Source organism: Pelophylax lessonae, assembly GCF_965119305.1.
Source record: "Pelophylax lessonae genome assembly, chromosome: 7".
In the NCBI taxonomy this organism is placed as follows: Eukaryota; Metazoa; Chordata; class Amphibia; order Anura; family Ranidae; genus Pelophylax; species Pelophylax lessonae.
Window position 1 is genome coordinate 35,131,803 of NC_138774.1, and position 72,089 is coordinate 35,203,891.

Below are 72,089 nucleotides of genomic sequence, written 5' to 3' on the forward strand. Positions count from 1 at the left end.
CGTCTTGTCCAGCGCTGCCATCTCAGATGTGGGCAGCTTGAAGCCAGCGCGTCCTCTTCGGCGTCTTCTTCCGCCTTCTTTGGTCCCACGATGCTCTGCGCCGGCCCCGACGTCACTTCCGGGTCGCGCGCGTCATCCCTCCACAGCTTCTGGGCATGCCCAGAAGCTGTTTAGAAGGGGATGACGCGCGCGACCCGGAACTGACGTCGGGGCTGGTGCAGGCGCAATGATTCCTGGGAGCTATGACGTCCAGCTCCCAGGAATCATTGCAGAGCCAGGAAGTGACGACGGGCCGCGGCCGAGGAAGGAGGAAGAAGGAAGTAAGGTAAGTATTTTTTCTTCGCTACGAGGTAAGTAAAAAAAAAAAAAATATGCGATTATCCATTTCTTTTTCAGGTGACCCGGAGCGAGAAGATGGAGGTAAGTATAAAAATAGGGTGGAACTCCACTTTAATGTCACTGGTCCCCAAAAAGTGCCACTTAGTGTCAGATTTGTCCACTGCAATGTCGCAGTCCCACTAAAAATCGCTGATCACCGCCCTTACTAATAAAAACAAAACAAAAAAACATAAAAAGTTCAAAAATCTATTCCATAGTTTGTAAATGCTATAACTTTTGCACCTTCTGTGATTTTTATTTACCAAAAATATGTAGCAGAATACAAATTGGCCTAAACTGATAAAAAATATTTGATTTTTTTACATTTTTTTTTATTGGAAAGGTTTTATAGCAGAAAGTAAAAAATATTGTGTTTTTTTTTTTTTTCAAAATTGTCGCTCTTTTTTTGTTTATAGTGCAAAATCTAAAAACCGCAGAGGTGATCAAATACCACCAAAAGAAAGCTCTATTTGTGGGAAAAAAGGACGTCAGTTGTATTTGGGTACAGTGTTATTATTATACAGGATTTATATAGCGCCAACAGTTTGCACAGCACTTTACAATGTGAGGGAAAACAATACAGTTACAATACAATTCAAGACAGGAGGAATTAGAGGGCCCTGCTCATTAGAGCTTACAATCTAGAAGTATTGCACGATCGCGCAATTGTTAAAGTAATGCAATGGCGAATCGCAAAAAATGGCCTGGTCATTAAGGGGGGTAAAACCTTCAGGAGCTGAAGTGGTTAAAGCTGTTTGAGCAGCTCACACAAGGGCTAGACAAGTGCGTTTCGTTTTGTAACAAATCAATTTGTGGACGCAAAATTAATTTTCGGAGATTCGGATGTATACGAATCTCAGAACGGACATAGTAACGAATGTCAATGAATCCGGAAAAAAAACGTATAACGAAATTAATAAATGCATTGGTTTCATTTGGATGACATCACATGATGCAATAGTATTTGGGCCCACGGAGAAAACAATTTAACTTTCAAATTAGTTCGATAATTCAGATTCATGTAAATTTGTGATTTAAATTGAATTTGTAAATTGTCACAGTCATTCAGTTCCACGGTCTAATACAATTCTTAGGTTTGGAAAAATGTTGGGGTGCCGAATTTCGCGTTATATTTATTCTGTTGCTTCCGAAACCATTGACTAATTTCAATATATGAATAACGAATCTGCCCAAAATATCGAAAACCAAAAACTGATAATAGCAATGGTCCTCAAAAAAGTTTTTCGAATCCACCCGGACCAACGAATATACAAAACAAATGCAGAAGATACAAAACAAATTCCAAAAAACAAATCTGTTCAACATAACGAATATGGGGGAAACAAAATTCTTTCATGAACGAATGTACCTAAAAAGCTTCACTCAAAAGGGGTACCCAGAATATCACAGCATAAAAGAACAGCGCCAAGTCAAAATGGTAAACATCCAAATCACTTTAACCTCTTCAGCCCCAGAAGGTTTACCCCTCTTCATGACCAGGCCATTTTTTGTGATACGGCACTGCGTTACTTTTACTGACAATTCAGCAGTCGTGCGACACTGTACCCAAATAAAATTGATGTCCCTTTTTCCTCCTCAAATAGTTTTCTTTTGGTGGCATTTGATCACCTCTGGGGCATTTATTTTTTGCGCTATAAACAAAAAGATGGCTGACCATTTTGAAAACAAAAACCAATATTTTTTACTTTATGCTATAAAACATATTAACCGGTTGCCGACCGCCGCAATTACATATACTGCGGCGGTCAGCCCCGGCCAGGCAAAGTGACGTACCGGTACGTCACTCGCCTGCGAGCCAATAGGGGGCGAGCGCGCTTCCCTGGAGGCGCGCTCCCGCCCCTGCTCGCTCACTCTGATCCTCGCGCGTGTGAACGGCGGACTCGATGTCCGCCGGTCACTCGCGATCGTCAGTTACAGAGGGAGAAAGGCAGGCGGCTAGTGTAAACCAAGCCGCCTGTCAGTCTCCCCTGTGTAACAGCAGAGATCATACGGTCCTGCTATGTAGGACCGTAGATCTCTGCTGTTACACACACAGCCACATCCAATCACAGTTAGAAGCACGCCCCTAGGGACACACTTAACCCCTCCTTCTCCAATAAAGTTAACCCTTCCCTGCCAGTGTCATTTTTACAGTAACAGTGCATATGTGTATAGCACTGAATACTGTAGTAATGTCACTGGTACCCCCAAAAGTGTCAAAAATGTCAGTCAAGGGTCCGATCTGTCCACCGCAATGTCGCAGTCCCGCAAAAAAAAAAAAAAAACGCAGATCGCCGCCATTACTTGTTTTAAAAAAAACACCAAAATTGACAAAAATCTTTCCCTTAGTTAGTAAACGCAATAACTTTTGCGCAAACCAAAATACGCTTTTTGCGATTTTTTTTTTACCAAACATAGGTAGCAGAAAACAAATTGGCCTAAAATGTTAAAAAATTCTGATTTCTACTTTTTTTTTGGGAATTTCATATAAAAAAATGTGAAAAATATTGTTATTCTTGTAAAATTGTCTCTCTTTTTTTGTTGATAGCGCATGATCAAAAAATCGCACAGGTGATCAAATACCACCAAAAGAAAGCTCTGTTTGTGGGGAAAAAAAGGACGTCAATTTCATTTGGGTACAGCGTCGCACGACCGCGCAATTGGCCGTTAAAGTCACGCAGTGCCGAATCGCAAAATACCCCCTGGTCAGGAAGGGGGTAAAATCTTCCGGGGCTTAAGTGGTTAAAAAAAAAAAGGAAAAAATCTAATTTCTTCATCAGTTTAGGCCAATATGTATTCTGCTACATGTTTTTGGTAAAAAAAAAAAAAAAATCTCAATAAGTAAATAAAGTTTTAAATAAAGTTATAGCATCTACAAACTATGGGATAGATTTATGGAATTTTTTTTTTCTACTAGTAATGACGGCGATCAGCGAATTTTTAGCAGGACTGTGACATTGTGGCGAACAGATCTGACACTAAGGGGTTTATTTACTAAAGCTAGAGAGGGCAAAATTAGTCACAATTCTGCAGGGAAACCAATCAGCTTCTAACCTCAGCTTGTTTAATTAGGCTTTAGCAACAAAACCTGGAAGCTGATTGGTTTCTCTGCAGAATTGTGATCAATTTTGCCTTCTCTAGCTTTAGTATATAAACCCCTAAGTGACACTTTTTGGGGACCAGTGACACTAATACAGTGATCAGTGCAAATAAAAAGGACTGTCACTGTACTACTGACAGAGAAGGGGTTAACATCAGGGGCGAACAAAGGGTTAAATGTGTTCCCTGGGAGTCCTTTTTTAACTATTTGGGGAGAGGGGGGTGCTTTGACTTTTGGAAGACAGAGATCTGTGTTCCTGCTTAGCAGAAAAACAAGATCTCCACCTCCCCCTCCCACAGAAGGGTGCTCTGACTTGAAATATGCAGATCGCAATTCTGCCTCTCTCGGGAACGATCGTGGGGTGACGGTGAACATCGGACCTGCTAATTGGCTCCTGCTGTGTCCAATCACAGCGGGAGCGGTTCATCGGTGGCGTACGTGTCCCGGACCCAGAAGTAAAAATCACATACAGGTACGTGATTTCGCCCAGGAGGGACACCCTGCCTCAGTATAAATATGTGTGGCAGTCAGGAAGAGGTTAAAGCAGAACTCTGGGAATCTTTTTTGTCCTGCGGCTCACAGAAAGGCTATACTTACCCGATCCTTCGATCCTCCAGAAAACAGCGTTCCCCCATGTCCAGTGGTGGACTGTTCCTGCGGTCCTCATGTCCACAGCTGGTCTATGGGTGTGATGACGTCTAGAACAGTCCATGCACAAGACCGCTAGCCTGCGGGCGGAGGGTTGGCAGGAGCAGCAGGGACAGGTCCTGTGCTCAGAGGATCAGTGGAATGGTAAGCATATCTCTGCCCCTCTAATCCCAAGATCATTTTCAGCGCAATCCCCCCCCTGTCAGGAGACCGGCTGATCGGCTCTCCTCCACCCGCGCACTGTCAGTGCGAAAGGAGGAAAGCCGATAAAACGGCACTTCCAGTTTACAATGTGATCAGCTGTAATTGGACACAGCTGATCACGTGGTAAAGAGCCTACGTCATAGGCTCTTTACCTAGATCGGAGATGCGGTGTGTCAGACCGACACACCGCACCACGATCGCAGCGCTGCGCGCCCCGCACGAGCGGCTTATCCTGCTGCACGTCACATGACACCCAGTCAGGATAATGGAACCTCTGCCCAGCCATCATTTTGCTATAAGCCGGGCGGAAAGTGGTTAAATGTAGATTGAATAACCCTGCATCTTACCACAACTGTTCAACTGTAAACTCAATGGCGGAGTCCGCCCCATGTGAAATACTGCACATAGATTCACTGTAAGAAGAGGAAATGGTCAATGGCTGTCCTGTAGGTCGATAATGTTGCCTGTCCCCCAGGGATCTTTGAATGTTTCCCATCTGGGCACATGCCCAGTGGTGTATTCAGGTTTTGTGCTGCCCTAGGCCTGACTAAACTTGTGCATCCCCTAATTTAAATATGACGCACCCCTTCCTGTAAAGGCCACACCTCTTCCTGTTTATGACCCGCCCTGTCATCTGTAAACCACAGACCACAACCACAGTCTATCAGTGCCCATCAGTGTAGCCTCATCAGTTCCCAGAAGGTCAGCCTCAGCAGTGCCCATCATCATACCATACCCTATCATACCAGGAGATAGCAGTGTGACCGCTTTATGGGGGTGCCAGACTGATTTGCCTCCTGGACCCTGCCCTCCAGCCCAATTCGCCCTATAAGACTGGCACTATACTAAAAGTGTGTAGCGCAATCCGTCAGGGACTCTTTTTAGTGGGGGAGGCGGGAGGAGACTGTTTTTTTCTTGTGCGTGGTGCAGCTTTTTTTCTGCCCCCCTGCAAAGTGCTGCCCTAGGCCTGGGCCTTGTTGGCCTAGGCCAAGATACAGCACTGCACATGCCCATACAGCAGGAAGATATGTATGACTGCTACCAGTATTATTATTATGATACAGGATTTATACAGCACCTACTGTTTGTGCAGCGCTTTACAATATAAAGTACAATTACAACACAGTTGAATAAAACACAGAAAGGAATAAAAGTGCTCTGCTTTTGCAGCTTACAATGTAAGTTAACACACCTAGATCTGCTCAATCATACCATGCAAAGCTCAGCAAAGATTAACCGGCCCTCAACTGGCATAAGCAGATCTGCCTAGTGCACTTCATTGTGAGCTCCGTTCTGCAGAGAATGGCCTGGCAAAGCAAACGAGAGCCTACAGGGAATGCTGGACTGATTGCAAGGGGGTATATTTTACCTGAAACGCGGGTTTAAGGTTCTGAGAATGGAAGGTGATCGCTATTTTGTTGGTTGTAAGTGCCTCAAGGTTTTTCACCTTAATGCATTCAATACATTAACCACTTCAATACCGGGCACTTTCACCCCCTTCCTGCCCAGGCCAATTTTCAGCTTTTAGCGCTGTTGCATTTTGAATGACAATTGCGCGGTCATGCAACACTGTACCTAAACCAAATTGACGTCATTCTTTCCCCACAAATAGAGCTTTCTTTTGGTGGTATTTGATCACTGCAAGGTTTTTTCTTTTTTTGCCTCAAATAAAAAAAAAGATCGAAAAGTTTGAAAAAAAAAAAAACGTTTTTTTGTTTAGGTTATAAAATTTTGTAAATAGATAAATTTTTTCCTACACTGATGAGGCCGCACTGACAGGCACTGATGAAGAGGCACTGATATGCAGCATTGGTGGGCACTGATAGGCGGCACAGATGGGCACTGATAGGTGGCACTGGTGGGCAATAATGGGCACTGGATGATAGATTGCAATTGTGGGCACAGTTGGGCGGCACTGATAGATGGCAATCATGGGCAGCTCTGATGGGGAGGTCACTGAAAGGGCACTGATAGGTGGCACTGATGGGCACTGGTGGGCAATAATGGGCACTGGATTATAGATTGCAATTGTGGGCACGGTTGGGCGGCACTGATAAATGGCAATCATGGGCAGCTCTGATGGGGAGGTCACTGAAAGGGCAGTGATAGGTGGCACTGATGGGCACTGATAGGTGGCACTGATGGGCAATAATGGGCACTGGATGATAGATTGCAATTGTGGGCACGGTTGGGCGGCACTGATAGATGGCAATCATGGGCAGCTCTGATGGGGAGGTCACTGAAAGGACACTGATAGGTGGCACTGATGGGCACTGATAGGCACTGGTGGGCGGCACTGGTGGGCAATAATGGGCACTGGATTATAGATTGCAATTGTGGGCACGGTTGGGCGGCACTGATAAATGGCAATCATGGGCAGCTCTGATGGGGAGGTCACTGAAAGGGCAGTGATAGGTGGCACTGATAGGTGGCACTGATAGGCACTGGTGGGCGGCACTGTTGGGCAATAATGGGCACTGGATGATAGATTGCAATTGTGGGCATGGTTGGGCGGCACTGATAGATGGCAATCATGGGCAGCTCTGATGGGGAGGTCACTGAAAGGACACTGATAGGTGGCACTGATGGGCACTGATAGGCACTGATGGGCGGCACTGGTGGGCAATAATGGGCACTGGATGATAGATTGCAATTGTGGGCACGGTTGGGCGGCACTGATAGATGGCAATCATGGGCAGCTCTGATGGGGAGGTCACTGAAAGGGTCCCTGGGCCCTGATTGCCATCCCTGGTGGCCATGGCTGGGCATCCCCTGTTGGCTCTAGTGGCACCCCCCCAAGGGTCTGCACTGGTAATCAATGCTCATTACCAGCACAGACCCCCCTGTCAGGAGAGCCGCAGATCGGCTCTCCTCTACTCGTGCCTGTCAGGCACGAACTGAGGAAAGCCGATCAACGGCTCTTCCTATTTACTATGTGACCAGCTGTGATTGGACACAGCTGGTCACATGGTAAAGAGCCTACGTCATTAGGCTCTTTACCAAGATCGGAGATGCAGTGTGTCAGAGTGACACACCGCAGCACCGATCGCAGCTCTGCGTGCCCCCCCCCCCCCGGGGGGCGTGGAGCAAGTAAGTATAATATGTTTGTTATTTTTATTTTTAAAAAGAAATCAGGGTTTACAACCACTTTAAATATAAACTCAACAGCAATCCTAATTTTTTGAAACCTTTGTGACCTCAGTGCATCAGTCATTCATTTCACATCCTCTGCATGCTTCCATCTGCACCGCAGGGACTTAAGCCCCGTACACACGCACGGATTGTTGGCCGACCGATCGGCCGTCTTTTGTCCAGTGTTATAGTGTTGGTTGAAATGTGCTCTAGACTGCACACGAATTTTGTCGGCCAACAACAACCAACTGCTGAAGTGATGTCATGTGCTGGTTTACTTTTCGTGTATTTTTTCTTCTCTGAGCATGCCCAGTCTTGCTCATCTGACTTTTGTCGGCCGAAATCTGTACTGACTGACGAACAATCGGCCGTTCTGGTGACGGCCAACAAAAATTTTATAGCATGCACACCAGATTTTGTTCGGCCGAAAAGTCGCAGTCGGTTGTTGGAAGCATCATACTAACAAGCCGACAATCGGCCGATCGGACGTTGGCCGAAAATTTACGGTCAACAATCGGTGCGTGTGTACGAGGCTTTACTAAGAACAGCAGATAATGAACTGAGCTCAGAGTATTGCTTTGCAAGAAGTAGATGGAAGAACCCGATTATTTCCTGCCGTAGGTGTGCGCACCCTTATGCAATACGGTGTGCACCCCGAAGCTCAAACACATATGCCTTTCTCTGCAGGTTAGGGCTGCACAATGAATGAATGGGAAGTGCTCTGTACTGAGCGACTTCCTGTTTATTCACAAACTGAAGTAAAGTAAACAGTTTACTATGCTTCAGTTATGAATGGACACAGTGAGCGAGTGTATTCACTGTGTTCATTTAGAAAAAGAAGGGGTTGGTAAATTACCCCGCTTTCCATCCTAAAAACATCCCCCACAGCAGTCAGGGGGAGGGGAGAGGAGGGAAGCCAGCAGCACTGCGGAGCGGGCATAGTGATTAGGGTGTGCCCAGGAACACCTGGCACACCCCCTGCGCACGCCTGGGTTTCCTGCTCTGTTATAACAAAATGTCAGCTATAATTTTCATAATATATACAACATTTGTATTGCATTTTAAAGAAATGAAATTAAAAAAATATATATAATTTGGCTGTCCTATACTCTTTGGAGAGTGTACATAAAAGATTCACAGGCACAGAAACACAGAGGCAGCAGTTCTTCTCTCTTTACAAGAAGCTTGTAAGGTTCTTTCTGCTGCTCCATGGAGACTGCAGGTACCAGAGAGGATCATAAATAAAGTCCACCTGGAGAAAACAGGATGAAAAGAACAATCGTCACTACAGTCATCCTGATTTATACTGTAGCATTAATATTACATTTTCTAGAACTACTAAAATCATACATAGAGAACTAAATTTAAAAGAAGTTGTAAACCTCAGACGTGAAATATGAACAAAGCATATCCCTTCATAATGTGTACTTTTCACAATCCAGAGCACTAAGTGTCATTTCTGTCCACTGCCTCCTTCCTCTGCTATCAGTATCAGTCATTTCTGACAAGTTTTACTGACACCAAGAGAAAAAAGGTGACAGGGGAGAGAGCTCCAGCACACAGTGTGTGATTGAAAGCCTCAGGTCTGTTCTTGTGTGCTGTGTGGAGTGGAGGGGGGGTCTCTTCCCTCCAATCAGGGCTCAGAGGTCCCTCACTGAGCTCTGCAGAGTGTAACTTCAGATCCTCGCCCCCCCCCCCCCGCTTTTCAAAGCTGAGAGATCCTGTGCAAATTCTGGACTTTGGTTGTAGAGAAGAGAGGGCTGCAGACACACAGGTACAACTGATGTAGGATGATTTGTTTCATCTCTATGTATCACGTGAGACCAGTCACTTCATTGGGTATATTTTTTGGGGTTTCCAACCACTTTAAAGGACAACTGTACCTTTCACACAATTGTCCTTTAATCGGTTCCCTTCATCTTCCTGACTGCAACCCACCTGCTCAGATATTTACCTTCCTACTCAGATCAGCCATCTTTGCAGTGTGGCCCTGCCCAGCAAGAATGTCCCTATTGGGTCTTCCTCTTAGTGCACATAGATGGTGCAGCGCCAGCGATAGGGAGGGGGACCACCAGTCCTCCAGTAGGGGGCCCGGGCACACAGGGGGGCCCCAACAGCACAGGGAATCGGTGTGGTCGGGCAGAAGGGCAAATACAGAAGGAAGCCCTGTGCGGCCCTCTGCGGGCAGCAGCTGAAAGACAGTTTCTCCCCCCTCCTGCCAGCTTTCAGCTGCTGCAGGGAGAGACACAGACACAGGGCACCGTTCTTGTAATTGCTTCTCTGACACCGATCCCCCTTCCTTATTCTGCCTGCTTCTGATCCCTCCCTCCCCGTGTGTGCCCCTTTCACTGTGCCACCCCCCTTACCACAGCGCTGCTGGCTTCCCTGTCCTGTAAAAAAAATAACATATTGTAAATATATATATATATATATATATATATATATATATAAAAATTTTGGTGTATTTTTAGTGGAAATATTGTCTTGATATAGTATAGGAGCCGCAACTTCCTCTCTCGCGGTATGTACCCGGAACGCCATGCGTTCCACCCGCCGGATATGCGTCCCAAGCTGACAGACCAAAAGGCGGAAGTGATGTGGTTACGCTCTCGACGCGTTTCGTCACACTGACGTCATCGGGAGTACCATGTTTTTGATGTAAAGGCGGTGTGCTGCACAGTGAAGAATGCCGCATGGAGGAGGAAGGAATGCTGGCGCTTGGAGTGGCACTTTTAATTTGCTCTGAGGCATCCTGTGGTACGGGCACTTTGGCATGACTAATTTTAACAGTTTAAAGTGGCTGAACAGTTTACTTGAATCACAAGCTAGAGCAAACACAAAGAAGATGCATGAAATGACCCCACCTGATTGGTTATTACCTGTCACTTCAATACTTGCTCCCGTTATATATCTACTGTCATTCGAAGCCAGGAATGCACAGACATCTGCGATATCTAGAACAGCAGAGGACAACTTTAACACTGTGACATACACTATATTACCAAAAGTATTGGGACGCCTTTTTTTTTTTTTGTTTCAATATTTTTATTAAAAGTTTTTCATTTTACAACATAACAAGTAAGCAATATTAAATTAGCAAACAAGCATATGAACCTTTCTGAAAGCTGACAGCCTCCGGTAATACCGAAGGAGCATATATGAGTGGGGTGGGCTAGAACCAAGATAAAATCAGTAAACAATACGAATTAGCCCCTATATGATGCCCAGCTCTCCTACTTTAGGGTTCTGCCTTGTATGGGGTCCATAAGAATGAAAGGGACGCCAAGGGAACCTCAGAGAAGTTGGGTTGGGAAAGACCACCCTAGAAAAGGAAGAGAGGAAAGGAAACACAGAGAACAGAGCAACAAAGATGGAGAGTATTGGATAAAGGAGAAGTTCTTCAGGTTTGTAAAAAGTGGGGCACTTGGTGCTGAATACACGGCAATTGCTATACGACCTATGTAGGCTCGTCTATGCGGTCTACAATTATCCAGCTCGGGGGTCCCCCTCCAAATACCGAAGCCACGGGCTCCAGGCGTTTTCAAAAAGTTGCACTTTATCAGCGAGTATGGCGGGACGCCTGCCTTTAACCGCACATGAACTTTAATGGCATCCCAGTCTTAGTTCGTAGGGTTCAATATTGAGTTGGCCCACCCTTTGAAGCTATAACAGCTTCAAATCTTCTGGGAAGGCTTTACACAAGGTTTAGGAGCTTTGTGCACTGGTCCAAATCATTTGGTGGAGGGGGGATTATGGTGTGGGGGTTGTTTTTCAGGGATTGGGCTTGACCTCTTAGTTCCAGTGAAGGGAACTCCTAAAGAGGAACTGCAGTCTACTCAAATAATTTATAAAGAAAACATCTTTGCCATTCTGAAGATTTTCTTCAACCACTTTGCATATTATTTTATATATACTTTGATTTTGTACTTGCCAAACATATTGCAGAAATCTCCCTCCACTAAGTCTGGCTAAAGCTAGGGATGCACCGAAATTTCGGCCACCGAAATTATCGGCCGAAAATGAGCCTATCCCATTTCGGCCGATAATGGGTTAACAATGCCGAAATTAATGGCTGCCGTGAGGAAGGAGGAGGGCGCAGCGCAGGTTTGAAATGTCCCGCCTCTGGCAGGCCGGCCGCCCGCCTCTCAATGATGTCCCTACTACTACGATCTGTGTATGAATGAAGTGACATACCGGGCGGGAGGGTGGGCGAGCGGCCGCTAATAGCTGTAACTATGTGAGCCTTCACTTCCCTGTCAGCGGGACTGTGTGTATGAATGAACTGACCTGACACCGGGTAGGGGGGGCGGGTGAGCGGCCGCTAATAGCTATAACTATGTGAGCCTTCACTTCCCTGTCATGCGGGTATCTCCTCTGACAGGGAAGTGAAGTGAAGCTCACATAGTTATAGCTATTAGCGGCCGCTCGCCCAGGGTGTGTCAGTTCATTCATACACAGATCGTAGTAGTGACATCACCGGGAGGTGAGCCGCCGGCCAGAGGCGCGTCTTTTGAATGAAGGACACCGGAGGAGCACTCAGCAGAGTGAGAGTAAGGAGATTGAATCGTTGGGATGGGGAGGGACGCTGAGGCAGAGGGGGGGGGGGGAGGCAGTGGCGGCCCGTGCATAGGGGGCGCCAGGGCGCCGCCCCCCTACCCCTAAAAAAAAAGAAAAAAAAAAAGAAAAAGAAAAAAAAACGAACAAATAAAGTTGTTCAAAAAAAAAAATTGGGTTCGCCGGCCTTGCCTGAAGGAACTGGTGGCTGGGGGGGGGGGGGGGGGGTGGGGTTACGTCCCAGAAGAGGCGCCGATTGGCTGCCTTCTGGGGGGGTAGGGGGGTATCCTGGGCGCAAGTCTTTGCGGTTGGACACCCCCACTTTCTGATATCCTGGCTGTGATTGGTCCAGTCTACAGTCTGGACCAATCATCATCCAGGATATCGCTGACGTCGCAATGGGGGCGGTGCCGGTGCGTGCGTCAGTCACTCCACGTCACCGCCGCTCAGAGAAGAGGAGAGGCTGCCCGCCGGTTCCCGCCGCCGAGACGAGGGAGAAGGACCCGCCGCAGAAGAGGAGGAAGAAGCTGAGCCGCGCCGCCGCCAGGTAAGTTTGAAGGGAGCACGCACGCTGGCACTCTGCAATCATTGGGGGACAATGCTGGCGCTCTGCAATCATTGGGGGACAATGCTGGCACTCTGCAATCATTGGGGGACAATGCTGGCACTCTGCAATCATTGGGGGACAATGCTGGCACTCTGCAATCATTGGGGGACAATGCTGGCACTCTGCAATCATTGGGGGACAAAGCTGGCGCTCTGCAATCATTGGGGGACAATGCTGTGGCACTCTGCAATCATTGGGGACAATGCTGGCGCTCTGCAATCATTGGGGGACAATGCTGGCGCTCTGCAATCATTGGGGACAATGCTGGCGCTCTGCAATCATTGGGGGACAATGCTGGCGCTCTGCAATCATTGGGGGACAATGCTGGCACTCTGCAATCATTGGGGGACAAAGCTGGCGCTCTGCAATCATTGGGGGACAATGCTGTGGCACTCTGCAATCATTGGGGACAATGCTGGCGCTCTGCAATCATTGGGGGACAATGCTGGCGCTCTGCAATCATTGGGGACAATGCTGGCGCTCTGCAATCATTGGGGGACAATGCTGTGGCGCTCTGCAATCATTGGGGTACAATGCTGTGGCCCTCTGCAATCATTGGGGACAATGCTGTGGCCCTCTGCAATCATTGGGGACAATGCTGTGGCACTCTGCAATCATTGGGGACAATGCTGTGGCACTCTGCAATCATTGGGGGACAATGCTGTGGCGCTCTGCAATCATTGGGGGACAATGCTGTGGCGCTCTGCAATCATTGGGGGACAAAGCTGTGGCGCTCTGCAATCATTGGGGGACAATGCTGTGGCGCTCTGCAATCATTGGGGGACAATGCTGTGGCGCTCTGCAATCATTGGGGGACAATGCTGTGGCGCTCTGCAATCATTGGGGGACAATGCTGTGGCCACTCTGCAATCATTGGGGGACAATGCTGTGGCACTCTGCAATCATTGGGGTACAATGCTGTGGCGCTCTGCAATCATTGGGGGACAATGCTGTGGGCACTCTGCAATCATTGGGGGACAATGCTGTGGGCACTCGGCAATCATTGGGGGGACAATGCTGTGGGCACTCTGCAATCATTGGGGTACAATGCTGTGGGCACTCTGCAATCATTGGGGTACAATGCTGTGGGCACTCTGCAATCATTGGGGGACAATGCTGTGGGCACTCTGCAATCATTGGGGGACAATGCTGTGGGCACTCTGCAATCATTGGGGGACAATGCTGTGGGCACTCTGCAATCATTGGGGGACAATGCTGTGGGCACTCTGCAATCATTGGGGGACAATGCTGTGGCGCTCTGCAATCATTGGGGGACAATGCTGTGGCGCTCTGCAATCATTGGGGGACAATGCTGTGGCGCTCTGCAATCATTGGGGGACAATGCTTTGGCGCTCTGCAATCATTGGGGTACAATGCTGTGGCGCTCTGCAATCATTGGGGTACAATGCTGTGGCGCACTCTGCAATCATTGGGGACAATGCTGTGGCGCTCTGCAGTGATTGGGGACAATGCTGTGGCGCTCTGCAGTGATTGGGGACAATGCTGTGGCGCTCTGCATTGAAAGGGGCTCGCACGCTGAACTCTGCATTGATGGGGGCACGGAACAGTTGCATTGAAGGGGGCACGCACGCTGAACTCTGCACAGTGTTTATTGCATTGAAGGGGGCACAGCATAGTTGCATTGAAGGGGGCATGCACGCTGAACTCTGCATTGTGGGGGCACAGCACAGAGTTCATTGCATTGAAGGGGGCACAGTGTTTATTGCATTGAAGGGGGCACAGCACAGTGTTTATTGCATTGAAGGGGGCACAGCACAGTGTTTATTGCATTGAAGGGGGCACAGCACAGTGTTCATTGCATTGAAGGGGGCACAGCACAGTGTTTATTGCATTGAAGGGGGCACAGCACATTGTTCATTGCATTGAAGGGGGCACAGCACAGTTGCATTGAAGGGGGCATGCACGCTGAACTCTGCATTGTGGGGGCACAGCACAGTGTTTATTGCATTGAAGGGGGCATAGCACAGTGTTTATTGCATTGAAGGGGGCACAGCACAATGTTCATTGCATTGAAGGGGGCACGCACGCTGAACTCTGCATTGAAGGGGGCATGTACACTGGTCTCTGCATTTAAAGGGGGCATGTACGCTGGTCACTGCATTGAAAGGGGGCATATACCATCTCCTGTACCATGACCTGTGACATGCCTATACCATCACCTGTGCCATGCCTGTACCATCACCTATGCCATGCCTATACCATCACCTGTGCCATGCCTGTACCATCACCTATGCCATGTCTATACCATCACCTGTGCCATGCCTGTACCATCACCTATGCCATGTCTATACCATCACCTGTGCCATGCCTGTACCATGACTTCAAAGTCACGCAATTTTTTACTGCGTTTTTTGACACGAAGCAATACCTATTACATTTTTCTTTTTGCGCCCCCCCCAAAAATTTTGAGCACCAGCTGCCACTGGGGGGAGGGTGTACTGCCGAGGGGGGCGCTGAGGCAGTGGGGGGGGGGGGGGGGTTAGCTGAGGCAGCTTACCAATGGTATTAGTATTATGCAGCATGAGGGGGTTAATGTATTGCCACTGCTGGTCACCGATGCATTCGTGACCGACAAGTGGCAGTTAATTAACCCCTTTGTGCTGCATTAGTGCAACCAGTGTTAATTAACACTGATACTGGTTGCACTAATGCAGCACAAAGGGGTAAATTAACTGCCACTGGTCGGTCACTAATAGATGAGTGACCAGCAGTGGCAATACATTAACCCCCTCATGCTGCATAATACAAATACCATTGGTAATTAAATTAACCTCTTGCCAACCCATCACAGTACATATACTGTGACAGGGTGGCAACGACAGGTGTACGTCGCTACCTGTTTTTGGTGTATGCCCCTGTTCTATCCATTTTAAATTTTTTGGGGGGAAAAAGTAATTTCCGGTTTCGGTTTTCCTCCAAGGGCATCCTGCATTTTCGGTTTCGGCCCAGAATTTTCATTTCGGTGCATCCCTAGCTAAAGCCATTTTAACTGTGGGCAGCTGAAGCTGCTGCCCGTTCACTTCCTGGATTTACACGCTATAAACAAAAAAAGAGCGTTTATTTTGAAAAAATAACAATATTTTTAAAATTTTTTTATATGAAATTCCCCCCCCAAAAAATGTAAAAATCAAAATTGTTTTCAATTTTTGGCCAATTTGTTTTCTGCTACCTATGTTTGGTAAAAAAAATCACAATAAGCGTATTTTGATTGGTTTGCGCAAAAGTTATTGCGTTTACTAACTAAGGGAAAGATTTCTGTCATTTTTGGTGTTTTTTTTTTTTTAACGCGTAATGGCGGCGATCTGCGATTTTTTTTGCGGGACTGCGACATTGCGGCGGACAGATCGGACCCTTGACTGACATTTTTGACACTTTTGGGGGTACCAGTGACATTTCTATAGTAATCAGTGCTATACATATGCACTGTTACTGTAAAAATGACACTGGCAGGGAAGGGGTTAATTTTATTGGAGAGGGAGGGGTTAATGTATGCCTGGTGCTTACTAACGTGTGTGGGGGGGAGGTGACTGAGTGACACAAGGACAGATAGCATGTTCAGCTATGCTGAACCCTGCAATCTGTCACTCCTTGTCACTTAGGAGATCCGCCCGCTCTGTTTACACAAGCGGGCGGATCTCCAAACTCGATTCCCCGACGATCGGGGAAGAGCAGCGGCGATCACCGCCACTCCTCCCCTGGCCCAACTCTCGCTGTGACTGAGAACAGCGGGAGCGCACCTCCGGCGGCTCTCGAGCGCCGCCTACAGGTGAGGAGTCCAGCGACGTAGGTCTACGTCGCTGGACGGAATCGAGCCATTTTGCCGCAGTACGGTCAACGTGACCGGTCGGCAAGTGCTTAAATAACCTTAGACTTCCATTATGGTTCTTTGAAATTCCTTGCTGGACAAGGCTATATCTCTTTTTTTTTTTTTGTTTCAAGTCATGACCTGTATTTTATAACACTTCAATAAAAATTAATTGAAAGTGAAAACTGAAAGCAAAAGGAGGGAAAAACAGAAATGAAAATAAAAACTTAGCATGAAAGTTTGTCATTTACCTTCTGGCTGACCAAGTCTTCCCATTGGAATCAGACCAGCTAACTGCGGGCAAAGATCCAAAACAAAGTCAGAAACCCGAAAAACACACAGAAACACACATACAGACAGAGTTCACATCATCTCACTTTGTCCAGGACTTTCTGTGGGACTTTGTCAGTCATCGGTGTGGCGATAAATCCAGGCAATACGGTATTACATCTGATATCGAACCTGGTGAGGTGACAACAGAAGAGAAGACAGGAAGCGCTAACCCCTATATGAGGCAGTCTACTGATAGGTGTGATAAGTCATTTAGATTATTGATAATATCATACAAAGGAACAGTGATGTGCCACGTCCCATAATCCTCATCAACCATTCAGATTTCAGGATTTCAAAGTTGTAAGATCAGAAAAAAAAATTTCCCTGCACAGTCAAAGCCCAAATTCACTTTAACCACTTGCCTACTGGGCACTTAAACCCCCGTTCCGGCCCAGGCCAATTCTCATCTTTCAGCGCTGTCGCACTTTGAATGTTTGAAAGGCAATTGCGCGGTTATGCAATGCTGTACTCAAATGACATTTTTATCATTAAGTAATTGTGGGTAATGTGATTGCTGGGGGCTGCACTGTGGGGGGGGGGGGGGGCACTGTAATCATTGTGGTGCCCCTTTGCAGTGCAGTCCTCTTTGTGTCGCAGTGCTCCTTTGCATTGCAATGCGGGGGACCGGCTCTGTGGATGTCTCATCGCCGGTCGCCCCTGAGGTCGACCGCCCCAACCCCCACCCCCTGTCCCTGAAGGAATTGGTCTGGAATTCCTGAGCCTGTTTTTTTGTCCCAGTGAGGGCCTGTTTCCCACTGACACCAATAATGGGCCATTATTCCTCTCACTGACACCAATGACGGGGCACTATTTCTCCCACTGACACCAATGATGGGGCACTGTTCCTCCAAATGACCCCAATGATGGGGCACTATTCCTCCCACCGACATGAAGGATAGGGCACTATTCCTCCCACTGACACCAGTGATGGGGCACTGTTCCTCCCACTGACACCAATGATGGGACACTATTCCTCCCACTGAAACCAATGATGGGGCACTATTCCTCCCACCGACACCAATGATGGGACACTATTCCTCCCACCGACACCAATGATGGGACACTATTCCTCCCACTGAAACCAATGATGGGGCACTATTCCTCTCACTGACATCAATGATGGGGCATTAATCCTCCCGCCGACACCAATGGTGGGGCACTGTTCCTCCAACTGACACCAATGATGGGGCACTATTCCTCCAACTGACACCAATGATGGGGCACTATTTCCTCCACCGACACCAACGATGGGGCACTATTGCTCCCACTGACACCAATGATGGGACACTATTCCTCCCACTGACACCAATGATGGGACACTATTCCTCCCACTGACACCAATGACGGGACACTATTTCTCCCACTGACACCAATGATTGGGCACTAATCCTCTCACTGACATCAATGATGGGGCACTATTCCTCCCACCGACACCAATGATGGGGCATTATTCCTCCCACTGACACCAATGATGGGCACTATTCCTCCCACTGACACCAATGATGGGACAATATTCCTCCCAATGACACCAATGATGGGACACGATTCTTCCTATTGACACCAATGATGGGGCACTTTTTCTCCTACCGACACCAATGATGGGGCACTATTCCTCTCACTGACAATAGTGATGGGGCACTAATCTTCCCACCAACACCAATGATGGGGCACTATTCTTCCAACCGACACCAATGATGGGGCACTTTTCCTCCAACCGACACCAATGATGGGGCACTATTCCTCCAACCGACACCAGTGATGGGGTACTATTCCTCCCACTGACACCAATGATGGTGCACTTTTCCTCCAACCGACACCAACAATGGGGCACTATTCCTCCCACTGACACCAGTGATGGGGCACTATTCCTCCCACCGACACCAATGATGGGGCACTATTCCTCCCACTGACACCAATGATGGGACACTATTCCTCCCACTGAAACCAATGATGGGATACTATTCCTCCCACTGACACCAGTGAAGGGGCACTATTCCTCCCACTGACACCAGTGAAGGGGCACTATTCCTCCCACTGACACCAATGATGGGACACTATTCTTCCCACTGACACCAATGATTGGGCACTAATCCTCTCACTGACACCAATGATGGGGCACTATTCCTCCCACTGATACCAATGATGGGGCACTATTCCTCCCACTGACACCAATGATGGGGCATTATTCCTCCCACTGACACCAATGATGATGGGGCACTATTCCTCCCACTGACACCAATGATGATGGGGCATTATTTACTCCCATTGATGCCAAGCATATTCTATTAACACATTGGCCCCCTCAATGTGTGAAGGACAGTAAACCAACCCTTGTTTTAGAAAGTTTGGAGACCCCCTGCTAATAAATATAAGTTCTTAAAGTTCTTTAGGCCATTGAGATCTGAGGAAATATTAATTCTGTACAGATTGCTTAACAGATAAAAAGAGTTTTCTCACTTGGCCAGTTCTTTAGCAGCGGTCTTAGTTAAACCTTCTACTCCAGCCTTAGATGCAGCATAGTTGGCCTGACCAAGATTGCCCACCTGTGAGAGACCAAAATAATTGTTTGAGATGTAATGATATCTACTGACTGTCCCAATATGACGATATTCAGCCATCACTGGATGTAGACTGGAAGTGGCTGCAGGAAAAAGCTGATAAACAACAAAGGAAGGAAAAATCCAAAAACAGAATTTGAAAAAATGACACTTGTTTATAATACAAAGTGCTTTAGCAAGCTAAGGGGATTAATGTATGTATAGTGGACATACCATCAGATAGGCTGGGGAAGGGTGGGGGAGGGGGTCCAGCAGGACAACCTGGGCTCCATAGAAGTGGGTTAAATGATGCTGGCCATCAGACTAAGGACATCTTCTGGCAGAGAAAAAGTATTACGGGGGAAATCTCTGGACTGAAGCTGAAGCTTGCAGCAAAAGCTGGTTTTGCTTTTTTATCTTTTAACCACTTTACCACCGGAGGATTTTGCTGTCTTACGTCCAGGCCACTTTTTGCGATTCGGCACTGAGCGACTTTAACTGACAATTCCGCATTCATGCAACGCCGTGCCCAAACTAAATTTACGTCCTTTTTTTCCCACAAACAGAGCTTTCTTTTGGTGGTATTTGATCACCTGTGCGATTTTTACTTTTTGCGCTATAAACAAAAAAAAGAGCGTAAATTTTGAAAAAAATAACAATATTTTTCACATTTTTTTATATGAAATTCCCCCCCAAAAAAATGTAAAAATCAAAATTTTTCTTAAATTTTAGGCCAATTTGTTTTCTGCTACATATGTTTGGTAAAAAAAAATCACAATAAGCCGATTTTGATTGTTTTGCGCTAAATATATTGCGTTTACTAACTAAGGGAAAGATTTCTGTCATTTTTGGTGTTTTTTTTTTTATCGAGTAATGGCGGCGATCTGCGATTTTTTTTGCGGGACTGCGACATTGCGGCGGACAGATCGGACCCCTAACTGACATTTTTTACACTTTTGGGGTTACCAGTGACATTACTACAGTAATGAGTGCTATACATATGCATTGTTACTGTAAAAATGACACTGGCAGGGAAGGGGTTAATTTTATTGGAGAGGGAGGGGTTAATGTATGCCTGGTGCTTACTGACATGTGTGGGGGGAGGCGACAGTGACACAGGGACAGATCGCAGGTTCAGCTATGCTGAATCCTGCAATCTGTCACTGTTTGTCACTTAGGAGATCCGCCCGCTTTGTTTACACAAGCAGGCGGATCTCCAGACTCGATTCCCCCAACGATCGGGGAAGAGCAGCGGTGATCACCGCCACTCCTCCCCTGGCCCGACTCCCGCTGTGACTGAAAACAGCAGGAGCGAGCCTCCGGCGGCGCGCAAGCGCCACCCAGAAGGGGAGGAGTCCAGCGACGTAGGACTACGTTGCTGGACGGGAACGAGCCACTTTGCCGCAGTACAGTCCCAGTGACTGGTCGGCAAGTGGTTAATTGGATATTCATTTTTATGTGAGTTCTGCTTTAAACGCTTGCCAGATATACTGCGGCAGGCTGGCTCGGCTGCACGAATTCACGTATGGGTATGTCAGTTTGCGGGAGCTGTCAGCAGCACGCACCTGCCGCCACTAGGCCGCGCGGGTGCTGATCCACGGAGCCAACGGCCGCAATTGCCACCGGCCACCCGCGATCACTTCACGCTGAGAGAGAATGACGGTCTGCTGTTGTAAACACAGCTGACCGTTGTTTTCTCTGAAATGATCACAGAGCGCCTGTGATCCTTCTATACAGGACCACAGGTCTCTATGGTCATTTCACAAGCCCATCCCCCATACAGTTAGAAAATACTCCCCTAGGCTCACACTTAACCCTTTGGTCACCACTGGGTTAACCCCTTCCCTGCCAGTGTCATTATTACAGTAACAGTGCATATTTTTAGCACTGATTACTGTAGAAATGTCACTGGTCCCCCCAAAAGTGTAAAAAATGTCAGTTAAGTGTCCGATCTGTCTGCCGCAGCGTCGCAGTCCCGCTAAAAATCGCAGATTGGCGCCATTACTAGTAAAGAAAATAAAAATAAATAAAAATTACATAAATCTTTCCCCTAGTTTGTAGACGCGATAACTTTTGCACATACCAATCAAAATACGCTTATTGTGATTTTATTTTTACCATAGATATGTAGCAGAGTACAAATAGGCCTAAAATGATGAAAAAATTCGATTTTTTAATTTTTTTTTATTTGGGAATGTTATGTAGCAGAAAGTGAAAAATATTGTTTGTTTTTTCAGAATTGTCGCTCTTTATTTGTTTATAGCGCAAAAGATAAAAATCGCACAGGTGATCAAATACCACCAAAAGAAATTTCTATTTGTGGGGAAAAAAGGACATCAATTTTATTTAGGTACAGCGTTGCTCGAGCGCGCAATTGTCCGTTAAAGTAACGCAGTGCCGAATCGAAAAAATGGCCTGGTCATTAAAGGGGCAAATCCTTTTGGTCCAGATGTGGTTAAAGCAGAGATGGGGCCATGATGTGGACCAATTAATATTATTCAGTCAGAGTTTACATCTGCTTAATTAAGGAATGGCCTCACCAGAGTTATAACAACTAAAATGTTTTCTCTTATCACTCTCCATCTCTGGGACAAAACTTGATACTTCGAGGGCTCACCTTTCCCACAATACTGCCAATGTTGACGATGGAACCTCCATTTTGTCCCGTGGCTATGATAGCTCGGGCCACGGCTTGTGTGATCAGAAATGGACCCTACAGGAAACAAAGAGAATTAACCCTTCACCTTACTCTTAACAAACTTTCTACTATTACTACAAAAAAATCGAACGATCATGGTGACCCACCAACCTCCCGACAAACTGTTGATGATAGGTTGCCCAAAAGCGTATGTGAACCCCAAGCCAAAATTTTATATATTGTAGCTTGACATTAGTTTTCTCTTTAACCACTTGCCTACTGGGCACTTTTACCCCCTTCCAGCCATCTTTCAGAGCTGTCACACTTTGAATGAAAATTGGGGTCATGCAATGCTGTACCCAAACTTTATTATTTTTCCCCTGGTTTTATTTTTCGTTTTCTTGCTAAATAAATTATCTTGTCGGATCGGATGCCAGGTGGGTGTCAGCGGACATCCACCTCCCCATAGAGGTCGATAGGTGGCCCAATCGGGTCTGCCTGAAAAACAGGCAGGCAGACCCGATGTAACGCTCTGGGGTTTGATTTAGTGAACTGGATTTGCAGCTGTAGAATTTCCACTCAGTAGTCTTGTAGAGATGTGTTGAATCACCTTATCCAACTCTCCTGACTCATCATAGTGGCTCAGCCCGCTTCAGTATGCACATACACAAACACTCAGATAAGATGTTGCTGGAGTGATAGATATCTATGCAATAGTATTGAGGTGATATACTGAAGGAATAGGCTTGAGTAGTGATAGCAATTAATGATAGGCACTCAGGTAGTAATGTTGCAGGAGCGATAGCAGATGGTGATAGATAGTATGCAGGAGGGTTAGCAATCATGTACAAGTAACAGGTGGTAGGGGATAGCAGATGAAGTGTACAGGAGATGCTAAGTTAATGCAAGGATATAAGTTACAGGTGGTAGTAGGCTCAAGAGCTAGCAATCTAGGTAACGATGCAGGTGATAGATATTGTAGTGCATATATCCTAGAGTTTAGCAACAGTTCTTAATATGCAAGAATAGATAGCATGTGATTTGATAGGAAGGGATCCCCTGCGGGGTACTTATCACTAGCGGGTAAGCGAGGTAAAGGATCAGGTAGAGAGGTAAAGGATCAGGTAGCGAGGGTCCGGTCAATCCAGGTATAGGAAGATAGCTGGAGGATTCGACAGCGTCAGACAGGGATGTATAACGAGCGGTTGCACGAACACCTTGTGAGTGCACAGCGTCGGTTGAAATAGCCGCTCAGAGCGGCGCCTAGTGATGACGTCATCAGATGTTAAAGAGACATGCAGCTATATGTGTTCCACCTACCTGAATGGTGGAACGCAATGCGGAAGTAAGAGGCTAGAAAGGTACTGAAAGTACCAGGATCTTACAGTACCCCCCCCCCATAAGGCCGGCTTCAGAAGGCCTATAGCACTGGTCTCTCAGGGTATTTTGAGAGGAACCTTTTTATAAGCCTGGATGCGTGAACGTCAGAAGCATCCAACCAGGTCTCCTCTTGGGGTCCATAGTTTTTCCATCTGATGAGATATTGGAGTTTTCCTCTGTGGATACGAGAATCCAAAATCTCCCTAATCTCAAATTCTTCTCCCCCTTCAACTTGTACTGGAGGTGGAGGCAAGATGGTAGGTCTAATTCCTTGGTTGGGTATATGTGGCTTTAGTAGAGATACGTGGAAAATGGGGTGTATCTTAAGATCTGCCGGTAAAGTAAGTCGAACTGCAGATGTCCCAATGAGTTTCTCGATTGGGAAAGGTCCCAAAAACAGAGGTCCAAGCTTTTTACTGGGGATTTTCAACCTCAAGTTTTTTGTAGATAGCCAAACAAGATCCCCAATAGTATATTGAGGAGAAGGTCTTCTACGAAGGTCGTAGTACCTTTTTTGTTGGCTATGAGCATGTGAGATGGTGGTGTTAAGTAAACCCAGAGATTCTTTTATTTGGGTAAGATAGTCAGAGGCTACTGGATTACTTGATGGTAGGATGCGTGGTGGAAGAAGTGTGGGATGAAACCCATAGTTTAGGTAGAACGGACTTTGCTTAGTAGTACTGTGGGTTGCATTATTATAAGCAAATTCCGCCAAAGGGAGGAGGTCCACCCAATCATCCTGTAGGTATGAGGTGTAGCAACGCAAATATTGTTCAATACACTGGTTGACTCTTTCAGTTTGTCCATTGGTCTGTGGGTGATAAGGGGAAGTAAGTTTTCGCTCAATACGTAGTATATGACATAGAGCTTGCCAAAACTTAGAGATGAACTGTGAACCCCGGTCAGATAGAAGAGTCTTTGGAATTCCATGTAGTTTGAACACATGTTTTACTAGTAATTCCGCTGTTTCCTTAGATGAAGGTAGTCTGCGAATAGGAATGAAATGTGCCATCTTTGTCAGATGGTCCACTGACACTAGGATGGTAGTAAATCCTTTGCAAGGTGGTAATTCTACTATGAAGTCTAGAGACACAACTTCCCATGGAACTTTGGTATTGGTAGACTGCAAAGTAGACCAGATGGTTTTGTAGTGTCAATTTTGGACCTTGCACAGATGTCACATGAGGAAACAAATTTCTGTACAGACGTCTTCATTCCAGGCCACCAAAATTGCCTGGTGAGCAAATTAAATGTCTTAGTCATACCCATATGTCCTGCCATAGGTACGTCATGTGATAGTTCCAAGATGTTAGTACGCATACCAGGAGGTATGTAGAGTTTGTTGTCAAAGTAGAGGAAGCCTTCTGCATCAGCACTTAGTTGTGGTGGTGGTGAATCCAGTCCTAGACTGTGCAGAATCTCTTCCTTTAAGGAACGAACAACACCAATAATACGGTCATGGGGTATTCTAGGAAGTGAAGGGAATTCAGCACAGTTATCTTCGGTTAACCGTGATAAGGCATCCGCCTTCTTGTTCTTATCTGCAGGTGTGTAGGTCACTAAGAAATTGAATCTTAGGAAGAATAATGACCAACGTACCTGCCGATGGGAAAGGGTCTTGTTGGTCTGAAGGTATTGGAGATTCTTATGATCTGTATATATGAGTATTGGCAACCGGGTACCTTCAAGTAAATGTCGCCAATTTTCAAGTGCCAGTTTTATGGCAAGCAACTCTTTTTCACCCACTGGGTAGTTCACCTCTGGGCTACTTAGTGCTTTAGAGAAGAAAGCAACTGGGTGGAGTGGTGAAGTATTCGTTGGTCATTGGGAAAGAACTGCTCCTACAGCCATATTTGACGCATCCACCTCTAGGATGTATTGGAGGGATGGGTCTGGATGGCGTAGTATGGGAGCAGAAGTGAAGCTTGATTTTAACAAGCGGAAAGCTTTATTTGCTTCTTCAGACCATTTGTATGTTTTTTTTTACACTTGTAAGTTGTGTGAGCGGTCTTACAATAGAAGAGAAGTTCTTGATGAACTTCCTATAAAAGTTTGAGAACCCAAGGAATCGTTGTAATGCCTTACGAGTTGTTGGTACAGGCCAATCCAGAATACACGATATCTTGCTCATATCCATCTTGATGCCATTCTTTGATATGATGTATCCTAGGAATAATACTTCTTCCTTATGAAATAGGCATTTCTTCAGCTTTACGTATAAATTGTGTGCGAGTAATCTGGACAACACAAGTCTTACATGTCTTACATGTTCAGACAAGGATTGAGAGTAAATGAGTATATCATCCAGATATACTACAACACAAACATCGAGTAGGTCTCTGAAGATGTCATTTATAAACCGCTGGAATGCTGCGGGAGCATTACACAATCCAAAGGGCATCACTAGATATTCGAATAGTCCGTATCTAGTTCTGAATGCCGTCTTCCACTCATCCCCATTACGGATACGGATGAGATTGTATGCCCCTTTTAGGTCCAACTTCGAAAAGTAGGTGGCTCCACGCACTTGTTCAATGAGTTCCGGAATGAGAGGTAAAGGATAGCGATCCTTTATTGTGATAGTATTTAACTGCCTATAGTCAATGATAGGCCTGAGACTTAGATCCTTATTGCGGACAAAGAAAAGCCCTGCAGCTGTGGAAGAAGTAGAGGGTCTAATAAACCCTTTCGCTAAATTCTCATCCAAGTATTCCTTAAGATGAGAAAGTTCATCCTGAGATAGAGGATAAACATGTCCGAAAGGTAGTTTACTATTAGGGAGTAGATCAATAGAACAATCATAGTCCCTATGGGGAGGCAATACTTGAGCATTTTTCTCAAGGAAGACTTCAGATAGATCCTGATAGCATGGTGGTGGTGTGATTTCATCTGACACCATGGACAGGATTTTTTTATAAGATTGGAGGTTACACGTGGTCTCGCAATAGTGAGAGGGGAAGGTTAGTGTCCGCGTTTTCCAATCAATGTTTGGTTGATGTATGTGTAACCAGGGAAGCCCCAAAATAATGGGAAAATGTGGTGAAGGTAATACATCAAAGGAGGTGGTCTCAACATGAGACTCGTTAGTAGTAACAAGAAGTGCTTGTGTCTGATTGGTAATTGGACCAGAAGATAACGGAATACCGTTAATTAAACTAACAGAGACAGGAATAGGTTTTGAAATAATAGGTATTTTATTCAAAGCAACAAAACTAGTATCAATGTAGTTCCCACAAGATCCTGTGTCGATCATAGCCTTGGTAGTGATTCTATTTTGGTCCCACTGTAAGATCAAATGAATGAAAAGATAAGGATTAGAAAAAGAAGTTGTTAATCCCGCCAGTAATACATGTGAACACTCACCCTCTTTTTTGCGGACAAGGGGACAGACGCTTATCAGATGATCAGCGGAAGCGCAATACATGCAGAGATTTTGAGATTTTCTCCTGGCTCGTTCAACAGACGATAATGGTTGGCGTATGATTCCTACCTCCATAGGAGTAGGGTCAAAGGACAAAAACCGAGAAGGATTGGGTAATGGTACTCCCATTTTCTCAGCCTTCCTTTCTCGTAAACGTCTGTCAATATTGATACTGAGTTGTATTAAGGCATCCAAAGTGCCAGGTAAATCCGCTCGGGCGAGCTCGTCTTTAACGGCTTCGGATAACCCGAGCCTGAACTGGGTTCGCAGAGATGCATCATTCCACACTGAATCAAGGGTCCATCTCTTGAACTCTGCTACGAAGTCTTCAACAGGTCTCCTTCCCTGTTTTAAAGCCCTCAATTGGCTGTCAGCAGTACTCTGCCTATTTGGGTCTTCATACAGGCTAGAGAGTTCTGCTAGGAACGCAGGATAGGAGTTGAGAAGAGGGTCATTTTTCTCAAAGAGAGAGTCTGCCCAAGCCCGTGGATCACCTGACATATATGAGATAGTGGTGCAGACTTTAATTTGGTCTGTATTGTAAGTACGAGGTTTTAAATTAAAAAGCAATTGACATGCGTTTTTAAATTCACTAAATTTTTTTCCGATCACCTGTAAACACTTGTGGAGGGTTTATTTTGGGCTCACGGGGTTGAGCAGCAGTGAGCTGTGATACACGGGCTATCTGCTGTCTTAAAGTCTGATTTTCTTTTTGCACTTCGGTAAGAGAAACAATTAATGCATCTACCTTTTGTGTTAGGTGCATCACACGAGTGGCTAATTCTGCTGAATCCATTTTTTCTGGGGTTTGTGCAATCTGTAACGCTCTGGGGTTTGATTTAGTGAACTGGATTTGCAGCTGCAAAATTTCCACTCAGTAGTCTTGTAGAGATGTGTTGAATCACCTTATCCAACTCTCCTGACTCATCATAGTGGCTCAGCCCGCTTCAGTATGCACATACACAAACACTCAGATAAGATGTTGCTGGAGTGATAGATATCTATGCAATAGTATTGAGGTGATATACTGAAGGAATAGGCTTGAGTAGTGATAGCAATTAATGATAGGCACTCAGGTAGTAATGTTGCAGGAGCGATAGCAGATGGTGATAAATAGTATGCAGGAGGGTTAGCAATCATGTACAAGTAACAGGTGGCAGGGGATAGCAGATGAAGTGTACAGGAGATGCTAAGTTAATGCAAGGATATAAGTTACAGGTGGTAGTAGGCTCAAGAGCTAGCAATCTAGGTAACGATGCAGGTGATAGATATTGTAGTGCATATATCCTAGAGTTTAGCAACAGTTCTTAATATGCAAGAATAGATAGCATGTGACTTGATAGGAAGGGATCCCCTGCGGGGTACTTATCACTAGCGGGTAAGCGAAGTAAAGGATCAGGTAGCGAGGTAAAGGATCAGGTAGCGAGGCTCCGGTCAATCCAGGTATAGGAAGATAGCTGGAGGATTCGGCAGCGTCAGACAGGGATGTATAACGAGCGGTTGCACGAACACCTTGTGAGTGCACAGCATCGGTTGAAATAGCCGCTCAGAGCGGCGCCTAGTGATGACGTCATGAGATGTTAAAGAGACATGCAGCTATATGCGTTCCACTTACCTGAATGGTGGAACGCAATGCGGAAGTAAGAGGCTAGAAAGGTACTGAAAGTACCAGGATCTTACACCCGATCAGTCCAATCATGTGAAAGGGGCCTTGAGACCGAAAACTTTGAAAAAAAACAAAACCACTTTTCATAGGTTGTTATAAAATTTTGTAAACAGGCAATTTTTCTCCATCACTGATGGGCACTGATGAGGCTGCACTGATGGGCACTGATGGGCACTGCATTGCAGCACTGGTAGTTACTGATTGGCAGCACTGGTGGGCACTGTTGGGCCTGCACTGATAATGAATGCCCTGATTATGAGTGTACACGTCCCTTTTACACAAGCCGGTTATCGGCATTCTTCCCCTCCCCTTAGGCTGTCAGCCTGAGGAAAGGAGTGCTGATAACCGGTTTCTGTTTACATCCATGAACAGCTGCGATTGGACACAGCTGATCACGTGGTAAAGAGCACGGGTGATTGGTTCGCTGTGCCGCTGCTCACGGCGCAGGCACACGTGATTGGTTCACTGTGCCGCTGATCAAGGCGCTCACCGCTCAGTCAGGAGAACTATCTCCAGGGCAGACTGAACATGTCAGGGGACGGATATCAGGCTGTGTTCTTCTACTCACTGTGAGTCCTGACTTCTCTGCCTTCCACCACACTGTCTTCTTAACCTGCTGTGATACTTCCCTTCCTACATTAACATTAACCCTGGCCTGTATGGTACAATCAGAAGGCTGCACTACTTCCCTACATTAACCCTGTATGGTACAATCAGAAGGCTGCAGTACTGCCCTACATTAACATGGCTCTCAATATCGCAATATATATCGTTGGGAAAAAAAATATCGCAATATACTTTTTTTTTTCAATATTGTGCAGCCCTAATGTTTAGGTCACTATCACTCAACAAAAATATATCATATGGCAGACAAATCTTCTAAATGTCATCTTATACCTAAAGCATAGTGAGCCAAAGGCGGATGTTGAGAAATGCGAGTTGTCGCACATGACATCTTATCTTGGTGCAGCGCTTGTCAAATAAATGATTTTGATGCAGAGGAATTAATATATTTGCCGCAACCAAACTGATAAGAGGCATGGAGGAGCTCAGCTATGAGGAAAGATTAGAGCAGGGGTATCAAACTCAATTTCATCGTGCTTGCCCTCAAAGGGCCAGTTGTATCTGGGGCACACTATGAACAGAGTGCAGAGTTCAGGATTACGTTACATACAGAGAGCAGGGTTCAGGGGTGCACTATGTACAGAGTGCAGGGAGTCGGGGTGAGCTACATATAGAGAGCAGGGTTGAGGAGTGCGCTACATACAGAGAACAGGGTTCAGGGGTGCGCTATGTACAGAGTGCAGGGAGTCGGGGTGTGCTACATATAGAGGGCAGGGTTCAGGAGTCCGCTACATATAGAGAGCAGGGTTTAGAGGTGTGCTGCGTACAAAGAGCAGGATTCACGGGTGCTCTACATATGGAGTGCAGGAAGTAAAGGGTGCACTATGTATAGAGTGCAGGGAGTCGGGGTGCGTTACGTATAGAGTGCAGGGTTTAGAGGTGCGCTACATACAGAGGGCAGGGATTCAGGGTGCCCTATGTACTCAGGGCAGGGATTCAGGGGTGCCCTATGTACTCAGGGCAGGGATTCAGGGGTGCGCTACATACAGAGGGCAGGGATTCAGGGTTGCCCTATGTACTCAGGGCAGGGATTCAGGGGTGCCCTATGTACTCAGGGTAGGGATTCAGGGGTGCGCTGTACATAATGGGCAACCTCTTATTTCCACCCCTCTTCCTGGGTTCTGATCCCTGCACTCAGCTCTCTGCCCCAATCTCTCCGCCTTCAAACACATCTTTCTACACACCTTCAAAAAGCAAACCTCACATCTGTAATCTTTGTACCTGAGGTAAGATGGCATGTACAAGAATGCTTTCATGGCCACTACTGCTACAAGTTCTTTAAAAGCCCGCCCTCAAGATGCAGCTGCTGGATGTCGATTAGAACACATGCTGGCAGATGTACCTGACGGCTCCTGGGCTGACAGGCTATACCGGAACAGCGCATGCGTTCAGCTACTCACGCAGCCGGCGCCGCTGGGGAGACTGAAGAGGAGGGAGCAGGAAGTGTTTACTGCGGTTGGCAAGGAGACTTGTTCCGTATCAGCGGAAAACAGCTGGTGAGAACAGGAGGTGACGGCCGCTGCACGGGCCACACGACAATGCCTGGCGGGCTGGATTCGGCCCGGGGGCCTTGTGTTTGCCACCTGTGGATTAGAGGAACTAAATTTATTCTGCCTTGAGAAGAGGAGAATAAGGGGAATATGATCAACATGTATAAATACATAAGGGATCCATATAGTGAACTTGGTGTTGAGTTGTTCACTTTAAGGTCAACTCTTTACGTGTGGAGAAAAAAAAGATTTAATCTCCAAATATGGAAAGGTTTCTTCACCGTAAGAGCTGTGAAAATGTGGAGTAGACTCCCTCCAGAGGTGGTTCTGGCCAGCTCAGTAGATTGGTTTAAAAAAGGCTCCAGCTGGACTGTCATGTCCCCCAGGTGAGGTTACTGAGGGGGGAGTCTCCCCACTGGCTCTGTGAGAGGATTCTCATAGGGCAGTGGAGGAAACCCAATCAGTGGCTCAGTCAGGCTTGTATCTACCCCAGAAGGCAGATTCTGCCGCAGAGGATTCTGGGAGTGGGTATAAGTTTGAAGGGAACGCATGACGCAGCGTCTTTGGCGGGAAGCAGAGTCCCAGGAGGGAGAGTACGGCTGTCTCTCCTCCTGTCAGAGGAAGCGGGTGTCCCGGGTGGCGGCCTGGGAATCCAAAGAGTGTGAAGCTGAGCTGCAGAGGGGATCCGGTGTGCCGAGAACCAGTGGAGAGAGAGAGTGGTCCAGTTCCAGGAAAGCCTACAAAGGTCTTGAGTACTGTGGACTGCCCCTGGGGGTCTGCCTAGTGTCAGAGGGGACTGCTCCGGAGAAGGTTCTAGGATCCAGTGTCAGCTAGTTGTAAAGGGGGTACCTAGCGAGAGGACCCTGAAGTGTTAGAGGGGGTACCTAGGGCGAGGACCCTGAAGTGTAAAAGGGGGCGCCAGCAGTTTGGGCCCTGAAGAGTCAGTGTACAGTGTGAAGTGTACAATGTTAAGAGTTGCAGCAGCACAAGTATCTACACAGAGCTACCTCAGCCAGTGCAGGGCTGGAGGGAGATGTTCAGTGACTTTTGAGCTAAAGCCGTGTCAGGAGTCAAGTGTTCTACAGTCCTGGATCTTCTGAGTTAAAGTCGAGGTTCCAGCACAGTTTCAGTACTACAGTATCTTTGTCTAACATCTAAGTGTCAGGAAGCACTGGTGGGCATTCAGCTGGCGTCAATACAGCGCCCAACAGGCATTTTTCTTCAAGTGTACCTAGTTGAGCCAGAGGAGTATCCCACTCATTCCCTTCTCCCATCCCCTAAATACAATAAAACAAACAAACCAAAGATGCCGGAATGGTCATTGTCTCAGCTCTCACCCCTGGGGTCACAACTCAAATGTGTTGAAGGTGTTACCGGTAACAATGGCAGACCCACATCAGGCACCAGACCTGGAAATACTGCTACACTCAATAGGGTTTAGGTCTGGAGACATGCTTGGCCAGTCACCTTTACCCTCAGCTTCTTTAGCAAGGCAGTGGTTGTCTTGGAGGTGTATTTGGGGTCGTTATGTTGGAATACTGCCCTGCAGCCCAGTCTCTGAAGGGAGAGGATCATCCTCTGCTTCAGTATGTCACAGTACATGTTGGCATTCATGGTTCCATAAATGAACTATAGCTCCTCAGTGCCAGCAGCACTCATGCAGCCCCAGACCATGACACTCCCACCACCATGCTTGACTGTAGGCAAGACACACTTGTCTTTGTACTCCTCACCTGGTTGCCACCACACACGCTTGACACCATTTGAACCAAATGAGTTTACCTTGGTCTCATCAGACCACAGGACATGGTTCCAGTAATCCATGTCCTTAGTCTGCTTGTCTTTAGCAAACTGTTTGAGGGCTTTCTTGTGCATCATCTTTAGAAGAGGCTTCCTTACGGGACGACAGCCATGCAGACCAATTTGATGCAGTTTGCGGGGTATGGTCTGAGCACTGACAGGCTGACCCCCCCCACCCCTTCAACCTCTGCAGCAAAGCTGGCAGCACTCATACGTCTATTTCCCAAAGACAACCTCTGGATATGACGCTGAGCACGTGTACTCAACTTCTTTGGTCGACCATGGCGAGGCCTATTCTGAGTAGAACCTGTCCTGTTAAACTGCTGTATGGTCTTGGCCACCGTGCTGCAGCTCAGTTTCAGGGTCTGGGCAATCTTCTTATAGCCTAGGCCATCTTTATGTATAGCAACAATTCTTTTTTTCAGATCCTCAGAGAGTTCTTTGCCATGAGGTGCCATGTTGAACTTTCAGTGACCAGTATGAGAGAGCGAGAGTGAGAGCGATAGCACCAAATTTAACACACCTGCTCCCCATTCACACCAACGAGTCACATGACCCTGGGGAGTGAAAATGGTTAATTGGGCCCAATTTAGACACTTTCACTTTGGGGTGTACTCACTTTTGTTGCCAGCGGTTTAGACATTAATGGCTGTGTGTTGAGTTATTTTGAGGGGACAGCAAATTTACACTGTTATACAAGCTGTACACTCACTACTTTACGTTGTAGCAAAGTGTCATTTCTTCAGTGTTGTCACATGAAAAGATAGAATAAAATATTTCCAAAAATGTAAAGGGGTGTACTCACTTTTGTGAGATACTGTAAATATACACCCTCTGGCCACTTTATTAGATACACATGGCTAGTGCCAGGTTGGACCCCTTTTTGCCTTCAGAACTGCCTTCATTCTTCGTGGCATAGATTCAGCAAGGTGTTGGAAACATGCCTCAGAGATTTTGGTCCATAGTGACATGATCGCATCATGCAGTTGCTGCAGATTTGTCAGCTGCACATCCATGATGCAAATCTCTAGTTCCACCACATCCCAAAGGTGCTCTATTGGATGAGATGTAGTGAGTGTGGAGGTCATCGGAGCACAGTGACCTCATTGTCATGGTGAAGAAACCAGTGGTGAGATGATTTGAGCTTTTGTATTTCTGCATTATCCTGCTGGAAGGAGCCATCAGAAGATGGGGACACTGTAGTCATAAAGGGATGGACATGGTCAGCAAGAATACTCAGGTCGTACTGGCACGGATTAAGAAAGATCTCGATGACTGGCACGGTGGCAGGTTTTCGTGGTTCGGGCGTTGCAATATCATAAAAATGAATGTGATGCCCCGCTTACTATATGTGTTCCAGGCTTTGCCGGTGGCCGTCCCGTCTTCCTTCCTTCGGAAGGTGAACAGACTATTCTGGGAGTTTCTGTGGCATAGGGGTCCCCCAAGGCTGGCCTTACGCATCCTGTGCATGCCTAAATTGAGCGGCGGCATGGCTCTACCGGATGCCGTGGCCTATTATGAGGCGTGCCACCTGTCCCGTATCCTTGACTGGTACCGCCATGGCCCCCTGAAGCAGTGGGTGCGGTTGGAGAGGCACTCGGTGGGGACCCCCCCTGAGTCCTCTTTGTGGACTCCTTCCCCCTTTCCTAGGGAACTGTCTGACCACCCGACCATTGGCCCTACTTTGCGGGTCGGTAGGCGGTTGTGTCACGGAGGCCAACTGGCTACTCTGCCGTCCCCACTTCTCCCGGTGGTTGACAGCCCTGATTTTCCGCCGGGGATATTCCATCCGGGATTTCGGTCCCTGAGGGAGGCCAGATTTGGCCAGGCCCGTCATTTTGTGGTGCCGGGGCATGGGTCCCTAGGTCTCTCCTTCACTCGGACGCCGCCTTCTCTACGTTGACCTTCTGGCAGCAGGTCCAACTTTCTCATTTTTTGCAGTCTCTGCCTGCGGCTCCTCTGTTTACCAAACGTCTCACCTATTTTGAAGATCTTTGCTCTGTCCCGTCTCCTTTTACGACACACTATTTCCCTGCTGTACAGGGCTCTGGTCTCTCCCGAGGCACCATTTCGACCCCCCTACATTGCACGCTGGGAGCGGGATCTCGGCCTGACCTTCACCGATCAACATGTCGAACGCCTACTGTTTTTCGCGTATAAGACTTCGCTCTGCTCACGTTACCAGGAAGTGGGGTACAAATGCCTGACTCGGTGGCATTACACCCCGGTAAGGCTGAGTCTGATGTTCCCGACCTGTGCTGACACTTGCTGGCGATGTGGAAAGGAGGAGGGGACGTACCTTCATATTTTCTGGTCGTGTGAGCTGCTGCGGCCTTTCTGGGCATTGGTACGCACCATCGCCGAGAAATTCACGGACCATTCTTTATTGCTGGACCCTGCTCTTTTCCTTCTCCACCATCATGAGTTCCCAAGGGCGTCCTATCGGAAATCCATTCTGCTGTTGTTGCTCACGGCAGCGAAAAGTTGCATCCCCCCCTCTGGAAGCAGGCTCAGCCCCCAACTGTAGCCATGTGGCTCCGTAAAGTTAAATGCATCAATGAAATGGAAGACCTGATGGCAATGGAGCGGGGAACCAGAGAGAAATTTTCGAAGCGCTGGTACTACTGGCACGAATTTACATTTACTGCGGAATACCGTGACTTGCTGCTCTGATGATGTGGGTGGCCCGGGGGCCGCGCGGTCCCCCCCCCCTTTCTTTTCTCTTTTTTTTTCCTCCTTCGCTGTTTCCTCTATTTTTGGTTTGTTCTACCAGGCATAATTCCCTAGTTGTCTGTTTGATCCATGTTCTGCTCCCAGTCGGACATACTGACACCAGTTCCCCCTGTGCCTGAGGAGCGATTTGGTGGCTGTCGAGGCGGGGCCCCCCGTGCACCTGGTGCCGGCCATATGTTAGATGCCGGTGGATTGCCCCAACATGGTCATTGGGCTCCTTGGTACACACTGGGTTCCATATCTCTTTCTGTGCTATGTTCTCAGGGGTAGCTGTAATTATACTGGGTTGTCGTGTTATATCCGTCCTCACGTTCCAATATGTTGTTATTCTGTTATTTCATGCTGGATATGTAGACTGAGAGTTGTGTACCTTGTTTTATATTGGACCTGATCACTGTATTTCTCATGTGACTTGTCTTATGCCTTTTTCTGTTTCAATAAACGAATTTACAAAAAAGAATACTCAGGTCGGTTGTGGTGTTTAAACGATGCTCAGTTGATACTAAGGGGCCCAAAGTGTGCCAAGAAAATATCCCCCACGCCATTACACCACCACCACCAGCCTGAACCATTAATACAAGGCAAGATGGATCCATGCTTTCATGTTGTTTACACCAAATTCTGCCCCAACCATCTGAATGTCGCAGCTGAAATCGAGAGTCATCAGACCATGAATTGTTTTTCCAATCTTCTATTGTCCAATTTTGGTGATCCTGTGCAAATTGTAGCCTCAGTTTCTTGTTCTTAGCTGACAGGAGTGGCACCCGGTGTGGTCTTCTGCTGCTGTAGCCCATCTGCTTTAACCGCCTTAGCGGTAAACCCGAGCGTGACTCGGGGTAGGAATTTTCTGCTATTAGCGGTATCCCCGAGTCACGCTCGGGGTCAATGGGCAGAGCGTGCAGAGAGCGCAGCGGAGCTTCTCTTACCTTATCCTGGCGATCCAGCGATGAGCTCTCATTGCTGTGACCGCCAGCGAGATCTCCGCCGCTCGTCTGTCGGTAGGAGGACTTCCTAGTTCCGTTCCCTGCAGCAGCAATGCTGCATGGGAGCGGAACTAGAGAGGGAAATTCAAAAAAAAAAAAAAAGTTGCACATAACACATTTTATATTATATATATGCATATATATATATGCATATATATATATATATATACCTATATACACACACACACACACATATATATATATATATATATATATATATAAAAAATTATATTATTGATTTGATTATAATTCTTTTTATTATTTATTTATCTATATTATTATTATATTATTATTTATCTATAATTATTATATACACACACACACATATATATATAATATATAGCTCATGAATTATAATCTAATCAATAATATAATTTTATTATATATATTATATATTAAATTATAAAATAATATTATTGATTCGATTATAATTCACTTGTTTGTGTTTCAAATTTATCACATCTGGGATGTCTACTAGAGACTTGTTTTGGTCAGGTTTAAGTCAGTAATTACTAAGAATTGTAGGCCTATAATACATAACGCCAAATTTCCATGAAAAGAATTGTACCGCTTTTGGAACAGAATTCCTGACAGAATCATACCGCCAGGGAGGTTAAAGGTTTGATGCTTTGTGCATTCAGAGATGGTATTCTGCATATCTTAGCTGTAACGAGTGGTTATTTGAGTTACTGTTGCCTTTCTATCACCTGGAACAAGTCTGCCCATTCTCCTCTGACATCAACAAGGCATTTTCCTCCACACAACTGCCACTCACTGGATATTTTCTCCTTTTCAGACCATTCATTGTAAACCCTAGAGATGGTTGTGTGTGAAAACCCCAGTAGATCAGCAGTTTTTGAAATACTCAGACCAGTCCGTTTGGCACCAACAACCATGCCACCTTCAAAGTCACTTCAATCCTCTTTCCTTGTCATTCTGATGCTCAGTTTGAACTTCAGCAAGTCATCATTACGACGTCTAGATGCATAAATGCACTGAGTTGCTGCCATGTGATTGGCTGATTAGCAATTTGTGTTACCAAGTAATTGAACAGTTGTACCTAATAAAGTGGCCGGTGAGTGTAGTTTACCAGCGTTTGCAAGAAGGACTGTCTGTGTTGCTTCAAAGCCACCAAACATGCATTGGAAAATTACTTAGAACATAACCCTGAATTGGACTATTTGCAGACAATTCTCATTTGATAAATGAGGCTGTCAGAAGTGTAATGGAGCCTGTCAGATTACCTTGAGGTTGACGCTGAGCACAGAATCGAAGGCTTCCTCTGACAAGCGAAGCAGAAACTCGTCCCGGGTGATTCCGGCGCTGCTGACAGCAACACGAGGAGGGGCAGAGAAGCGAGACTGAGGAGACAAGACAGAAAGGTTATCAGGAGAATTGCCCGGCTCATCGGAATCATACGACGCCGCTTCCCGCCTACCTGTATCTGCTCCAATAGCGCACTGACGCTGTCGCCTTGGGAGACGTCGGCGGTGAATGCCGCATGCTCTTGTCCGGGGAGGTTAGACGATAACGTCTGTACAGTGCCATTGGCAGAGTTGATGTTCACATCAACCACAGCAACCGAAGCCCCCTCCTGGGAAAGTCTCTGACACACCGCTCGTCCGATGCCGCTGCCCCCACCTGTGATATAAAAGAGAAACAGGATATTCGAATTACATTCTGAAAAGTGACTCGCAGCCAAAAGGGCCTGGAAAAGAGTCTTAACCACTTTAGCCCCGGAGGATTTGGCTGCTCAATGACCAGGCCCTATTTTGCGATTCGGCACTGCGTGAGTTTAACGGACAATTGCGCGGTCGTGCGACGCTGTACCCAAATGAAATTGATGTCTTTTTTTTCCCACAAATAGAGCTTTCTTTTGGTGGTATTTGATCACCTGTGCGATTTTTATTTTTTGTGCTTTAACCACTTTGCCGCTGCTCACTAGAGCTCTACTGCGGCAAAGTGGCTCGATAACGTCTGGCGACATAGACCTACGTCACCAGACATTCCCCTTCCCCTCCGGATGCTCGCCCACGCTGTATTCAGTCACAGCGGGAGTCGGGCCAGGGGAGGAGCGGCGGCGATCGCCGCTGCTCTTCCCCGATCGTCGGGGAATCGAGTGTGGAGATCCGCCTGCTTGTGTAAGCACAAGCGGGCGGATCTCCTAAGTGACAGGCAGGGTCAGATTGCAGGGTTCAGCATAGCTGAACCTGCGATCTGTCCTTGTGTCACATAGTCCCCTCCCCCCACACACGTCAGTAAGCACCAGGCATACATTAACCCCTTGATCACCAATAGAAATTAACCCCTTCACTGCCAGTGTCATTTTTACAGTAACAGTGCATATTTATAGCACTGATAACTGCAGTAATGTCACTGGTACCCCCAAAAGTGTCAAAAATGTCAGTCAAGGGTCCGATCTGTCCGCCGCAATCCCGCAAAAAAAAAAAATCGCAGATCGCCGCCATTACTCGTTAAAAAAAAAAAACACCAAAAACAGAAATCTTTCCCTTAGTTAGTAAACGCAATAACTTTTGCGCAAACCAATCAAAATAGGCTTATTGCGATTTTTTTTACCAAAAATATGTAGCAGAAAACAAATTGGCCTAAAATGATAAAAAATTTAGATTTTTACATTTTTGGGGGGGGGGGGGGAATTTCATATAGTAAAATGTGAAAAATATTATTTTTTCAAAATTGTCGCTCTTTTTTTGTTTATAGCGCAAAAAGTAAAAGTCGCACAGGTGATCAAATACCACCAAAAGAAAGCTCTGTTTGTGGGAAAAAAAAGGACGTAAATTTAGTTTGGGTATTTACCACGCAATTGTCAGTTAAAGTTGCACAGTGCCGAATCGCAAAAAGTGGCCTGGACGTAAGACAGCAAAATCCTCCGGTGGTAAAGTGGTTAAACAAAAAAAGAGCGACAATTTTGAAAAAAATAACAATATTTTTCACATTTTTTTTATATGAAATTCTCAAAAAAAATTTAAAAATCAAAATTTTTTAACATTTTAGGCCAAGTTGTTTTCTGCTACATATTTTTGGTAAAAAAAAACAAATCGCAATAACCGTATTTTGATTGGTTTGCGCAAAAGTTATTGCGTTTACTAACTACAGGAAAGATTTATGTAATTTTTATAGTTTTTTTTTTTATCTAGTAATGGCGGCGATCTGCGATTTTTTTTTTTTTTTTTGCGGGACTGCGACATTGCGGCAGACAGATCGCACCCCTAACTGACATTTTTGACACTTTTGGGGGTATCAGTGACATTACTACAGTAATCAGTGCTATAAATATGCACTGTTACTGTAATAATGACACTGGCAGGAAAGGGGTTAACTTTACTGGTGATCAAGGGGTTAAGTGTGTCCCTAGGGGCGTGAGTCTAACTGTTAGGGGGCGTGGCTAGTGAAGTAACCACAGAGACATGCGATCCTACATAGCAGGATCGCATAGCCTCTGTGCTTACTTCAGGGAGAATGACATGTTTACATCAGCGTCTGTCTTTCTCCCTCTGCTGCGGGAGATCGCGAGTGACCGGCGGCCATTGGAGCTGCCGGTCACACGCGCTGGCTGCCAGTGGTGCGCGCTCGCCCTCTACAGTCTGCGTGGATGAGCGACGTAGGTCTACGTCGCTTTGCCTGTAAGTGGCAGAGTGCCACAGTAAATGTACGGTGGGCGGGGCGGAAGTGGTTAAAGGGCAAATTTACTTTCAAAGAAGATGGTCCATACACCGTACTAGCAACCCTGGAGCTTGTTAACATCGCAATGGTCAATAATGGTAATAATTGATGAGCACAGCCACGTGACCACGCTAACCAATGGGAATCTCTTCTTCTGGAATGCCTTCCCAGAAGGAGGAAGAGTATGTCATTGGTCAGGGCAGCCATGTGACCATGCTGACCAATGAGAATCTCTTCTGAGCCTTCTTTCCTGAAGAAGGAAGAAATTCTCATTGGTCAGTGTTGCAATGTGTCCATGCTGCCCAATGTGAATCTTTTCTGCAAAGGCTTCATGGAAGAAGGAAGATATTCTTGCTGGTCAGTTTGGCCAGGCGATCACGCCGAACAATGAGAATCTCTTCTGTGTCTTCTTCCTAAAAAGGCTTCCGGGAAGAAAGAAGAGATCTGCATTGGTCAGAGTTGCCACATGACCACGCTGACCAACGAGAACCTCTTCTAAGTTTTCTTCTTGGAAAGGCTTCCCAGAAGAAAAAAAGAACTGAAACAGCTTCCTGGAAGAAAGAAGAGATCTGCATTGGTCAGTGCAGTCACGCTGACCAAGGTGAATCACTTATGAACCTTCTTCTAGCACAGCTTCAGGAACAGGAAGGAAGATATTCTCATTGGTCAGTTTTGGCCAGGTGACCAATGAGAACGTCTTCTGAGTCGTCTTCTTGAAAGGCTTCCCGGAAGAAAGAAGAGATCTATTCTGCAGTGGTCAAAGTTGCCACATGACCATGCTGACCAACAAGAATCTCTTCTTGGAAAGGCTTCCCAGAAGAAAAAAGAGATGTGCATTGGTCAGCGCGGTCATGTGGCCACGCTTACCAAGGTGAATCACTTATGAACCTTCTTGCAGCACAGCTTCCTGGTAGAAGGAAGAGATTATCATTCATCAGTTTGGCTTCATGACCATGCTGACCAACGAGAATTTTTTCTGAGCTTTCATCTTCCAGAACGTCTTCCCAGAAGAAGTAAGAGATTCTTATTTGTCAGTGCAGCCATGTGACCCCACTGACCAATGCCTTCTGAGCTTTCTTCCGGAACAGGAAGGAAGATATTCTCATCGCTCAGTTTGACCAGGTGACCACGCTGACCAATGAGAATCTCTTTTGAGTCTTCTTCTTGGAAAGGCTTCCCAGAAGAAAGAAGAGATCCACATTGGTCAGAGTGGCCACGTGACCACGCTGACCAAAAAGAATCTCTTCTGAGTATTCTTCTTGAAAAGGCTTCCCAGAAGAAAGAAGAGATTGCATTGGTCAGCACGGTCATGTGGCCACGCTGACCAAGGTGAATCACTTATGAACCTTCTTCAAGCACAACTTCCTGAAGAAAGAAGATATTCTCATTCATCAGTTTGGCTTCATGACCATGCTGACCAATGACATTTTTTTCTGAGCCTTTATCTTCCAGAACGGCTTCCCAGAAGAAGGAAGAAATTCTCATTGGTCAGTGCAGCCATGTGACCACACTGACCAATGTGAATCTCTTCTGAGCCTTCTTCAAGAATGGGAAGGAAGATGTTCTCATTGGTTAGTTAGGCCAGGTGACCATGCTGACCAATGAGAATCTCCTCTGAGTCTTCTTCTTGGAAAGGCTTCTCCGAAGAAAGAAGAGATCTGTATTGGTCAGAGCGGCCATGTGACCACGCTGATTAACCAGTTCTGGATGGGAAGGATTTGCCCCCTTAATGACCAGGCCATTTATTGGCGATTCGGCACTGCGTTACTTCAACGGGAAAATTGCGCGGTCGTGCAACACTGTACCATTATAAAATTGATGTCCTTTTTTTTCCCCACAAATAGAGCTTTCTTTTGGTGGTATTTGATCACTTCTGCTAATTTTATTTTTCTATTTTTTGCGCTATGAACAAACAAATGAGGGACATTTCTGAAAAAAACTATTTTTCACATTCTGCTATATAACATTCCCAAAAAAAAAAAAATTAAAAATCGGTCAGCTGTGTTTACAATAGCTGACCGTCCTTCTTTCTCAACGGGGAGCGATTGTGGCTGCTCGCCCCGTGGATCGGCATCCCCCTGCTGCCTAGTGGGGGCAGGAGAGCGCCGCTCGTGGCGCGTGCTCGCCCCCCAGCACCACGTGCGTGGCCCGACATAGGGATACGTCGTTTTGCGCGGCCGTGCTGGCCCCGTGGTTCGGCAATCGCTGCTGCCTAGGGGGGTCGGGAGAGCGATGCTGGCGGCGCGCGCTCGTCCCCCAGCACCACGTGTGCGGCTGACGTAGGGCTTTCGTTGTTTTGCGCGGCTGAGCCGGCCCCGTGAATCAGCATCCCTGCTGCCTAGTTGGGGCGGGAGCGCGCCGCTGGCGGTGCGTGCTCACCCCCCAACACCACGTGCGCGACTGACGTAGGGCTGCAGCAGGCAGTCGGCAAGTGGTTAATCTCTTCTGAGTCTTCTTCCAGAAAAGCTTCCCAGAAAAAGGAAGAAATTCTCTTTGGTCAACCACTCGCCATTATGAGCACAATGATGTTTACAGGCTCCGGTGCTGCTAGTACAGTGTATGGATCGTCTTCTGTAAAAGTAAACCTACCCCTTAATGTGAAGGTAAACCCTAACATCTAACACTTGCTAAAAAAACATGGGGGGAGATTTACTAAAAGTGGAGCACTCAAAATCTGGTGCAGCTGTACATAGTAACCAATCAACTTCTAACTTAAAGCGGAGTTCCACCCTGGGAATAGTTTTTTTAATAAAAATACCTCCGGGACAGTCAGGGCTAGTGCATTCCACAATGGATAGCCTCTGATCTGTCCCGGGTCGCACTTACCTTTTAGAAGAAATACTTACCTTGAAAATGTATTGTCCAGCGCTGCCATCTCAGGTGTGGGCAGCTTGAAGCCAGCGCGATCCTCTTCTGTGTCCTCTTCCGTCTTCTTCGGTCCCACGATGCACTGCATCGGCCCCGCCGTCACTTCCGGTGCCGCAGCGTCATCCCTGCACAGCTTCTGGGCATGCCCAGAAGCTGTTTAGCAAGGTATGACGGCGCCTGCAACAGAACTGACGTCGGGGCCGGTGCAGGCGCATTGATTCCTGGGAGCGATGACGTTCAGCTCCCAGGAATCATTGCAAGCCAGGAAGTGACGAATCGCCGTGGCCGCCGAGGGGAGGAAGAGGAAGTAAGGTAAGTATATTTTCTTCTAAACAAGGTAAGTAAAAAAAAAAAATAAAAAAATTGCGATTATCCATTTGTTTTTCAGGTGACCCGGAGCAAGAAGATGGAGGTAAGTATAATTTTAGGGTGGAACTCCACTTTAAAGCGGAGTTCCAGCCTAAACACACACTCACCTGTCCCACGGTCCAGCGATGCGGCCGCCCGAAGCTTTGCTGTTTTCCTTTTCTGCTCTGCGGCGCCGGCATCACTGGTGTGGGCACCCGGCTGTGACAGTTTGCGGCTTCACAGCCGGGTAAGCACTGCGCATGCGCAAGTTGCGCTACGCGTCGTGATTGGCCGGCAGTCTTCTGGGACCTTTGACATGTCCCAGAAGATTGCAGGGAGGGAGGGGGAGAGGAGAACTTCCGCTCAGGGCACCGCGGCGCTCCAAGCGGAAGTGGGAGCGGGTACCTGTCAAAACTAGGTACCCACTCCCCCCCAAAAAAATGACATGCCAAATGTGGCATGTCGGGGGTTAGAGCTACCTAAAGCGGAAATTCCACTTTTGGGTGGAACTCCGCTTTTAGGTCGTTCATTTAAGCTTTGACAGTTAGGCCCCTTTCACACAGGCGGATCTTTTTTTTGGCGGATCTGAACGGATGCCCACAGCATCTCTATGGGGCATCGGATGTCAGCGGAGACATGTCCGCTGACATCCGATCCGTCAAATCTGGAAGGATGAAAACCCCTATTTTCCATCCGTCCAGCGGATCAGATCGGATGAGAATGGACAGGCGGTCCGTCCCCATCCGATTCCCCCATAGAGAACCGCGGGGACCTGACAGCTCTGTCTCTGCACACAGCGCGGAGACACAGCTACCATCCGCCTGCTCAGGGGGGATCGGCGGATCGATCCCACGCTGAGAAAAACGGAGTCCGCCGAGGGACTCCCCTGTGTGAAAGGGGCCTAAAACCTAAAAACTAATCAGTTACTATGTACAGCTGCGCAAAAATTTTGCACGCTCCAGTTTTAGTAAATACATCCGCCCCAGTTTATCTTAAACAGTTACCATTTTTACACAGTACAACATTCCATTGCACTCCAGCTATAGTTGTGTGAATTTCCACAGACCGTTTCTTAGAGATGTGCAATGTGCACTTTCATGGCCACCTATAATCTTCACCAGGGGAGCAGATGAGAGGGTGACAAAGCAGAAGAGCAGTTTGGAGACAAGGACAGAGCATTGTCATCCTGTAACAGGAAGTGCCTGAACAAGGACCTTCATGGCAGGATCACCAATGAATACTGAAACCTGCAGACGTATTGGAAATAACTTTGGTAATAAAATTATTATGTGAAAGCCTCTATTAGATTTTAGTGACTGGGTTAGGATCTACATGAAAAAATCTCTTGAATTTCATACAAAAATCTGTGACATTCCTTTTCAAGCTTTGGATATTTAACCGCTTCTGGACCGCCCCACGTACATTTACTGCATTGGGGCAGCCTCTCTGCGTGAAATCACGTACCTGTATGAAGTGGCGGGACAAGGCCATCCAGTTCCAGGGCAAAGTTGCCAAGCTGCGCCCCCCCTTCCCTTAGGGTTAGGGTCAGGGCGCCCACATCCCTGCAATAAACCATTGCCCCTAGGGCAGCCGCCTCTCCTGCCCACCCCTTGTCCCGGCCCTGCCTGTATGTGACTTCACCTTTGTTGGTCTGGGGTGCGCACGCACGTCGCTGGCGACCAGCTCCCGCTGTGATTGGACACAGCCAGAGCCAATTAGCGGGTTTGGCAGACCCAATGTCTGCCGGGACCCACCAATTGTTCCCAAGGAAGACAGAACGTGGACTGCCTATGTAAACAAAGCAGATCACATTCTGTGACAGAAGAAAGAGATCTTGTGTTTCTGCTAAGGAGGAACACGGATCTCTATCTTCTTACAGTACACACACCTCCCCCACAGTTAGAAAGCACTCCCTAGGGACACATTTAATGCTTTGATTACCCCTTCCCTGCCAGTGTCATTAGTACAGTGACAGTGCATATTATTTAGCACTGATCACTGAATTGGTGTCACTGGTCCCCAAAAAAGCATCAAAAGTGCCACTGTCCGATTTGTCCGCTGCAATATTGCAGTCCCGCTATAAGTTGCTGATTGCAGTTATTACTAGTAAAAAATAAATAAATAAAAATTACATAAAAATATCTCATAGTTTGTAGGCGTGATAACTTTTGCGCAAACCATTCATTATACACTTATTGGGATTTTTTTTTTTTTCACTATGTAGCAGAATACATAGTGGCCTAAATTGATGAAGAAATTGTATTTTATTTTTACATTTTTATTGGATATGTTTTATAGCAGAAAGTAAAAAATATATTTTTTTTCTAAATATGTGTTTTTTTTTTTTTTTAATAGCGCAAAAAAATAAAAACCGCAGAAGGAGATCGGTGAAGACAGGCATTGCAGTTTTCCAACTAAAGATTTTTTTTATAAAAGGAAAAAGTTATAAAGTCTGCCAAAAAAAAATAAAAGAAAGCAGAAGAGCTGTGCTTTGGAACCTCATTCTTGAATGGACGGGGTCCCAAATGCAGATGCCACCTGGTACAGCATTCAGCCCTGGGCAGTCGCACAGCCCCCAGATGCAGGGTCCTAAAGGTGAATCAGGTAAAAAGGCAGGAAGAGATCAGAGAGCTGTGTAAAGCAGGTAAGAGGCAGTGTCATATATATATATATATACATATACACACACACACATATATATAGAATATATATATACACACACATATAGCATATATATACACACACACACACATATAGTGTGTATATATATATATATATATATATATATATATATATATATATGTATATATATATATATACACATACACACACGCATATTATATATATATATATACATATATATATACACTATATACACATATATATATACACACATATATATATATATATATATATATATATAAATAATAGTATATACATATATAGTATAGTGTGTATATGTGTGTATATATATATATATATATATATATATATATATATATTAGTACAAAATATAGACAGTAAAATTGTATCTCGGAACAGCAATGAGAATATAATTCAATGACCTGTCACCAGAGCCAATGTGGACTTCAGCCTGCTGGAGGCAGCCATGATTCCCTGCCACTGACCTCCACCATAGAGGAGGGGGAATAGACTGTCTGACACCATAGAGGAGGGAGGATAGACTGTCTCACACCATAGAGGAGGGAGAATAGATTGTCTGACACCATAGAGGAGGGAGGATAGACTGTCTCACACCATAGAGGAGGGAGGATAGACTGTCTGACACCTTAGAGAGGAAAGAAAGATAGATTGTCTTGCAGTTTGCAGCATAGCAATGTGTCACAATTTACAAGCTGGTTGCAGCTCTGAGATGAACAGCAAGCAATTGTAAAACACTAAGGCTCCATGTACACGGGACGCTGGAAATGGTCGTTTAGGAGCAGTTGGGCGTTTTTTTCCGAAGCCCCTGAACCCATCTACATTTTATCTTATCTGTCCATGTACACCAGGTCGTTTACAGTCATTTGCAGGCAGTTGCGTTCAGGGACTTTTTTTAGAACGCAATTATTTGCGTTTGAACGTGTGTTTCCCGGCGTTTCAAACGCGTCCGAACGCGTCTGAACGCGTCCGAACGCGATGACCCGCGTTTAGCGTTCGTGTTTTTCCATTTTGAAGGGGAATCATTTTTTTGACCTCTAGGAACGCTTCTAAACGCAAACGCCCGCAAGCGCCGCTAAACGCCCGCTAAACGCGGGTACAAACGCGACCGAACGGACGTTTCAAACGTCCTAAAAATTCCAGCATTCAAAGGGACTTTTAACAACGTCCCGTGTATATGGAGCCTAAACAAGGAGAGAAATGTCCCTCCTGCCTTCATTCCAGCACAGCTGTCTTCAATCATTTGCCTACCGGGGCAATTTCTTTTCATATTCTGCTCACATGTTAAAACATAGCTCCCCCACTGTCCCTGATTTGGAGGGACTGTCCCTGATTTGAAACAAAGTCCCTCTGTCCCTTTTTCCTCCTCATTTGTCCCTCAATTTGGTCTGATCTATATTAAGGTGACCATATTTTTAAAATTAAATCCGGGGACATATTTTTTTTTTTTTTTTTGCAAATTGTAAACTATTTTATAAGCATATTTTCTTGAAATGATATATGCAGTGTATGTGGTATGTGTTTATGGAATGATTGTATGATATATAGCACCCTACCAGGTAGGTGCTAGGTAAAGTGTAGTGGGCTTTGGCTGCCTAACTGCAGGGCCATGATTTTCATCTTGGCTGTCATATCTCCCAGGTGTCTCTGCTGAGAGGGGAGTCTCCCCACTGGCTCCATGAGTGGATTCTCATTGGGCAGTGGAGGAAACCCAATCAGTGACCCATTCAGGCCTGTATCTACCCCAGGAGGCAGATTCTGCCGCAGAGGATTCTGGGAGTGGGTATAGGTTTGAGGGGAATGCAGCGTCTGGCGTGAAGCAGAGTCCCAGGAGGGGGAGTATGGCTGTCTCCCCTCCTGTCAGAAGGATCGGGTTTCTCGGGTGGCTGCCTGAGAATCCGAGAGCTGAGCTGCGGAGAGGATCCAGTGTGCCGGGGACCAGCGGAGGAAGAAGGGTTCAGTTCCAGGAAAGCCTTCCAAGGTCGTGAGTACTGTGAACTGCCCCTGGGGTCTGCCTAGTGTAGAGGGGACCACTCCAGGGAAGGTCCCAGGGATCCTGGAGCCTGCAAGTGTAAAGGGGGTTGCCTAGTGAGAGGACCCGGAAGTAGGGTTGCCACCTCATCCCTTTAAACCAGGACACATATGAATTACACAGGTTCTGAGGCTGATATAATGCACATAAGGCACCAAGTGAGTTTAATTCCCACCTTAATCAGACACAGAACCTGTGTAATTAATGGGTGCCCTAGTTTAAAGGGATGAGATGGCAGCCCTACCCGGAAGTGTAGAGGGGGCGCCTAGTTAGAGGATCCTGGAAGTGTAGAGGGGGCGCTTAGTTAGAGGACCCTGGAAGTGTAGAGGGGATGCCAGTGGTTAGGCCCTGAAGAGTCAAGAGTGCAGTGTTAGGAGTTGCAGCAGTACAAGCAGTTACAAGGAGCTACCTCAGTCAGTGAAGGGCTGGAGGGAGTCATACACAGGACTTTTGAGCTAGACAGAGTGTCAAGAGTCAAGGATTATTGCAGTCCTGGATCTTCTGAGTTAACTAAGGAGTTAAAGTCGAAGTTTCAGCAGAACAGTATTTTCAAGCGTCAGGGAGCGTTGTTTGGCATCCAGCTGGCGTCAAGACAGCGCTAACAGGCATTTTTCTGTACAGTATCCCAGTTGTACCTAGTTGAGCCAGAGGAGTATCCCACTCATCCCCTTCTCCCATCCCCACCATAAAATAAACAAAACAAACCAAAGATGCCGGAATGGTCATTGTCTCCAATCTCACACTTGGGTTTTCAAATTCAATGTGTTGGAAGTTTTCCCGGTAACAATGGCAGACCCACATCAGTCCCAATGCCTGGAAATATTGCTACAGATCTATACATTATTTCTCACATTTCCTTCATGAGATAGAAAAAAAAAAAATGTTAGGAAGATAAGATAGAGGAAAAACTTGGAGGGAGTGATGGGGCGGATAAATTCAAATCCAACCCGAGCAGGGGTGATGGTGTCACCTTTTCTGCAAAAGGTAAGAAATACTGCAGAGCTGCAATTTGCAAATAGTGGTGGAACCCCCTATATATAATCATAATAAAATGTAAAATATGCACATCAGTTGTACATTTTATTATGATTATATATTGGGGGGGGGGGGGGGGTTCACCGCTATCTGCATATTGCAGCCCTGCAATATTTCTTACCTTTTGCAGAGATGGTGACACCATCACTACTATTTTCTAATACACTGGCTGATTAGCATCTCTGTTATTGTTTTTATTATTGTATATGGGGGGTTTCACCATTATTTGCTCATTGAAGCTCTGCAATTTCTCAAAATATTTTTGTAGAGAGGGTGACACCATCACTACTATATTGTAATACATTGGTTGATTTGCACTGGATATTCATTTATAGGTTTGACCATTGCACTTATGAGTCCATTTGTACAATTTTATAGATGAAGTGTAGGGCAGTGCTGCATTTTTTGTTTTTTATTGTTGCACGTTAGATGCTAACACGATTCTCTTATTGCTTTTGAGATTTTTTTTAGCTGCATGGTAGTTGTTTTACTTGATTTGTTATGTCCCCTGTGGACTGGTAACCACTGGCCCTGCATATTGGTGGTCAATGTGCCCCTTTATGCTGGTGGTCAGTGTGCCCCCTGTGTGCTTGTGGTCAGTGTGCCCCCTGTATGCTGGTGGTCAGTGTGCCCCCTGTATGCTGGTAGACATACTACGGGAGATGGTCAGAGACTGCAGACATATTACAGGAGATGATCAGAGACTGCAGACATATTACAGGAGATGGCCACAGACAGCAGACATATTACAGGAGATGGCCACAGACTGCAGACATGGTACAGGAGATGGTCAGAGACTGCAGACATGGTATAGGAGATGGTCAGAGACTGCAGACATGATACAGGAGATGGTCAGAGACTGCAGACATATTACAGGAGATGGCCACAGACAGCAGACATATTACAGGAGATGGCCACAGACTGCAGACATGGTACAGGAGATGGTCAGAGACTGCAGACAATGATACAGGAGATGGTCGGAAACTGCTGATATGATACAGGAGATGGTCAGAGACTGCAGACATGATACAGGAGATGGTCAGAGACTGCAGACATGATACAGGAGATGGTCAGAGACTGCAGATATGATACAGGAGATGGTCAGAGACTGCAGATATGATACAGGAGATGGTCAGAGACTGCAGACATGATTGATTCAAGAGATGGTCAGGGACTTAGTTTACAGCTGAACCCGGTGTAAAAGTGTATAGTATTGCAGGGCTGATCCACTCTATTTAAACCAGCTCTGCAAGATCAAGTCAGTAATCGTCCATTCCCATACATTCTGACGGGGACACTGATGTAAAGGAGGACTCTGACATGGACACTGATGTAAAGGGGGACTCTGATGGGGACACTAATGTAAAGGGAGACTCTGATGGGGACACTGATGTAAAGGGAAACTCTGATGGGGGACACTGATATAAAGGGGAACTCTGACGGGGATACCGATGTAAAGGAGGACTCTGACATGGACACTGATGTAAAGGGGGACTCTGATGGGGACACTGATGTAAAGGGAGACTCTGATGGGGACACTGATGTAAAGGGAAACTCTGATGGGGGACACTGATATAAAGGGGAACTCTGATGGGGATACTGATGTAAAGGAGGAATCTGACATGGACACTGATGTAAAGGAGGATTCTGACAGGGACACTGATGTAAGGGGGGATTCTGATGGGGACACTGGATGTTAAGGACTCTGACGGGGACACCCTGGATGTAAAGGGGCACTCTGAGGGGGGGGACACTGGATATAAAGGGGCACTCTGATGGGGACACGTATGTAAAGTAGGACTCTGACAGGGACACACTCGATGTAAAGGAGGACTCTGACAGGGACACACTCGATGTAAAGGAGGACTCTGACGGGGACACGGACACAGGCTAAATGACGGTGGGAACACAGGCTAAATGATGGCGGGGGACACAGGCTGAATTAACGACGGGGACAAAGGCTGAATGATGGGGGGATACAGGCTGGATGAGGGGGGGACACAGTCAGTGCTTATTCCTGGGGATTTCACAGTGGCTTAAACATGAAGATGGGGGATCTGTCAGTGGTGAGAACGAATATGCGGTTAGAGGAGTGGGGGCCCATCATGTTACTATAGGTGAAGTCACAGTAGGCGAACTTTGAGGGGCTAGGGTCCCAAATTTGGCACAGAGATAGGGGAGGTCTATCTCTGGGGGCCTCTAGTATCCCTGTGCCAAATTTGGTGCCCCTAGACCCCGTGGGTTTGGTCAGCTTTGTGCAGTATGGCAAGCTTGGAGTTGGCACATTTGCAAGGCCAAAGCTCGGGCCCTGAACATGTCCAGGGGTCCAAATTTGTCAGGGAGGTAGGGGAGGTTTACCATTACCATACCAAAAATGTTGGAGTCATTAGCCCAAAATATCTTTGTCAAATTTTTATGGGGTTACTTAGGAGCATATGGCTGTCAGTCAATACCACAAAGCGGGGAGTGCTGGGTACCATATTAATCCCCATAGACTTAACTATCCATGAAGTGGGGCTTTGCATTACCTATGTTCTGCTGGATTTGGCCAAAGTCGATCCCCATGCCAGCCCATGTAAAGATGAAGCATTGGCCACAAAAAATTTGTGTGGCTCCTAGAAGTCCTCTAGTATTTGTTTGCCAAGTATGGTGCCCTTAACCCCCGTGGTTAAGCGCCCTAAATTTATAGTAGCTTGCCCGCTATGTTAAACTTTGGCACGATCGTAGTCTGGACATTTGGGGGACTGCAGCTCAGGCCCTGAATGAGTATGGGGGGCCATATTTGGCATGGAGGTAGGGGAGGTCTCCCTTTACTAAACATTTTGGAGTCGCTAGCCCATAATTTTCTGGTCAACTATTTCCAAATATTCTGGTCAACTTTTTCAGGGGCTTCTTGGGAGTGTGTGGCCCTTAGGCAGTACCGTGGAGCAGGGACTGCTGGGTACTATATTAATCTCCATATTCTTAGCTATCCAATGGTACCTGCAGAGCAGGGCTGACTGGTACCTATGTTCCACAGTATTTGTGCAAATTGACTCCCATGCCAGTCCTCGTGAAAATTAGGCATCGGCCACAACAAAATATGTGTGTCTCCTGGGGGAGATCTAATATCCCTGTACCAAGTTTGGTGCCCGTAACCCCCGTGATTCGGATACAACAGGGCCCTAAATTTATGGTAGATTGGCCCACCATGTTAATTTATTGCTCGGTCGTGGTTGGGAATTTGAGGGTCCACAGCTTGGGCCCAGAAAGAGTTCAGGCTCCCACAGCTTGAGCCCCTGGATATGTTTGGGGCCAAAGCTGTGGCCCCTCAAAATTCCCTACTGTGCCATATATTAACATAGGCTAGGCCAAGGTAGCCTAAATGTAGTGCCCCGTAGTAGCAGAACGATGCTCAGGGGCACCGAACTTGGTACAGGGTTACTAGAGGACCCCCAGGGGCCACAAACATTTTTTGGGGCCAATGCTTTATTTTCATGGGGACCTGCATAGGGCAGGAATTTGCCTGACCACCGCAGGATGCAGGAACTGCAAAGCCCCGCTCTGCAAATACTGTTAAATAGCTAAGAGTCCAGAGATTCCTGCAGCACTCACTAATTCCAGCTCCGCAGTAGCGCCCGAGGGCCACACACTCCCAAGGGGCCCCCTAAAAAGTTGACCATAAAATTTCAGGCTAGTGACTTCAAAATTGTAGGGGTGGTATAGGAAGACCTTCCCTACCTCTGTGCCAAATTTGGGCCTCTGGACTAATTCAGGGCCCGATCTGTGGCCCATCAAATTCCCGATTGCGGCTGCACCATAGATTAACATAGCGGGGCCAGGCTAGCCTAAATGCAGGGCCCTGTGGTAGCTGAACCACGGTGCCCAGGGGCACCAGGTTTTTGGACAGGGATACTATATGATCCCCAGGGGACACATACATTTTTTTGGGGCCAATGCTTAATTTTCACAGGGACCTGCATTGGGGTAGACTTTAGCTGACCACCACAGAATAGTCAAGGGATTCCTGAGGTATCCAGCAATCCCTGCTGTGCCGTACGGCCCAGGGGCCACATACTCTCAAGGGGCCCTATAAAAAGTTGACCAGGGAATTTTTGGGCTAACAAACCCCAAATTGTTTGGGGTGGTAAAGGAAGCCCCCCCCCCTACCTCTGTGCCAAATTTGGGTCCCCCAGACTCATTTGGGGTCCAAGCTGAAGCCCCTCAAATTTTCAGACTAAGACCCTGCCCTTAACATAGCTACTATAAATGTAGGGCCCAAACTACAGGGGGTTAAGGGCACCATACTTGGCAAACTTATACTAGAGGACCTCCTGTAGCAACACAATTTTTTTGGGGGGCAATGCCTAATTTTCACAGGGAATGGCATGGTAATCGTCTTTGGCCAAATCCTGCGGAACATAGGTAATGCAAAGCCCCGCTTCATGGGTCCTATCGGATAGCTAAGACTATGGGGATTAATTACTTGCCCAGTGACGGCTACAGCGCGGTCAGCTTATTCTGGGAGGGCGTACAGGAACCTCCTCCCAGAACTGTGCTTCCCGCGGATTGTGGTAAAGGGCCAACGACAGGGGCCCTTTACCACGTGAGCACTTCATCCAATGACGGCCCGATCATTTGTCAACAAACCGCTGCATGCCCAGTTCAGCTCTCTCCTCACACACCGATCGGCACCACCCCTGCCTCATCCATGCCCATCTGTGCCTCATCAGTGCTCATTGTGCCTCATCTGTGCAACATCAGTGTGTCCCTCATCATCATCAAGCCTGTGTCCATGTCCCCATCAGTGTCATCGAGTGTGTGCCCGTCAGAGTCCTCCTTTACATCCAGTGTGTACCTGTCAGAGTCCTCCTTTACATCCAGTGTGTCCCTGTCAGAGTCCTCCTTTACATCCAGTGTGTCCCTGTCAGAGTCCTACTTTACATCCGTGTCCCCATCAGAGTGCCCCTTTACATCAGTGTCCCCATCAGAGTCCCCCCTTACATCTGCGTCCCCGTCAGAGTACTCCTTTTTACATCAGTGTCCCCGTCAGAGTACTCCTTTTTACATCAGTGTCCCCGTCAGAGTACTCCTTTTTACATCAGTGTCCCCGTCAGAGTTCCCCCTTACATCAGTGTCCCCGTCAGAGTCCTCCTTTACATCAGTGTCCCCGTCAGAGTTCCCCCCTTACATCAATGTCCCCGTCAGAGTTCCCCCTTTACACCAGTGTCCCGTCAGAGTTCCCCTTTACATCAGTGTCCCCGTCAGAGTTCCCCTTTACATCAGTGTCCCCGCCAGAGTCCCCCTTGACTTCAGTGTCCCCGTCAGAGTCCTCCTTTACATCAGTGTCCCGTCAGAGTTGCCCTTTACATCACTGTCCCCGTCAGAGTCTACCTTGACTTCAGTGTCCCTGTCAGAGTCCTCCTTTACATCAGTGTCCCCGTCAGAGCAACTCCTTTACATCAGTGTCCCCGTCAGAGTCCTCCTTTACACCATCAGAGTGCCCCTTTAATGTGTCCCGGTCAGAGCTGTGTGTTCTGTAATCACGACAATATTCCCACCATTTGCCAATATGAATCTAAAATGAGAATAATCCGTCCAATAAGAATAGATTTCCATTGGGCGCATGCGCAGATAGTGCAGAGAGCGAGGCAGAATCTGACATTAGATTCTCGTCCCGCCGCTCTCGGTCTCTGGTCGGATAATGCATCCGACAAACTGCGCATGCCAGTGTCGTCACCGCCAGCTGATCGACAGATCAGCTGGAGTGACGTCACTTACTGAGCATGCGCAGGCCGTCGGATGAATTTTTCGACGGGAGGCATTATTCGACAGATCACCGGCATTTTCACGATTCTTGTAACAGTATAGACTAGAGCTCTTCTCTGCTCACAGCTGTCAAAGAAGAAAAAAAAAAAAAAAAAAAAAGCAGCTACAAATGTTTATCACAACATTGCTCAGCACTGAGAAATACAGAGAAACATTGTATCGTTTTGTTCTTTTTGATCAAAGGGATGAACTTCAGTCTGTTAATGAGGTCAGTTTAACCACTTAAAGACTAAAGCAGTTTTCTGACACTTGTTGCTTACAAGTTAAAATCAGTATTTTTTGCTAGAAAATTACTTAGAACCCCCAAACATTATATATATATTTTTAGTAGAGACACTAGAGAATAAAATGGCGGTCGTTGCAATATTTTATGTCACATTGTATCTGCGCAGTGGTCTTCAAATGCAATTTTTTGGGAAAAAATACACTTTAGTTTTTTTTTTTAATTCATTAAACTGTAAAGTTAGCCCAATTTTTCTGTATAATGCAAACAGAGAATCGTGATCTTTATTCTAAGCAAAAAAATTGTGACTCTAATTTTATCCAGAATCGCGCACGCGCAGCTATACTTAGACGAGCAATTAACCTTTGCAGTACAGGCGCAGCACACCTACAAGGGATCATTTTCAAGTTTCCTGGAGATGAGCTTTAAACATTCCATTCCAAAACCATGAATATTTGTAATCTCCCCCCCCCCCTTTTGTGGCTTACCATAGCCTCCATTCTTCCTAGGAAGACTTTCCATATGAAGGAGTGTGTCTGAGAGAATTTCCATTCAGCCATTAGTGAGATCAGGTAGGAGAAGACCTGGCACAAAATCCCCTATGCGATATTCCTGTGTTTGTGACAGGTTCTCTTTAATGAAACATCAGGGGTCTTTTAGACCTCTGTTGTCTCACCTGCTTTCCTTTAAAGCTAATGGAGCATTGATCACCCTCCATTAACTTCAATCTCTGGCTGCAAGAGTTAGAGAAAAGTGACACCAGAAACCCTATGTGATGTTTTAGACTTCGCTTCCAGGGTCATCCTGTCTAGGGAAGATCAGTGAATAGACGTTTGCTGGTCCCCCATCTCTCCATCTGGAGACACCCCTCCCATGCAGAGCACTGGGGTCGCGTTGGGGAGGGGGCACAATTTGGGTGTCACAGAAAGCAATTGTGCGGCTGGATCACTTTCATTAAACAGTTGACTCTTGTGGGATGCACACACAGTCCTGATGGCTGCAGCTGCCAAGAGTATGTGCAGGACCCCTGGATGCAGTAAAAAGAGTTAAAGTAGAACTAAAGGCAAGAGAAGCGTGGACTTGTTTTTCCCCAAATCATACTTGCCTAGGAGGATGCAGCATCCGTCCAATGCTGCGTCTGTCTCCAGCTGGCTCTAAGACTGAGAACTGAGCAATCAAACCCTGCTGATCGCTCGGTTCTCACAGTTTCCTGAGGAAAGAGCTGCTGTCAGTCACCGGCTCGCTGCTCTGCTGCCCCATCCATGCTCGCTGCTCTGCCGGGCTGTGGAGAGGGTGGGAGCAGCTTGGTGCAGGTCCAGGCATGTGGGCCAATCCTGACTTCATCACAATCTTGCCCGAGCCTGGACCGCCTCTGTGACATCAGCTGATGGTGGGGTTTAGCCTGCCGAGTACAGAACGAACTGCACTCCTGCGATCCACAGGAGTAGTACAGCCTTTAAAGCAATTGTATAACGCTGGCCTTTTTTTTTATTTTCTTGCAAGGTAAAGTCATAATATGCTAGTATGCACAAAGGTAAAACAAAGGTGTTCTAGTGCCACTGTTCCATCTTCACTTGTCTTGCTGTCGGGCTCTGGCTCTGTGACTGGCTGGAGTTGCGATGACGTCACTCCCACATGCATGCATAGGGCTTGGAAGGAACAGCACGGGTGACCGTTCCTTCAGAGCGTGTGCACCAGTGATGTCACTGGCTGCATGTAATGTAAATATCTCCTACAGTCAGGTCCATAAATATTGGGACATTGACACAATTCTAATCGTTTTGGCTCTATACACCACCACAATGGATTTAAAATAAAACAAACAAGATGTGCTTTAAGTGCAGACTTTCAGCTTTAATTTGAGGGTATTTACATCCAAATCAGGTGAACGGTGTAGGAATTACAGCAGTTTGTAAATGTGCCTCCCACTTTTTAAGGGACCAAAAGTAATGGGACAGATTAACAATCATAAATCAAACTTTCACTTTTTAATACTTGGTTGCAAATCCTTTGCAGTCAATAACAGCCTGAAGTCTGGAACGCATAGACATCACCAGGCGCTGGGTTTCATCCCTGGTGATGCTCTGCCAGGCCTCTACTGCAACTGTCTTCAGTTTCTGCTTGTTCTTGGGGCATTTTCCCTTCAGTTTTATATTCAGCAAGTGAAATGCATGCTCAATCGGATTCAGGTCAGGTGATTGACTTGGCCATTGCATAGCATTCCACTTCTTTCCCTTAAAAAACTCTTTGGTTGCTTTCGCAGTATGCTTCGGGTCATTGCTTATCTGCACTGTGAAGCGCCGTCCAATGAGTTCTGAAGCATTTGGCTGAATATGAGCAGATAATATTGCCCGAAACACTTCAGAATTCATCCTGCTGCTTTTGTCAGCAGTCACATCATTAATAAATACAAGAGAACCAGTTCCATTGGCAGCCATACATGCCCATGCCATGACACTACCACCACCATGCTTCACTCATGAGGTGGTATGCTTTGGATGATGAGCAGTTCCTTTCCTTCTCCATACTCTTCTCTTCCCATCACTCTGGTACAAGTTGATCTTGGTCTCATCTGTCCATAGGATGTTGTTCCAGAACTGTGAAGGCTTTTTTAGATGTTTGGCAAACTCTAATCTGGCCTTCCTGTTTTTGAGGTTCACCAATGGTTTACATCTTGTGGTGAACCCTCTGTATTCACTCTGGTGAAGTCTTCTCTTGATTGTTGACTTTGACACACATACACCTACCTCCTGGAGAGTGATCTTGATCTGCCCACTGTTGTGAAGGGTGTTTTCTTCACCAGGAAAAGAATTCTTCGGTCATCCACCACAGTTTTTTACCGTGATTTTCCAAGTCTTTTGGTGTTGCTGAGCTCACCGGTGCGTTCTTTCTTTTTTAGGATGTTCCAAACAGTTGATTCGGCCACACCTAATGTTTTTGCTATCTCTCCGATGGGTTTGTTTTGTTTTTTCAGCCTAATGATGGCTTGCTTCATTGATAGTGACAGCTCTTTGGATCTCATATTGAGAGTTGACAGTAACAGATTCCAAATGAAAATAGCACATTTGAAATGAACTCTGGACCTTTTATCTGCTCCTTGTAAATGGGATAATGAGGGAATAACACACACCTGGCCATGGAACAGCTGAGTAGCCAATTGTCCCATTACTTTTGGTCCCTTAAAAAGTGGGAGGCACATATACAAACTGTTGTAATTCCTACACCTTTCACCTGATTTGGATGTAAATACCCTCAAATTAAAGCTGAAAGTCTGCAGTTAAAGCACTTCTTGTTTGTTTCATTTCAAATCTATTGTGGTGGTGTATTATTATACACCACCACAATGGATTAGAATTGTGACATAAAAAGATAATAATTATAAAAAGATTATAATTGTGTTGATGTCCCAATATTTATGGACCTGACTGTAAAGCAGAGTTTTCCCATGATTAAGCTTTGAGAGGCGGAGTGAAATGCATTGGGGGGTGTGGCCTGGCAGGAACCCAGGCCGAGGTTGGCACACACCATCACGAGCGGGCTTGCTTTGATGTGCTACTTAAGGGATATCTATAATCCTACACATTGATGTTTGGAGCTGGGACAGACTCCCTCCCCCGCCAGCACTCACAGCAGTGTACCGGCACTGGCACCCTATCCAGGCCTTAGTGGCTCACACACAAGGTTTCCAGCTCTGTGACGTCAGCCGATGGTGAGCTTCAGCCCGCTGTCTGCTGAAAATGAGTCACAGGAGTGCAGAATTAACTGCACTCCTGCGATCCACAGAAGTACAACCAAACGAGCTTTGGCTGTACTTTCACTTTAAGGGAAGGTTATAACCAAGACAGGAAAGTGAGGGGAAATGTCTTGCTGTCACCAGGGTCTCAAGAACTGGTGTCACCATTAGAGGATTTCCTCTAAAAAAAGAAAGTTCTATTTTAAAGCTGAACTCCGGATTGAGCAAATATAGTCTAATACAGTGGTCTCCAACCTGTGGCCCTATGCTTTCCTTTATCTGGCCCTTGGGGCAGTGTAACTATTACTGATACAAGACACTATTCCTCCCACTGACACCAACTATGGGGCACTATTCCTCCCACTGACACCAACTGTGGGGCACTATTCCTCCCACTGACACCAACAGTGGGGCACTATTCCTCCCACTGACACCAACAGTGGGGCACTATTCCTCACACTGACACCAACAATGGGGCACTATTCCTCCCACTGACACCAATGATGGGGCACTATTCCTCCCACTGACACCAATGATGGGGCACTATTCCTCCCACTGACACCAACTATGGGGCACTATTCCTCCCACTGACTAATGATGGGGCACTATTCTTCCCACTGACACCAACGATGGGGCACTATTCCTCACACTAACACCAACAGTGGGGCACTATTCCTCCAACTGACACCAACAGTGTGGCACTATTCCTCCAACTGCCACCAACTATGGGGCACTATACCCCCCACTGAAGCCAACGCCAGCCCCCCTAAAGTCTCAATGACAGTAAACTGACCCTTTGTTTAGAAAGTCATGTGTATTCTTACTTGCATCTTAGTGTGCTTTGTGTATTTCTTCAGTATCAGTGCAGTAATCCAGTGTAAGACTTCCAAAGACCAGTCACTGCTGCTCTCTCTCCTTGTGCAGGGTGACTGGTCTGGTCTCCACCCCTCTTGTAGTTTTCTGTAGGCAGACTGTAGTAGGTGGAGCCTGCTGGGTCCCTCCCACAGCTCTGTTCTATTCACAGGGTATGTACAGAACATTGATGATGTCACTGCTACTTTTTACAAGGAAATATCTAAATTTGCAAAGGCATTTGTTGCAAGCAACAAATTTAGATCCTTTTTGGCTACTGAGGAATATTTTTGAGGTTTTTGTTTTGATTAGAGTGGAGAGGGATTATAACCCCTGTCAGTTTTTATTGCTGTCTGTGCCCCCATTAACCACTTGCCCGACTGCCCAACGACTATTTACGTCGGCAGTCAGCCCCTCACAGGCAAAGCGTCGGTAGCCTGTGAGGCTCTAGGGAGCGAGCGCACGCCGCCGGAGGCACGCTCCTGCTCGCTCACGGATCCACCAGCGCGTGTACCCGGCGGACCCGATGTCCGCCGGGCAGGTTTTTTTATGCTGAAAAAGCCCCGCTCGGCTTATACTTTAGTCACGGTCTCACTTACCTTTTAAAGATGGCACTGCCCGGCGCCAACATGTCACCGCGCATGCGCCATCTGCCCGGGAATAGCCAAACATATACGGGCTTTCCCGAGCATCGGCAGCGCATGCGCGGTGACGTGTTGGCGCCATTTTTTAAATGTAAGGCGCCTCTCCGACAGGTAAGTGAGACTCTTCCCCAGCCCCTGTATTCTCCTGTACTATGCCCACAGCACTGCATCCCCTGTGCCATGCCTGTACCATCTGTGCCATGCCTGTTCTATCACCTGTGCCGTGCCTGTATTGTCACCTGTGCCGTGCCCGAACCGTCTCCTGTACCATGCCCGCAGCCCTTGTTTTGTATCTCGTGGTTATCCAGTAGCCGCTTCATTTCCCACACTAGGCTTATACTCGAGTCGTTTTGCCCTCCTTAGAATGCCGGCTACCTCCAGAGCCGCCGGGATACTTCTGGTGCCCCCCTCGTGATTGACATAAGCCACGGCCGTGGCATTGTCCGATTGAATGCGCACTGGACATCCCAGAAGACGATCCGTCCAATAGTTCAGGCACATTCTGATTGCTCAGAGTTCCTAAGACATTGATCGGTAGTCTGGGCTCTTCCAGTGTCCAAAGCCCCTGAGCAGAATTTTTGCAGAGGAGGACGCCTCTCGAGCCTGACAGGCTGGCATTCGTGGTGACCACTGTCCATTACAAGGGGAAGGAAGGATTAGCCCAGCCAAAGTGCCAGAGAATAAAGCCACCATATCAAGGACTCCTTCGTTCCCCTTCTCAGCCAGATTGGATTGGCCAGAATCTCCCTTTGCAAGGACCTCATATGGAACTGTGAAAACGGAAACGCCTCGAAGGTAGACACCATCAGGCCCAGCACCCGCATGCAAATCCGGAGGAATGACCATCTGCTGGACAGCAGGAGACAAATTGCAGCCTGCAATTTCTGGAGTTTGTCCAGAGGAAGGAGCACTTTGGCTAAGGCCGAGTCCACGGTCAAACCCAGATAGTCTAGCTTTGCGGAGAAGGAGGGCCCAAGTCTGCGACGAGGGTCCTTGCCCTTAGTAGCCTGCGGAGGAAAGGTAAGCTTTCCCCCTGTGAGACCTGGCCGAACCAGCCAGAGTGTACATATTGCGGGCCAGAGCCTCTGCCTTCCTGTCAGTTGGATCCTTAAAGACGGGGGACTCTTCAACCGGAATCATGGTTGCCTTGTTCAATCTGGAAACTGGAGGGTCCACCACCGGTAGAACAGTCCACTTCTTAATAAGGGACTCCTCATAGGGGTATCGCCTAGCAAATCGCTTAGGAACCCAAGGGGACGCTTTGGTCGTCCCCACTCTTTATCAACAATTCTGTCAAAATAGGCAGGGACAGGAAACACCTTTGTCGCTCTGGATGGCTTGTGAGTGCCAAAGGGAACCTGCGCCTCCTTCACAGCTTCGTCTTCCTTCTTTAAGGTCTCACGCACAAATACAATCAGTGCTTCCACCAGCGCCTTTTCGTGCGCGGTTGCAGATGTGGAGAAATCATCCTCAATATCTGAGGATTCCATGGCGCATGGTCGCAGACCCAGCAGGGAAACCCACATCCGTGGCAGCTGAATCAGATTCAGGATCTGGTGAGACAGATGAGGCAGGGGAAGGCGGGAGCGCTTTGCTAGCCCATCGCCCTAAAGCCACCTCCACCTGGGACACAAAGGTCTCCAGGATCGCCGTCAATGCATCAATGGCTGGTTGGGACCCAGAGGGCCCCGAAGCCTCAGAGAGGGGATCAGGCGGAGAGATGTGTCCAAAGACTCCATGAGTCACATATACAGTTAGCTGTGCTTGACTCCATAGGAGAAGGAAACTGAATAGGTGGGGTGTAACTGTCAGTATAGCTGGAAGTGCTCTGGGGTCTCAGCTCACAGTCTAAAATGATCATAGTACAGACAACCAAACAGTCTACATTTCCACTAGTGCGACTTGTCATGCATTTTTGGATACACAAAGTCACATGACAAGTCACAGCCCATTGATTTTAATGTCACCTGTTACCATCTATGCCACTTTGAAAATCAGCGACTTTGAAAAAGGTACCTGCACTACTTTGATGCAACTGATCCAGAGCGTAAAGTTGGATCAAAGTTGCACTCTAAATTGCAATAATGGAAATGTAGACTTTAAAACTCCGTTTCCACTAGTGACTCGTCATGCGAATGTGTCCAAAGTAGCATGACAAGTCACAGCCCATTGATTTCAATGGCACCCGTTCCCATCTACATGACTTTAAAAATCAGCGACCTTGAAAAAGGTACCTGCACTACTTTGATGCAACTTTGATCCAGAGAGTGTAAAGTTGGATCAAAGCTGCACTCAAAGTCTCACTTGAAATCAATGGGCTGTGACTTGTCATGCGACTATGTCCAAAGTCGCATGACAAGTTGCACTAGTAGAAACGGGGCCTAAAACTCATTACTCACATGTAATGAGCAACAGAAATTGATCAGTATCATTCTAAAAACTTTCACAAATGTTCCTTTGAACCTTCTTTAAAATATTGCGACGGTCGAGGCTATGAAGACAGGAGAAGATGATGTTCTGTGAAAAATAGGTGGGATGGGGGCAGGGCTGGGCAGGTCTAGGCATCCCGGTCTAAGAAAGACTGACAACCTTTTCAGGAAGTAAAAGACAGCTTAGCAAATTCAGATAAAGGGAGATAGCGTTGTCAGGGAAGAACAGGAAGAAGCTGTCTAGTTTAGATAAAATTTTCTAAGCTACACAAGCAGCTAACCAGAAAATGAATATCAAAGATAAAATATATTTAACAAACTATTAATAATTCTCTGCACCTTAGAAGAGGTGGTACAATTGTCTGTGGTCCTGACGAAGCATACTGCGAAACGAGTCGACCCTTTTCAGACTAGTATTGTATCTGCACCTTCAAACAATTAAATGTTGTGTAATGATAATGCAAACACCATATCTATGAATCCATATTGAGGGATTGCACCCCTCTTTATGTTCTTTTAATATGTTTGTTTTAAATAAATCAATAAATATGTTTACTTTTTAAACAATCACTGCCTATCCATTCATATGCCTTTAAAGTCCGCTTTTCTATGGTCTAGCTACTGCTATACCATTCCCCCCTTTTTTCTGATTTCTTTGGATTATGGCAAACCAGGGCTAGCTCTTCTTTTGGTTTCTATTAATAGGAAACATTTCATTTTTGTGGTTAAAGACAGACCACATTTAACACCTCTCCATCACTGCAACATCATACAGGGAGTGCAGAATTATTAGGCAAATGAGTATTTTGACCACATCATCCTCTTTATGCATGTTGTCTTACTCCAAACTGTATAGGCTCGAAAGCCTACTACCAATTAAGCATATTAGGTGATGTGCATCTCTGTAATGAGAAGGGGTGTGGTCTAATGACATCAACACCCTATATCAGGTGTGCATAATTATTAGACAACTTCCTTTCCTTGGGCAAAATGGGTCAAAAGAAGGACTTGACAGGCTCAGAAAAGTCAAAAATAGTGAGATATCTTGCAGAGGGATGCAGCACTCTTAAAATTGCAAAGCTTCTGAAGCGTGATCATCGAACAATCAAGCATTTCATTCAAAATAGTGAACAGGGTCGCAAGAAGCGTGTGGAAAAACCAAGGTGCAAAATAACAGCCCATGAACTGAGAAAAGTCAAGCGTGCAGCTGCCAAGATGCCACTTGCCACCAGTTTGGCCATATTTCAGAGCTGCAACATCACTGGAGTGCCCAAAAGCACAAGGTGTGCAATACTCAGAGACATGGCCAAGGTAAGAAAGGCTGAAAGACGACCACCACTGAACAAGACACACAAGCTGAAACGTCAAGACTGGGCCAAGAAATATCTCAAGACTGATTTTTCAAAGGTTTTATGGACTGATGAAATGAGAGTGAGTCTTGATGGGCCAGATGGATGGGCCCGTGGCTGGATTGGTAAAGGGCAGAGAGCTCCAGTCCGACTCAGACGCCAGCAAGGTGGAGTACTGGTTTGGGCTGGTATCATCAAAGATGAGCTTGTGGGGCCTTTTCGGGTTGAGGATGGAGTCAAGCTCAACTCCCAGTCCTACTGCCAGTTTCTGGAAGACACCTTCTTCAAGCAGTGGTACAGGAAGAAGTCTGCATCCTTCAAGAAAAACATGATTTTCATGCAGGACAATGCTCCATCACACGCGTCCAAGTACTCCACAGCGTGGCTGGCAAGAAAGGGTATAAAAGAAGAAAAGCTAATGACATGGCCTCAATGTTCACCTGATCTGAACCCCATTGAGAACCTGTGGTCCATCATCAAATGTGAGATTTACAAGGAGGGAAAACAGTACACCTCTCTGAACAGTGTCTAGGAGGCTGTGGTTGCTGCTGCACGCAATGTTGATGGTGAACAGATCATAACACTGACAGAATCCATGGATGGCAGGCTTTTGAGTGTCCTTGCAAAGAAAGGTGGCTATATTGGTCACATTTGTTTTTGTTTTTGAATGTCAGAAATGTATATTTGTGAATGTTGAGATGTTATATTGGTTTCACTGGTAAAAAAAAATAATTGAAATGGGTATACTGTATCTTTGATTTTTGTTAAGTTGCCTAATAATTATGCACAGTAATAGTCACCTGCACACACAGATATCCCCCTAAAATAGCTAAAACTAAAAACAAACTAAAAACTACTTCCAAAAATAGTCAGCTTTGATATTAATGAGTTTTTTGGGTTCATTGAGAACATGGTTGTTGTTCAATAATAAAATTAATCCTCAAAAATACTCATTTGCCTAATAATTCTGCACTCCCTGTATGGATCACCAACAGCACCTGGGGTAAAAAAAAAAAAGATACAGAGACTGATGCCATTTTCATTCTTTTTATTCCATTTTCTGTCTAAATTACTTAAAAAACAAAAAAACAAAAAGGAGAAAACCCTTCAAGAACCAAACATTAAAAGCTTCCAGCATCCCATGGAAAGCACTTGGATACAAAGAGATAGCTTGTGCATAGAGCAGTCAGCTGCAATGCCACTGCCTGTGAGCCAGGAGGCGCCACCTCTTATATGACATGTAAGTTCTGTTACCTTTCAGAACAAACATTTGAAAAAATAAAAAAAACACAGAAAGAAAACCGGTTACACTGTAACGGGTGTTCAGACACTAGCTTCTAGTGCATTCTCTTACTGTTTACAACAGTAGCACATTTCCCTTCAGCTGTTGCTGAACTACAAGTCTCAGCAAGCTGTGACTTAATAGTTCCTCTACAGCTGGATGAGCATAAAGGTTTCCATGTCTGGTAGAGACTCATTACATATATACATTATATCACCCCTCCCCATCACCTCTAATCCTATACAGAGCAGAGCGGTTGTGTAACAATGATTCAGTTTGGTGTACTAAGACTGTCTGACCCTTCGAAACAATGAACATTTTCTACTCTCTATCACTTTTGTAAACTATATAAAAAAAAAAAAAAAAAAAAAAGGAAGATACACTGATGAGATATTTTATTAATGCCCAACTGAACTTACTTTCAGTTTAAGGCCCCATGCACACAGGGCGTTTTTGCAGCTGCTGTTAGGAGCGTCAGACTTTTTTTTTTTTTTGGCAACCTAAAAACGCCCCTCCATGTTATTCTTTGGCCTCATGCACACACGGGCTTTAAGGAGCTCCAAGTGGCGTAGGCATTTTTAAGCTGCAAAAAAAAAAACCCAGGGCCAGTGCATTCAGGAGCAGCAGCGTTAAGCTGTAAAAACGCCTGACGCTGCTAAACGCGCCTTAACGCTGTATATCGGCTTTTAGCAGCGTCAGGAGTTTTTTAAAATGTGATTGGTCACAAATAGAAGAGGGTTGGGTTTATTTAAAAAAAAACGCTGCCAAGCGCCGACCAGTGTTAATTTTGGCAGCAAATTTCAATTTAGTTTTAGTCCCATTTTAGTCTTCTGCAAGTGTTTTAGTCGTATTTAGTCGGCTAAAACTCCAGTACATTTTAGTCGGCTAAAACTCCAGTACATTTTAGTTGACTAAAACTCATTTTAGTCATCTATAATCGAATGGGTGTAGTTCAATTGTAATTTGTAATGCATTATTTAAGCATTTCTCTACAATTTCCAAACTCATTATATACTACTGCTGGTCCTGGAGTGAAAAATCTAATATGTTATTATTTATGGTATTAAGCTTTGAGCATGCACCAGTGTTAATTTTGGCAGCAAATTTCAATTTAGTTTTAGTTATAGTCTTTTGACTAAAATGCCATTTTAGTTTTAGTCGTATTTTAGTCATCTGAATTGTTTTAGTTTTAGTCGTATTTTAGTAGACTAAAATTGTGTTTGTGTTAATTTAGTCGACGAAAACGTTTTAGTCGGTTTTAGTCGACGAAATTAACACTGGCGCCGACGCACCTAGACACGCATTGACGGTAATGCGAAATGCTGCTAAAGGCACGTTTTTGATGCCGCTTTTTCCTGGCGTCAGAATAGCTTTGCAGCAGGTGCAAAATAGCAAAAAAGGTGTGCATTGTCTTACACTTCGTTTTCTTTAGAAAGCAGCCACAGTGCGAGTAGAAAAGCCTCTGCAACATGCTGGCAGGGGACAGAAGGATCCTTGTTCTCTGTGGGGAAGAAGAACTCTCTATGCAGCAGGGAGAGTCAGTTTTATTGCAGAGCTATAGGGCTGACTCAGCAGGGAATGTGCCAGACGTCTGCAGAAAGACCACTGCTTCCACACAGAGCTGCTCTACAGCATGCTGGTAAAGGACAGGATTTTATGCTCAGGCTGTGGCTGCTTTACACACACACAAAAAAAGGGACGATTTCACACAACTTTTGTTTTGATGCACCTGGAATATATTTACCAGATTTAAACTGAAAGTTCAATTGAGCTTTAAAAGGAAACATGTATTGAGTACGGACGGGGCTGCAATGTTGACTGCTTCTTAAAAAATACAATTTGCCTGGCTGTCTCTGGCTTGAATAAGTTGTTGCCTTCACCAGGACATGAAAGGGCTCAGGAGTGTTAAAGGATCACAACCAATAAAATGGTGTATTTTTTAACATTTTCTTGTTTAGTAAAATCACATTTTTCCCTATAGCACAAATCTCTATCTTAGTCCTTATACTGGCAACAGATCTCCTACAACACAGGTGTCAAACACAAGGCCCCCGGGCTGAATGCGGCCCCCCAGGCCATTTCATGTGGCCCTCGCATCTCTCCTGCAGCAGTGGCACCCCCCTTGTCTCTGTCCCCACCTTGTCTCTGTAGTCGGCAGCAGAGGGGACAGAACTCCTTTGCCAGATCCTGCACTCCTCTGTGCAGCTGCAGAAAGGCTCGTCTTTTCCCACTACCCCCCCCCCTTTTCTTTGCAGTCCGCAGCAGAGAGGAGTGCAGAACTCCTCCTACAGATCCTGCACCTCTCCAAGCAGCCACAACACTACCTTGTCTCTGCCTCCCCTGGTCTCAGCATTCAGCAGACTCTGGAAGCTGACTCCAGCCCTCCTCCAGACCCTGCACTTCTTCCCAGATCCACCCGCATTTTCTTCCTGGCAGTAGCACAGGGTAAGGGTGTGCGTTGTGATGTAAGGAATGGTGGGTGACTCTTGACTTCTGATGGTGGGTGGGTGACTCTTGACATCTCATGTAAGGGGGCATGGGGTGCTCTGGACCTCTAGTCTTATCACAGATATAACCGGCCCTTTGAGGGCAACCATAATGCTGATGCGGCCCGTGATGAAATGGAGTTGGACACCCCTGTCCTACAACATACTGGTATTTTCCATCTTTTACAGAATTATATATATATATATATATATATATATATATATATATACACATACACACACACACACCCAAAGCAGACATTCCACCATTAAAGTAAGATCTGCTTTATCATTTTCATCCCCCCCCCCCTTTGCCTTGCAAAACCGCTGCAAAAAAATAAATGCCTCTAACAGAAAAATAATAGTACCCTCACCTTTCCCTGGCTACCACCTGCAGTGCCTAGTCAGGATGACATTGTCCTCTCTCCAGCAAGACTTGGGAATGGAGAGTTCCCCAAATCTGGCCAAGAAGACACTCCCAGCACTGTGCTGGAAGATTTGGAGTAGCATTTACTTGGGCCTTGTTGAATCTTGGAGTAGCATTCCCTAAGATCTCATCTGAACTTGGCGTAGTATTCCCTTGGACCCTCTCAGTCTGTGCAATAGCATTCCCAGGGCCCTTTTCAGACCTAGGAGTAGCATTCCCTGGAACCTAATCGGACCTTGGAGTAACATTTCTTAGGGCTTTGTAGTAGCATTCCCTTGGACCCTCTTGGACAATGCAGCTGCATTCCCTGGGACCTCACCAGACCTTGGAGAAGAATTCCCTATTACCTTGTTGTAGCATTCTCTTGGACCAGAAAGTTGCTTTCCCTTGGACCTCATCAGACCTTGAAGAAGCATTCCCTTGGACCTTATAGTAGCAAACCTAGGAGCTCCTCAGACTATAAAGTAGAATTCCCAAGGACTTTGTAGTAGTAGATCTTTGACAGACCTTGGAGTAGCATTTCCTGGGACCTTGTAGTAGCACTCCTCCCTATGACAATGAAGTGGTGTTCTCTAGAACCTCATCAGCCCTTGGAGCAGCATTCCCCCGGGACCTTAGCAGACCTAGGAGAAGCATACCCTGGGGAGGATGATGTCACCCGCTGCACCACGAAAGATGGAGGAAAGAAGAGTACAATGTATTTTTTTTTTTTTTCTGCACATTAATCGCTTGCCGACCAGCCGCCATAGTTTTACGGCAGCATGTTGGCTCTGCCCAGCGAAACAACGCATTTGCACGTCGCATCGCAGGACCACTAGCAGGGTTGAGCACGCGCCCATTCGCTGTCGGGCACTCGCAGTCAAGGTCGGGCACACGTGATCGCTCCCTGTGGAGACAGAACAGCGGTCTGCCGCTGTAAACACGGCAGACCGCTGTTCTGTCAGTTATGAACACAGGGATCCTGTGTTCCTCTTATTTTAGGAACACAGGTCTCTGTTCATTCCATAAGCCCCCCCCCACAGTTAGAAAGCACTCCCTAGGGACACATTCAACCCTTTGATCGCCCCTGGTGTTAACCCCTCCACCCCCCAATGTCATTAGTACAGAAACCGTGCATATTTTTAGCACCGATTACTGTTCGGTGTCAGATCTGTCCACCGCAATCCCGCTAAAAATCGCTAATCACCGCCATTAGTAGCAAAGAAATAAACAAGGACAAATCTTTCCCCTAGTTTGTAGACGAGATAACTTTTGGGCAAACCAATCAATATACATTTATTGGGATTTTTCTTACCAAAAATATGTAGCAGAATACAATTTGACCTAAAATGATAAAAAAAAATTGGATTTGTACATTTGTTTTTAATGGGAATGTTTTATAGCAGAAAGTTAAAAATATTGATTTTTTTTTTTCCAGAAATGTCGCTCTTTTTGTTTTTAGCGCAAAAAAAAAAAAAATAATAATCGCAGAAGTGATCAAATACCACCAAACGACAGCTCTATTTGTGGAAAAAAAAAGAACATCAATTTAATTTGGGTACAGCGTCGCACGACCGCGCAATTGTCAGTTAAAGTAACGTAGTGCCGTTTCGCAAAAAAAAAAAAACGGCCTGGTCATTGAGGGTGTAAATCCTTCCAGTCCAGAAGTGGTTAAAAAAAATAAAAATAAATTATAAATATATTTTTTTTCTTTTAACTTTATTTAACCGCTTGCCGACCGCCGCAAGTAGATATACTGCGGCGGTCAGCCCCTCACAGGCAAAGTGACGTGTATATATACGTCACTAGCCTGTGAGGCTCTGGGAAACGAGCGCGCGCCGCGGTCACGGACCCCCCCCCCGCGCGCGTGACCGGCAGACCCGATGTCCGCCGCTCACTCTGCGATCGTCGGGGGAGAGGGAGAAAGGCAGGCAGCTTGTGTAAACAAGCTGCCTGTCATTCTCCCCTGTGTAGAAACACTGATCATACGGTTCTACTATGTAGGACCGTTGATCAGTGTTCCTACAGCTCAAGCCACAGCCAATGACAGTTAGAATCACGCCCCTAGGGACACACACAGCCCCTCCCTCTCAAATAAAGTTAACCCCTTCACTGCCAGTGTAATTTTACAGTAACAGTGCATATATATAGCACTGATTACTGTAGAAATGTCACTGGTAACCCCAAAAGTGTCAAAAATGTCAGTCAAGGGTCCGATATGTCCGCCCCAATGTCGCAGTACCGCAAAAAAAAAAAATAAAAAAAAAAAAAATTGCAGATCGCCGCCATTACGCGTTAAAAAAAAAAACACCAAAAATGACAAAAATCTTTCCCTTTGTTAGTAAACGCGATAACTTTTCCGCAAACCAATCAAAATACGCTTTTTGCGATTTTTTTTACCAAACATATGTAGCATAAAACAAATTGGCCGAAAATGTTAAAAAATTTTGATTTTTACTTTTTTTGGGGGGGAATTTCATATAAAAAAATTTGAAAAATATTGTTATTTTTGCAAAAATTTACGCTCTTTTTTTGTTTATAGCGCATGATCAAAAAATCGCACAGGTGATCAAATACCACCAAAAGAAAGCTCTGTTTGTGGGAAAAAAAGGACGTCAAATTTGTTTAGGTACAGCGCCGCACGACCGCGCAATTGTCCGTTAAAGTCACGCAGTGCCGAATCGCAAAATACCCCCTGGTCTTTTAGCAGCCAAATCCTCCGGGGCTTAAGTGGTTAAAGTGTTTCAGCAAGGGGGTTGTAGCAGCAAGAGTAAACAGCAGACCTTTCATATAGCCCAGGGATCCACAAACTACGGCCCTCCAGCTGTTTGCGGAACTACACATCCCATGAGGCGTTGTAAAACTCTGGCATTCAGACAGGACTAGGCATGATGGGAATTGTAGTTCATGAACTGGAGGGCCATAGTTTGAAGACTTCTGATCTAGTGCAAGGTCCATATAAAGCAAGTCCACTTTAAGGCGTTCTGTCACATCCACACTACCATTTATTTATCATTCTGTGCCCTTGGCCTGATGTCCTCTTCATTTTCAGGCAGTTCAATGGGTATAACAACCATGCCTCCCAACCAATCGGATCTGTCAAAAGCAAACTGCCATCACCAGGTTTATATCTCTTATGTCTCTTTTACAGAAAAGGGTTTTAATGGCCATTTATGATGCAATCTAGGTGCAGTGTACTTCTTTAACACTCCTGATCCTTTACACTTCCTTTTACCGGTGTCAATTCTATAATTTTATAACTAGGAAATGACTCAAATACAGTCGATTCTCCTGTACAGTATTTATAAAAGTGTTAAGCCATGGATTAGAGTGAGAAGAGATGTAAAAAACAAAAAAAGACCTTTGTATGGACTGAAGGTGATTTGTGATGAGGATATCATGGAAATTCATGTTTAGACAATATTTTGGTCCAGAAAAAGAAATCCAGCCTAAAAATAAAGACCGTGATAGCACATAACGCCACTTGGGTGAGATAAGGAAGTGACATCACTCTTGCAATAGCACAAGGACACCACCAGCATCTGACAATGACCCCTTGGTGCTCTATTATGTCACTATTCACCGCGGCTCTGGTCCCAGCTAGATGGCACCACCAAAATCCTACTCAAACTGTGCAATGAGGACCATCATGGCGACCCCAAGAAGCAGCCCAATGGTCTCCTTAATGGACTGAGAAGGACGAGAGTCTTGGAGAAGTTCAGGGATGACAGAAACTGTTGCGATGTAGATAAATCCACCGGCGGTGAATGGCAGAATCCACAGAGTGGCCGCTTCACCGATACCTTCCGCCAAGAGGGAGCAGGCAGTGCCCGCCAGAGCACCCAGTGCCGTGCTGAGCTGCAGCATCATCGCCTGTAATAGAGAAGAAACCTAAATTCAATGTGCATCCATGAAACCAAAGACTGATACACAGATTGGGTAAGAATGCAACCTAATCCACCTTCCAGATAGAAGAAGCGTGATAAAGAATAAAAACAAGAGGGAACCATGTCGTACCATTTTAAGCCGATGCTGCCAAATTTAACCCCATTAAGACCGCCCGCCACAGATTTACTGCAGCAGGCAGCCTCTCCTGTGCGAACCGATGTAGCCCTACATCGGTCGTGCGCGTGGTGAAGGGGGCCAGCAAGAGCCACCGGCGGCGCGCTTCCACCCCCACTAGGCAGCAGGGATG

General features: G+C 46.2%; 2 protein-coding genes across 2 annotated transcripts in view; both read right to left on the reverse strand.

Annotated features, from left to right (window-relative positions):
- Nucleotides 1-8,480: 8,480 nt before the first annotated feature.
- On the reverse strand, nt 8,481-46,122 carry LOC309560033 ((3R)-3-hydroxyacyl-CoA dehydrogenase-like; the record flags this gene model as incomplete). The annotated part of the gene is made up of 9 exons (XM_082263536.1): nt 8,481-8,714; nt 10,342-10,416; nt 16,701-16,743; nt 16,827-16,911; nt 19,240-19,325; nt 21,937-22,032; nt 37,299-37,415; nt 37,493-37,695; nt 46,020-46,122. The coding sequence occupies 9 exons, from the start codon at nt 46,120-46,122 to the stop codon at nt 8,698-8,700; spliced, it is 825 nt and encodes a 274-aa protein (XP_082119662.1). The 3' UTR covers nt 8,481-8,697.
- A 25,153-nt stretch (nt 46,123-71,275) lies between these two features.
- Nucleotides 71,276-72,089, reverse strand: part of SLC39A7 (solute carrier family 39 member 7) — a 56,302-nt gene continuing 55,488 nt past the window's right edge. Inside the window, exon 7 of the mRNA XM_082264307.1 lies at nt 71,276-71,767. Within this exon, the coding sequence (XP_082120433.1) occupies nt 71,516-71,767 (252 nt within the window). The 3' untranslated portion in view covers nt 71,276-71,515. The remainder of the gene's footprint in view (nt 71,768-72,089) is intronic.